The 72,089-nt window shown below is 42.3% G+C and overlaps 1 protein-coding gene and 1 long non-coding RNA gene across 6 annotated transcripts; one reads left to right on the forward strand and one right to left on the reverse strand.

The window, feature by feature from the left end:
* Nucleotides 1-13,702: 13,702 nt before the first annotated feature.
* LOC123629805 lies at nt 13,703-34,391 on the reverse strand. Of its 5 annotated transcripts, none has more exons than XR_006732276.1 (11): nt 34,088-34,391; nt 31,478-31,640; nt 29,932-30,085; nt 28,068-28,147; nt 23,154-23,291; nt 22,088-22,252; nt 18,857-18,941; nt 16,246-16,374; nt 16,100-16,158; nt 14,054-14,228; nt 13,703-13,742 (listed from the first exon to the last, which is right to left on the reverse strand). It is a non-coding gene; the product is annotated as an uncharacterized LOC123629805 (long non-coding RNA). The 5 variants fall into 5 exon arrangements; XR_006732278.1 differs by lacking the exon at nt 13,703-13,742 and adding an exon at nt 25,186-25,735 and having other exon boundaries at nt 14,119-14,228; nt 23,214-23,291; XR_006732277.1 differs by lacking the exon at nt 13,703-13,742 and having other exon boundaries at nt 14,119-14,228; nt 23,214-23,291.
* On the forward strand, nt 34,186-57,827 carry LOC123629804 (TNFAIP3-interacting protein 3-like). Its single transcript, XM_045539185.1, is given in 9 exon segments — nt 34,186-34,471; nt 37,020-37,100; nt 38,619-38,684; nt 41,749-41,877; nt 44,954-45,070; nt 48,132-48,257; nt 52,534-52,584; nt 53,446-53,544; nt 56,422-57,827. Coding segments are annotated over 9 exon segments (834 nt in total). The 5' UTR covers nt 34,186-34,405; the 3' UTR covers nt 56,521-57,827.
* Nucleotides 57,828-72,089: the final 14,262 nt, after the last annotated feature.

Consider the following 72,089-nt stretch of genomic DNA (forward strand, 5'->3'; position numbering starts at 1 on the left):
CAGTCCTGAGAGGAAAATTCATTTCCATAAATGCCTATTTCAAAAAGACAGACAATTTACAACTAGACAACTTAATGAATAGACTCAAAGAGCTGGAGAAAGAAGAACAGACTGACCCCAAACCCAGCAGAAGGCGAGAAATTATTAAGATCAAATCAGAATTAAATGAAAAAGACAACAAAAATACTATAAGGGAAATTAATAAAACAAAAAGTTGGTTCTTTGAAAAGATAAACAAAATAGACACACCACTGGCTAGACTAACCAAGAGCAGAAAAGAAAAATCTTTAATAACTTCCATCAGGAACATGAAAGAAGAAATCACAACCGAAGCCACAGAGATACGTGACATTATCTATGAATATTACAAAAATCTTTATGCACACAAATTGGAGAATGAGGAGGAAATGGACAAATTTTTAGAATCACACAGCCTTCCCAAGCTCAATCAGGAAGAAATAGAATTCCTGAATAGACCAATATCAACAACTGAAATTGAAACAGCAATAAAAAACCTTCCCAAAAAGAAAAGCCCTGGTCCAGATGGGTTCACACCTGAATTTTACCATACATACAAAGATGAACTGGTGCCCATCCTACATAAACTATTCTTCAATATTGAGAAGGATGGAATTCTCCCCAACACATTCTACCAAGCCAATATAACATTAATACCAAAACCAGGAAAGGATGCAACAAAAAAAGAAAACTACAGACCAATTTCTCTCATGAACGTAGACGCAAAAATTCTCAATAAAATCCTAGCAAATCGTATCCAAGTGCTGATTAAAAAAATAATTCATCATGACCAAGTAGGCTTCATCCCAGAGATGCAGGGGTGGTTTAACATACGAAAATCTATAAATGTAATTAACCACGTAAATAGAAGCAAAAATAAAGACCATATGATCCTCTCAATAGATGCAGAAAAAGCATATGACAAAATTCAACACCCTTTTATGATAAAAACACTTAACAACATAGGCATAAATGGGACCTACCTAAAAATAATACAAGCCATATATGACAAACCCACAGCCAACATCATACTGAATGGGGAAAAACTGAAAGCATTCCCACTCAGAACTGGAACCAGACAAGGCTGCCCACTGTCCCCATTACTTTTCAACATAGTATTGGAAGTCCTTGCGAGAGCTATCAGACAAGAGAGCAGAATCAAAGGTGTCCAAATAGGGACAGAAGAGATCAAACTCTCACTCTTTGCTGATGACATGATGTTGTATCTGGAAAACCCCAAGGACTCAACCAAGAGACTCCTGGAATTAATTAACGAATTCAGTAATGTCTCAGGTTACAAAGTCAATACACACAAATCAGAGGCATTCATATATGCCAATACCATTCAATCGGAGAACCAAATTAAGGACTCAATACCTTTCAAAATAGCAACAAAGAAAATAAAATATCTAGGAATATATTTAACTAAAGAGGTAAAGGACCTCTATAAAGAGAACTATGAAACGCTAAGGAAGGAAATTGCAGAACACGTAAATAAGTGGAAATCCATACCATGCTCATGGATTGGAAGAATTAACATCGTTAAAATGTCTATACTACCCAAAGTAATCTATAGATTCAATGCAATTCCTATTAAAATACCAACATCATTTTTCACAGATTTAGAAAAAATAATTATACACTTTGTATGGAATCAGAGAAGACCCCGTATAGCAAAAGCAATCTTAAGCAATAAAAACAAAATGGGAGGTATTGATTTGCCAGACTTCAAACTATACTACAAAGCTGTGGTTCTTAAAACTGCTTGGTATTGGCACAAGGGCAGGGACACAGACCAGTGGAACAGAACAGAAAACCCAAATATAAAATCATCCTCATATAACTATCTAATCTTTGACAAAATAGACAAAAACATACTCTGGGGACAAGAGTCCCTATTCAATAAATGGTGCTGGGAAAACTGGATAGCCACATGTAGAAGACAGAAACAGGACCCACAGATTTCACCTCTCACAAAAATCAAATCACGGTGGATAACAGATTTAAACCTTAAATGGGAAACGATTAGAATTCTAGAAGAAAATGTAGGAAAGACTCTTACAGACATTGGTCTAGGCAAAGAATTTATGAAGAAAACCCCTAAGGCAATCGCAGCAACAACAAAAATAAACGACTGGGACCTGATTAAATTAAAAAGCTTCTGCACAGCCAAAGAAATAGTCATGAAAATAAACAGACAGCCTACAGAATGGGAAAAAATTTTCGCATACTACACATCAGATAAAAGACTGATAACAAGAATCTATTTAGAACTCAGGAAAATCAGCAGGAAAAAATCAAACAATCCTATCAAAAAATGGGCAAAGGACATGAATAGAAATTTTTCAAAAGAAGACATAAGAATGGCCAAAAAACATATCAAAAAATGCTCAACATCCCTAATCATCAGGGAAATGCAAATCAAAACCACAATGAGATACCACTTAACTCCGGTGAGAATGGCCTTTATCAAAAAATCCCAAAACAACACATGTTGGCGTGGATGCGGAGAGACAGGAACACTCATACACTGCTGGTGGGAATGCAAACTAGTGCAACCCCTATGGAAAGCAATATGGAGATACCTTAAACAGATTCAAGTAGACCTACCATTTGATCCAGCAATCCCATTATTGGGCATATACCCAGAAGAACAAAAGTCATTCTTTAACAAAGACACCTGTACCCGAATGTTTATAGCAGCACAATTTACAATCGCAAGGATGTGGAAACAACCCAAGTGCCCATCAATCCACGAATGGATTAGTAAACTGTGGTATATGTATACCATGGAGTACTACTCAGCTATAAGAAATAACAATGATACGACATCTCTTTGGTTCTCCTGGAGAGAGCTGGAACCCATTATACTAAGTGAAGTATCCAAAGAATGGAAAAACAAGCATCACATGTACTCACCAGAAAACTGGTTTCCCTGATCATCACCTAAATGTACATCAGGGAAGGATACCAATTGGATATCAGACTGGGATGGGGGGTGGGGGGGAGGGGATGGGTGTATGCCTACATGATGAGTGCGTTGCACACCCTCTGGGGAATGGTCATGCTTGAAGGTGCAGACCCAGGGAGGTGGGGGGGGGAGGGGATGGAGGTATGACTACATGATGAGTGCCAGGTGCACTGTCTGGAGAATGAGAACGGACGCGCTTGGGACTCTGACTCGGGGGGATGGGTGGGACATGGAAAATGTATATAACCTAAACTTATGTACCCCCATGATGAGCTGAAATAAAAAAATATATATATATAAAAAAATAAAAATAAAAAAAAAAAAAAACAGAATTTGGTCCAAAATGCCTGATTTCTAAGTTAACGTTCTTTGGGTGGTAAGACAGGAATGATGAGAGGCAGATTTAATGTTGAAAACAGGTATGATTCCTGAAGTCGGACGAGAAAGTATGTTCTTGTGTATTGAAAACAGGAAGGCGCACAGTTGTGGGGAGGGTCAAAGGCAAAGGGTGGAGTGTCAAAGAGTCCCCAGGGCTTCTCTACTCTGTCAACACCTGGACTTGCCTTGTAAAGACCAACACATCTTCGGGGCCTGGCTTGCAGTGATAACTGGACTTTGGTCCCAAACAGCTGCATTTCTGATTTAATCTACATCCGCGTTTCATCTCCATCCTTTCATCCTCTTCTCAAAGCAGATTTATGCCCATCTGCTGACCCAATTGTTTGCATGATTTATCCTCCTTTTGGCAGAATTTTCCAGAATAAAAGTTGGTTCCTGTCCTTAGGAAAAAGCAGAACTGTGATATTTTCATGGTTTAAATCATGTGCTGTCTGTACTAGAATTTAAAAAAAATAAATAAAAAGCACACACACAATAAAGGGGGAGAATCCATCAAAAATACATTAACTACCCATTTTTCTAAAATAATAGCCATCAAATACTGAAATCAGCTAGACAGACTTCTAATTGTCATGGGAGTTTGAATCTGAGAGGAAAAAGAACGCCATTCTTTTTTATGACAGTGAAAGGCCCAAGTGAACACTGAGGTTTTCTCCTAACACACTGGGCTAGGAAACAGTAGAGCAAATGCCCAAAGTATCGCCCTTCCAGTTTGAAATCCAGCCCTGGCACAGCCATCTCTGTCCTTGCAGTAATGTTACAGGTGAGGCTCTGAGGCTGTAATGGGAATATGCTCCCCAGTTTGACTCTCAGCAAAACAGTGTGGAGCAAAGTCTGGCAAGAGGCCAGGGCCTCCCTCCTCAGTGACTCTGCAGGGCTGTTGAATGTCACCAAGCCACAGAAAGCTGTCACCTCACAGACGGCATCTAGTTGGAACACCTCCCGAGGAAACTACTTGAACGGGACAAATATTGCCAGGTTGGCTTTATCACACTTTTAAGAAAAACTTTATGAGGGCAAAGGCTTTGAAAGTAAATTCCCCGACTGTGACAAGCACGTTCATTACCTCTGCTCAGCCCCCATTTGTCACTCGTGGTTTGGAGTCTGGGTACGGGGAGCTGAGCGGGAAGGACCCCGAGTCCGTGGCAGAGAGGGGAGTGCCTGGCATCGCTCCAGGAAGCAGGTGTGGACGCTCCTGGCCGTCACCTGGCCTAGCCCTGCGGTCGCCGACTCGCGAGACACCCCAAGGTCCAAGGGGACTCACCGTTGAGCGACGTGTCCAGCTCATGGCTACACACAAGCCGGGCCTGCCCTTTCCCAGGCCCAAGGAAGCTTGGCAACCTCCTTATCTCAGACTCTTTAACACTGGCTGGAATAGAGGAAACATTAAATGTGACTGTTTTCTTTTTCCCAGATGCAACTCAAAACGGCCTTGTCTTACTAAACCACTTTCATTTTCTCCCTCCCCCCCTTCCTTCAGCCGCTCGCACCCCCAGACGTGTGAGATTAATTTCAGATCGATCACTTCAGGCACTTGGTCTTCCAGTTTTACTAACTTTTTTTCTAACTCATTTCCTTATTCTCCCCTGAAGGTAAATCTGTAAACAAAACACTCTTCGGAGAACAGTTTAAATCATTTAGTCGGCACGCGGCCGGTTCCTGCACACAGTTCAGGCTCAGTGGTTGGATGGACGCAAGAAGCAGCCCAGTGTCCCATGAGCCGGTGACGGGGGCACAGGTCACGGTGGCCCAGAGGGTCCTGCTCCCCTTTACACCCCGAATGGTGGGAAGCAGCGATAACAGGGTCGGCCCCGCTGTTTTAGAGACTCTCCCCCTTCACCAGCACCATTTCTACGCGGTGAACAGAAGTGGTGTCTTGGTCCACATCCCACTGACCGGCATGGTTATTTCCATCCCACAGGTTTTTTGTTTGTTTGTTTTCTGAGACAGAGTCTCACTCTGTCGCCCGGGCTAGAGTGAGTGCCATGGTGTCAGCCTCGCTCACAGCAACCTCAGACTCCTGGGCTCAAGCGATCCTCCTGCCTCAGCCTCCCGAGTAGCTGAGACTACAGGCATGCGCCACCATGCTCAGCTAATTTTTTCTATATATATTTTTTAGTTGGCCAGATAATTTCTATTTTTAGTAGAGACGGTATCTCGCTCTTGCTCAGGCTGATCTCGAACTTCTGACCTTGAGTGATCCTCCTACCTCAGCTTCCCAGAGTGCTGGGATTACAGGCGTGAGCCACCGCGCCCAGCCCCATCCCACAGTTTTTAATGGAAACAACCTTACTGCCTGGATAGGCAGACTCTGAAATACGCCTCTGTGATTTCCCTGCACCTTTTCAATGCGATCATCAAATAAAGACGCGTGGCTTGAGGTGAGATGGCCCTCAGCACACTCTGGGAACATGTCAGTTCTAATAACGGTGATCACACTGTGCATTTGCATAGCACTCCGTAATATTAAAAGTACTTTCAGAAAAGGAAGTTATTATTTAGGCCTAAAGATTTCAGCCTGTAAGGATGGCTTAACTTTCAACCTTCTTGCTGTTGGCTGATGAATTTCCCCTTGCTCTTTTGATATGACACAAAATGGCATATTCTTGTGCAACATTAAGCTATTATTTTTCTCACCGGAAAGAAACTAATAGGGTAAATATCATTTTGTGTAAATTCAAAAGACTTTTAAAGAGCCATATTGAAAATACTTGAGAAGATCTTGAAACAATGATTGATATTTTCGTGTCAAATGGATGTTGTATTTTCCTATCAAACTTTAATAGCTCAGGGTAAGTACCAACTGTTTATTTTCTAAGTTCTGTTTTGATTTTTTTTTTTTTCAGTTGATTGCATGTGCAAGCTACATTGTGTTATGGACTATTTTTGCTCTTGAAAATTTTTGAAAATACAGAAAAGCATAAAGAAAAATATCACAAACCCTCATGACTTCAGCACCCAGGACTGATGCTTATAACATTTTGTAATAAAAAAAAACCACAATGTTAAAGTTCCCTTTGAGATTTCTTGACTTCCCAGAGTGTGTTTGTGTGGAAGTGGAATCACAGAAGAGGACGGACCGTCGTTGGCTAACTAGCGGTGTCAGTCTGCTTTTCTGAAGTAGCCACCTCTGCTGTGATCAGAGCTCTGGTAGAGCACACGGTAGCCATCTGTCTGCCCCACGTCACCAATGTGCTGGCCTGCTACTCACCAGGCCTCTCTGGAAAAGGAATGCTCCAAAATAAACAAGTGGCGTGAATAACCAATAACAATCACTATCGGCCACTTTGTCAGCTAACATTTTGTTCCTGAACTGGTACGAATTTATTACTTTGGGGAGATTTTCAGACAGTTTTCTAGTATGACAAGAAAAATACACCTAATCCCTGATTTTATGGTGCTAGTGAAGCAACACGGAGACTATAAATACAGTTCCCCTCTAAGCAAGAAAACACTCAGCAACTGTTTAAAAGGTAACGGGCTGATTTCTAAATTCCTTTCAAGGGGGCCTGTTGAGATGGTGACCTGGCTCTAGCTCTCGCAGGGAAAGAAATAGGAAGGCGAAACACAGGAAGATTCCTAGAAATGAGTGCGTGACCTCTGAGGTCCTTACAGTAAATTAGACTAATTCTAAATCTATGTTGGTGTGTTTTGGCCTATGAAGCTCATATAACTTTTCCACTAAGTGGGCAGGTGGGTTTCCTGTAGTAGCCTGAAGCCGGGGATTGTTTTCTTGTGTTTCCATTGCAGCACAGAGACCCAGGGAATCCTCTGTGGTCTCTCACACAGGCTGTGAGTCTTTTATCTGAGTCGTGTTCGTATCTGAGCGCTGAATATTAACAGCCTCTTGGCAGCAGAGTGATTTTCTTTAAAAAGGGGTTTCCCTGTGTATGGGCGGATTAAGCTTTCAAGATACGTGTTTATGCTCAAACCACTGAGCTACTGTTTGATTCAGAGTCAGAAAGGCAGGTCTGCGTCCGACAGAGACCTCGTAGTGCACTCGCCTAGACCCGAGAGGGACGTGCGGTGCACAGCATGGTGAGTAACACGATGCCTCCGTCCTTTGGTTTCATTTTGCTCACTTGCCAGAGTTCGCCATAGCTTGGATTTCTTTTTCAAATGGCTAAAGTGCCCGTATTAGAAAGACAGGTGTGATTGATTATGAACTCAGTCCTATTGGCAATTAAGATGGGGTTTTATATGTTGCAGGTGGGAAAGGAGCTAGAAGTTGGTGTAAATGTAAAAACCTGTGATGTGTCCTTTAAAAGTATTTATTTTAGAACTGTTGCTGGTTAGCTCTCTGTGCACATCTGAGAAACCAGGCTTTTGACATTTGACTGTATGCATCTTATCCTATGTGCTTTATTATTTCTAAAAATTCTGTAAACAATAAGTACTCACGAGTATTTAGTATGCTTGCCCTCTCAGGATACTGTGGTGCCTAATAATCTTGATGGAGTGATAAGTGGGGTGAGCATTCACCCCGTGTGTCTATTGTGGGATATTTTCATTGTATTCTTCATGGTAACCACGTAATCGTGCGGATGGGGACCATGAAACAGTGTAAAGCATGTATTTCTAAATGTAAAGCTACTGGACTATTTTATTTAAATAGTCAAATTTTCCAAAGGAGATTGGAAAATAAACTTCCCGAGGAAGAATTTAAGTGTAAGCAGTCAAACCGTCCTCCAAGGGAGCTGAGTTGTCAAAGCCAGCAGAAGACAAAGGCAGGCTGGATGATAAGGGGCACAGCGATGATGCCCCATTAGGACAGCGACAGTCAGTTTCGGGCCCTGAAGACTTCATCCCTCTCGGGGATCTCAGGCACCGTCCTGTCCCAGAGATGCCCAGAGTGTCCAGACCTGTCCCCACGGTGGACGCTGCGTGGGGCCTCCCCATAGGGGCAGGAAGCCAGTATTTGTGGAATAGATCACGGTTAATAGACTATTTTCAGAGATGGTCTTCTTAATATTTTGAGGCTTTTTTTAATTTACAATTTTTAATTGTAATAGATTTTTAAAGTCCAGGAGATAAAAGAAAATATACCTCCTGATTTTCTCCTCTTCCTTTCACTCTCGGTCCCTGTCCCTGTCTCTCTCTGTCCCTCCGTGTCTCTGTCTCCCCTCCACTTGCTCTCTCTCCACCAACTGTACATCTAATTAATACGTCATCAGCTGCTGGTACGACTTGCCCACGGATATTTGCAGCCACTGCCCCAGTTCCCAATTTTACTGAAGTTAATGAGGCATGAATGAAGAAAAATAATAATTTTTAAACATGGGAAATTGAACGTTAAACTCAGCTCCTGCTGTTAAAGAAACCTAAAACACAAAGCAGCCAAAGAGCCCTGTGGAACAGTGTGGAAGAGACAGGCAAGAGTCCCCGGTACTTAATCAATCAATCAATCAAAGCTTAATCAATAGAGGTCTCTCATTCCTTAACAGGCCTGTGGGTCTCTTTATCCAGGCGGTGGGGACGGGGCTGAAGGAGGTGGGCAGAGGGGAGGCAAAGACACTTTCGCAGTTTTTTGCCAGCTCAATACTTCTTGCCAAGATAAAACCTTAGGCCTCACTTTAACTGTTTTCAAAAATTACTTTATAATGCTTTACTCTTTAGCTCTTTAACTATTAATTTCTAAACATCGATCTCTCATTAAGATTAGATAATAAAGAATTCTCAGAGGAAAACCTGTTAGTTGTTTTCCTATCTGTTTGGAGTTGTGACAATTTAGCTCTTTCAAAGATTTGTTTCCTGAGCGATGAGGCTGTAGAATAAAAGAAACTCACTTTTCACACACATGTCCTCAAGTCTTGAAAAAAGCAAGGATAAAAAATGTCTTTCTACTGAAATTGTGCAGAGCATGAGTAAAAAATCAATTTTATTTGAAAACATGGCCAAGATTAAATATCCCTAGGGTTTTAAAATAAAAACACCATATGGAGAAAATTGTTCTGGTGGTTGCAACGCACAGTCCAAACAAATGAATCCTTTGATTGATCTAAGAATGTAGAAAACCTTGGATAACAGAGAAACTGCCACACTGGGGCAGTTAGTACACAGTTAATAGATTATTGTGTTAAGTAATCAAAATTAACCATCCTCTGCCTTTGCTAACATGACATGTGTTCTGCAAGAAGAAAGGGCATCATCTGTAATGTAGTATTAAGTAGCATAATTGATAAAATGCATTTGAAAGTAAATGACCCCTTTCACAGTCATAAGTTATATCCTTTTTTTTTTTTTTTGAGACAGAGTCTCACTCTGTTGCCCAGGCTGGAGTGAGTGCCGTGGCGTCAGCCTCGCTCACAGCAACCTCAAACTCCTGGGCTCAAGCGATCCTCCTGCCTCAGCCTCCCGAGTAGCTGGGACTACAGGCATGCGCCACCATGCCTGGCTAATTTTTTCTCTATATATTTTTAGTTGTCCAGATAATTTCTTTCTATTTTTAGTAGAGACGGGGTCTCGCTCTTGCTCAGGCTGGTCTTGAACTCCTGACCTCGAGCGATCCTCCTGCCTCGGCCTCCCAGAGTGTTAGGATTGCAGGCGTGAGCCATTGCGCCCAGCCATAAGTTATATCTTAAATTGCAAATATGTTGAAATGTTTCCTTTTGGTGTCAATAAATGTAGATAAAGACGAGGTTATGGCCAGATGGGACTCAGAGTGTGTGCTTAGCTACTACATTCAGCCCACTCTTCAGTATGTTGCCATATTCACTTGTTTTCTTCAATATTACAGAATACATTGCCATTTTTCACAAACTCTTTACTTACAAAGTTCAAAAATCTTCTGGAAAGATAGCTTACATTTTTTTAATTACAAAAGGCAAAACAACTGTAGATATTAAAATAAGAACATTTGTTCAGCTTAACTGGAAAATGTATATCCCTTTTTAATTTTTTCTTGTAGAGAGAAACAAAATATAGAAACAGTATCAAGACAATCAAATTTTATTTATAATGAAATGAATACGTAACATCATTTAACTGGAAAAAATGAGTAGAAAGATTCTTAACTTTAAAGTATTTAATGTAGACAAATTTAATCCTGCCTAGATAAGGGTCAAAACGATAAGATTAATTTCTAATTTGATTAGAAATTAAAAATTTCTAATTTCTGATGCTTGTTTAAAAACAAGAAAAAAAATAAAATAAAATAACCATAAATGTTAACACTGAAATAGAATTAATTTGAGAGGATCTTGAATTTTGCAGGTAAAAGTCAAAGGGTAGATTCTGTATCTGAAATCCAGTGCTGAGGGACAAGTCTCATCTCAACTTTTCACTATCAGCAGAGAGTATTAATTAGAATTACAGAGCTGAGATCGGTCGTTATTACTCCTCATTGTACCTCAACAGTCATTTATTTTCATCTGAGGAATTGAGACAGCAGAGTCTTTTGTGTTCCTTAATCTTGGGATAATCACCGGGATGTTAATATTACAAGCCGATGTCTGTGTAGCCCTAGGTATTTAGATTTAGCACAACTAATTGACTTTGATAATAATAATAATGATATATTACTTTTTGAAGGAATAGTTTCTGATATGACTTCTGTTGCTAAAAATTTGGTGCAGGTCAGAATACACTATAGTCTTTCCTTGCAGTGGCTCATGATGTGTTTTGGTAACAGGAGTAGAAAAAATTGTGTAACGATTATGCAGATACCTGCTGGGCTAGATGGTACAGGAGCTAAGAAAGGTGTTCTAGGATATAGCTGTGATGTCCACGCTGAATCTGAATCTACAAGGCAATGATGAAATGCAGGTGAGATAACAAGGCATTTACCTTTTCTTTTAGTTTTTTGTGGTGCCCTGTATTCCCAGCCATCTTTTGACTTTCTCATGAAATAATTAGAGCTAATCCAACAGTAAAGTTTGAATTATTTTTGTACAAGACTAGGTCTTAATTTGGCCCTTACTTGCTAAGATGCATTCAAAATTAATATATAATTGTAAATAAAATTTATTACTTGGAAACAAAATCTAGTGTATAAATATTTCTGATAAATTGGCTGAAGTTGGCCTTTACTACCCTTTCAAGTGTGTGAGGATCTTCCGGAAGACGGTCAGCAGAAGCCTAAGGATGGCCAAGGCTGGCTCACCTCTAAAGGATATGAAAAAGATCCTTTTTTTTTTTTTTTTTTTTTTTTTGAGACAGAGTCTCGCTTTGTTGCCCAGGCTAGAGTGAGTGCCGTGGCGTCAGCCTAGCTCACAGCAACCTCAAACTCCTGGGCTTAAGCGATCCTACTGCCTCAGCCTCCCGAGTAGCTGGGACTACAGGCATGCGCCACCATGCCCGGCTAATTTTTTTTTTTTCTATATTTTAGTTGGCCAGATAATTTCTTTCTATTTTTAGTAGAGACGGGGTCTCACTCTTGCTGGTCTTGAACTCCTGACCTAGAGCAATCCACCCGCCTCGGCCTCCCAGAGTGCTAGGATTACAGGCGTGAGCCACCGCGCCCGGCCCTTTTTTTTTAAACAAGTTTCACCTGAAGCATATTCCCATAAAACAAGCACATCCTTAATACCACATTTTGTGATTTTTTTTCAGCAGAACAACCAACATTCATAAATAATAATGTATCTAATAATATTCATGTTCCATAAAAATCACTTTATCTACAGGCTTTCCAGTGAGTTTTGAAGATTAAACAAGATTTCAGTTGCATCACCTGTGTTTAGAGCTTGCTATTTGCCAGGCAACACTAGAAAAATGATCTTGTAGTGCAGTTGAACTGGAAGTTGCTTTTAAATGCAGCTGCTTGTCTAAATCGCTGTATTTTTTTCTTTGAAAAAGGGAAGTATCATCCTCACTTTGCAGATGAGGACACTGAAGCTCAGAGTGTTTAAGCTCAAAGTGACAGAGCTTGGAATAGATTGGAATCCACATCTTTTGACTGTGGATCCGATCATCCTTTTAATAGACATGTTTTAAAAAGTTAGTTTGTAATTTGGGGAACTTTAATAAAATTCTTCAGTAGAAACTCACAATAAGGAACATTTCCCAAAATAGAGCTGAGTACAGACCCAGAGTAAGAACATGTTGGTCTTGCTGCAGAATGAGGGACTATTCTGTGGGCAACAATATCTTCTGCACAGGGTAACAATAGCTCGTTGGTAATATTTATTTCACTGAGCCTCTAAGACCCACGCATCAAGAGCGATATTACAATAATCCTAAAATGAAAAATTTTCACAGCATGTAAGGATGGGAAGGACTCTTAGCCATGATAATGCCCAACCTGTTCCCATTTCAGAGATGGTGATAAACATCTTATTCAGGGACAAGCGAATTTAGTGATAGCCCTGGTGACAGACAGAGTCTTGGTCTCCTGACTCCTAGTTCAAGAACTTTTCCAGTTTCGGTGCCCAAATGTCAGTTGTGCATATAGAAGAAATGCGGGTGCCCTGATGTGATTGAGCTACAGAGAATCTGTGGTGGAGAAAAAGCTTTATTGCTATAAAACAAAAGGAATTCTTAGAAGGAAATAGGTGATAAAAGTCCCTGATTTGACACCTTTCTCAGAAATATGAAATGGAAAAAAAAAAACCTATAGCTCTTTTGGGTATTTCTTTCTTTTGGTTTAGCCAAATGTGTAGCCAAAAATCTCCTCATTCTCAATTGTCCTTGAGCCTTTCCTGTAAATGAGCGTGGTGTCTGATTTTCCTCTTCTCCAATTTTTCCACACTGCCATCAAACTCCTTAAGTACCTTTTTGGCATAAAAGGATATTTTCTAGAGGAAACAAATGAATGAAAACTTACAACATATGCTTTTTTTTTAATGACATCATCATATTCTCAAAAACCTTGAACATTTGGCTAATTTTGCACAGAAATTATCTAAAATATTTTAATGGTATCTTAACCTCACACATGTAAGTTTAAATTAGTCTTATAGTCACCTGATATGCTTCATTGTTCCTGTTTCTAGCCTAAGTGGAGTCCTTTTGATTATTTTCTTTTTTAATATTTTTGGAGATACAATGACTGATCTCGGGATAAAGCTTCTTGAACATACACACTGGTTATTTTAGGTATAAAGAGTGACTTACGATGGCTCACACCTGTAATCCTAGCACTCAGGGAGGCCAAGGTGGGAGGATCGCTCAAGGTCAGGAGTTCAAAACCAGCCTGAGGAAGAGCGAGACCCCGGCTCTACTAAAAATAGAAAGAAATTATCTGGCCAACTAAAAATATATATAGAGAGAAAATTAGCCAGGCATGGTGGCGCATGCCTGTAGTCCCAGCTCCTCAGGAGGCTGAGGCAGGAGGATTGCTTAAGCCCAGGAGTTTAAGGTTGCTGTGAACGAGGCTGACACCACGGCACTCTAGCCCAGGCAACAAAGCGAGACTCTGTCAAAAAAAAAAAAAGAAATTAAGGAACCACAGCCAGAGGTAACTGCCGTGTGCTACTAGAATGAGGCGTCCAGACCACGGTGTGTCCTGGTTTGTCTAAGCAGGGGTCCCGTTCCCAGGTCTCCACACCAGTCAGCAAAAGTTCAGGACGTGCATGACCCACCCCCCCATCCCCACCCCCGCATCTAGGCTGATTCTGGGCTTCTGCTCAGTGGAAAATTAGGAGAGAAAACTGCAGCAGAATTCTTTATATTACGGTTTGATGCCACCCTGACTCGTAATTAGTGGAGATAAAGTTAGAGACGCACCCAAATGTTTTCTCAATCCTGGCCTTCTGTTGTTTATTTCCTCTGAAAGAAATGAGGCAATGATATTGACAAGGCCTGTGTCCTCAGGGTGGGCTTTATTTTATTTATTTGCTTCCACTTGAAAGAGAAGCCCTTTGATTGCAGAGTATCTTTTGTCCAATTGTCTCCTTTGTCACTGTTTGGTTAGAAAAACACTTCTGTCAGTAGAAATGGAAAGAATTCTGGTGGAAATAGATCAATTGGAGATTATCATTATGCCTGAGATGTTGGCTTTTCCGATTATCACCAGTTGATACTGTTACTTCCTGACAAAATAATAACAAATGTAAAATTCCAGCCCAGGAAAAGGCAATTTAGGAAGGAATTACAATGTTCAGTACAATAATTAATGCCTTTGAGGCCGTACCTGTCTTGTCTGTTTCCAGTGCCTTGGAGGTATTATTTGTGAATCTTAAACTATAAAATTTTAAGTCTGGAGATTTCTCTTTCCACATGGCATTTTTGGAGGGTTTACCACCAGAGTTCAAATAATGGTACTGCTTAAGAAATATATTTTCACAAGGTGTATTTGTAATGTAAAAGTTTTGTATATTACTTTAAAATATATTAGTATAAAAACAGATCGCATTTTACCTCAAATTTAAAACTTCGTCTGTATGATGTTTAATTATGGAACAATCATAGAAAGTCATGGACTAGGAGTCAGATGGCTTGGTGTCTAATCCTAGCTCAGCCGTTCATTGGCCCAGTCATTTGTCCTCTCAGGACTTACGTCTCCTTTATGGTAAAATGATGGTGTTGTGATTCCTGGAGTGTTCTCTAAAGTGTTAAATTCTATGATTCCCTGATGCGCTAGGATCCATGTATACTTTCAGATATGCTGGGAAATTTAGCATTTTTAAAAGTAATTTTAGGAATAATAAAACAATTGAGGACATTTAAAAACCCTTCCTACAAGTTTATTTCATTTCATTTATTAATTCAATTTTTAAAACTTCATCTTTCAGAAATAGAAGTCACTCTGTCAGGCAGCATGTCACTTGCCTTCCTGTTCAATGAATTTGTGAAATTGTGTACCACCTCCTGAGTGCCACGTAAGGGGCGGGCGGTCTTGCAATCCTGCATAGTTATTAATAAAAGATAGCTGTTCTAGTTGGTGGTCCACCTCCTACAACAGTCCTGACAGACACTGGCTTTCATCTCGTAACTGGCGACCATGGTGGTAACAGATGACTTTCAAACAGCTGTCACAAGCTGAAAACAAAGCAAAAAAAGCCACCCTCCCACACTATATACAGACAGCTTGCCAATAGCTGAAATGAATCCTTCCTGGAGTATTTTAACAAATGTTGTTTTCTTCTTTCTTTCTTTCTTTCTTTTTTTTTTTTTTTGGATGCTGTTACAATTAAACAGAAACATAAAACTCAGACAAGCCAGCTTCATGTTTCCCATAAACCTAACTCCCTAAATTTTCTAATGGGATCACAGCAATGAGCGGTTTCCAGATGCATTTAAAATGTGTTAATTGCCTGCATGAATTGGCTTTTAAAACCTACACAAATCTTCAAATTCTTCAACCTCAAGATTCTACTGGAAGTCCCATGAGGTGCTGTGCTGTCTTGGTAATGTTTGTCCACAGTTCAGTGCTTAGGTTGCAAATTATATCAAATAGAGAAAATGGGAAATGAAAAAATTCTGTGTCTTAAGCACACTTTTTCCTCCTCCTCTTATAATGATCGCATCACCAGAGCCCTTGTTATTCTGAAAATCATGAAAATAATCATTCATTCCTACTGGAGAAAAAGCTGGTGTGGATGCCCTTCCACGAAGAAGGCTGTTGGTGTCCTGGGTCATTTCTGGAGAACTCATTTCTGTCCTGCGGTTAATTAAACTACAAACACATCCATCTGACAACTTGGACAACTTTTCCACTCTCTGTGTTGGAATGTCTGGCTTTCTCTCATTTGCTCCTGGACAATTTCTACCTGTCATGAGCATCTTCCTTAACTGAAAGCCCCGAGCCTGTGTTTACACCCAGTGTTTTACCTTTGATTAGGACCCGGCAGAAGGTAAGCTTGTGGTCTGTCTTCTCGCATCTGGCTGGGCTGAAAACAAGACATGAGAATAAAAACATGGCTTTTGATGAAAAAAACGCATTAATTTAACAGGTGATTTTTCTTTCAGTGACTGACATAGTAAACTTCATTTGAGACACGTCTGAGCCTCACGTCCTTCATTTTTTTTTTCTTTTTAGATTCCGTGCGGACAGCTCATGAACAAAGATGAGAAACTGGTGGTGTTCACCACTCCGTATGAAGACTCTGAAAGGTAATAACAACACTTTGTTTAGAAGTTATAAGCCTCTCATAGTGATATTCTAATGAGAGCTCCTCTGTTTTCTGACAAAGATGGTGAGTTTATTAAGAGTGCATGAGCACCTATCAGGTGGAGCCTTGCAGAAAAGACAGAAACAGATGAGGTGACAGTGAGGGACAAGAATCATGGTAGATAATGAAGGTTATTTGATTTATAAAGTATTTGGCAAATTTCCATTGACAAACCTTGATACTTAGTTTGATTTCTCTTTAATGGCACAAATTTTCTCCTAGGAAACAACTCTGTTTTAGGAATAAGATGAAGAAGTAGCTGTATCTTTCCTCCTGATTTGTTTAATCCTTAGCTCAGATATATAGCAAGAAGTTGACTAAGTTCCTTATGAAAAAATTCCTTCCTCAGCCGCTTTCCACATTCTTCCAATCTTTCAAGGTTCTGCTCAAGCTTCACTCTACTTGTTGGGGCCCAGAATTATGTCTTTGATTTCTTATTTGGCACCTTTTATGTGCATGATACCCTGCTACGTGCTTGCAGGAGAAGAATCAGATGCGGATCCTACGCTCTAGCTGTTTGCAGTTTAGAAGCGCAAGGCCATGCACACAGCTAAGTACAATATACAGTGGGATGTTTTGCCGCATAAGGGAGACACAGACAAACTGCCCTGGGAAATCTGAGGAAAGTAGATTGCTAGAGGTTAGGACAGGGTGCAAGAAGAAGCTGTTGGACCCAATTTCTGGCAAAGGGAAAATGAGGAGAAAGATGGAATAAGAGAAGGGGAGAGTATTCCAGACTGAAGGCAGAGTGTGCACAGAGGTGTGGTGGCAGGAGAGTCGAGTGCTGGCGTCAAGACCAGTGACCGAGGCCGGGCACGGTGGCTCACGCCTGTCATCCCAGCACTCTGGGAGGCTGAGGCAGGAGGATCGCTCAAGGTCAGGAGTTCGAGACCAGCCTGAGCAAGAGCGAGACCCCGTCTCTACTAAAAATAGAAAGAAATTATATGGACAGCTACAAATATATATAGAAAAATTAGCCGGGCATGGTGGCGCATGCCTGTAGTCCCAGCTACTTGGGAGGCTGAGGGAGGAGGATTGCTTGAGCCCAGGAGTCTGAGGTTGCTGTGAGCGAGGCTGACGCCATGGCACTCTAGCCCAGGTGACAAAGCGAGACTCTGTCTCAAAAAAAAAGACCAGTGACCAGTGACCCGTCCGCCTCGGCCTCTGCCCCGGGCCTGCGGCACAGAAGAAGGACGTCCGGTGGGCGTCCCGAGTGAGGACTGAGCGGCCGGGAGTGCCGTCCACAGGCCAGCGTCTCTGTTTAGAAAGACAGAACTTCTGTCGTGCAACATCTTTTGGGCGAAAGATAATGTAAAGAAGTAATAATTAGGTTTCTATTAACACATCAATGTTTCTTAAACTAGGACTCCCAGACCCTGTGTGTCTGGGGCATCTGCTCGGGTTCTCTGTGAGAATCGTTTCATTAAAAGAGACCCACGCGTATTTCCGATATGAAAATCATGGTTGGACGAGGGAGGCCATTACGATTTGGGGATGGGGTCACTAACAGGCTAGCGTAGCAATGGTGTCTGAAACCGACTGGCAATGTGGAAGAATAGGGCTTGGATAAATACAGACATATTGATTTCTCCCTTTCCCCTCAGCCGGTTCCATTCAGTATTTTAACAAGCATTTTAGCCTTTAATTGTGTACGACTCAGCATTTCTCCGTGTGCCGCTCTTCACGACTCTGCGCGGTGTGTTTGGGGTCTCGCCGGCTCAACGCGGTTCCCTCCACCCCGAGGGAAGAGCCAGCACACGGCGAGGCAGCCCTGGGCATCGTGGGTCTGCAACAGGCCTCGACCCATCTCGTGGACATTTTTTAAAACTTCAGTAAAACTCAAATTTGCCTCACAGGAACAGTCTGAGGACTAACTGATTCTATCAAAAACTTCCAGGATACCATCAGCATCATGGAAACATAGAAAATAGATGATGTTGAACAATTTCTAGGACAGAAGATGCCCCATGCTCCTTTGGTAGCAGAAAAACATGTTTGACTACATGTTATAGTTCAAAAAAGAAAGAATGAAAGGGAGAAGAAAAGAAAGAAAGAGAAAAAGGAAGGGAAGGAGGAAGAAAGGGAGAGGAGGGAGGGAGGGCGGGGAGAGACCCCTGCTTCCCCAGGGGCCGGGGTCACCTCGCCCCAAGCTCGGACTCCCATGGCCATTCCCTCCGTGCCGAGGATCGTAGGGACTTGTACGGGCTCCTGCGTCCCACCTTACAACCCCCTCTTCCCGGCGATGCTTATTAACGTTCCGATTCTCTGTATCTACTAACGATGAAGATTGTACAGAATTTAGTAGGTAACATACTTTTTTCTCTAGTGGTCAAAAACCCGTATTTCTAAGGGAGAGAGAGAGAGTTGGGGCCTTTGATAGTAATCTAAAATGCCCAGAAGATGCCTTTCAAGTTACCTGTAAGGTCTGCGTGATCCGGGGCTCGGAAGGAAGGATGCGGGGCTGAGGGATGAGCTGCCGTCGCGTCTTGGTCTCAGGGGACCTGGGGGAGAAGGCAGAGAGCGGGGAGATGAGAGGAAACGGCAGGAGCAGAGCGGCGAGGACCTGAGTCACCTTTTTACAATAATTGCAATACTGTAGATTCGGCAAGGGTAACACTTGCCATCTCCTGACACATTATATTAATATATTGATATTATGGTTGTCATCCCAAGCAAGGTTTCATAAGAAAAGTCAAGGAGTGGAGGAAACAACTTTGATTCTCAGCGTGGGGGATTATCAGCGTAAACACAGTATTTTGTAGTTTTTATGTTTCACTTTCACATAGCCTGGAAGCATATCATTTTAAAGGCAGCCCCATTCCACCTGTTACGATCCTGGGGTCATCCTTTTTTTTGTTTGTTTGAAGTACTCTTATAATGATGCTAGTTCTTCACTTTAATTTCTCAAAAGCAGATGTTTCTCTGTCCAAACAATTCTTTTAAGAAGTATATTTTTAAAAAAAAAATGATTGTGCATGCAGAAAATTACAATTATAACCTTGCAAAAAAAACTTTTTTTTTTTTTTTTTTTGAGACAGAGTCTCACTCTGTTGCCCAGGCTAGGGTGAGTGCCGTTTCGTCAGCCTAGCTCACAGCAACCTCAAACTCCTGGGCTCAAGTGATCCTCCTGCCTCAGCCTCCCAAGTAGATGGGACTACAGGCATGCACCACCATTTCCAGCTAATTTTTTCTATATATATTTTTAGTTGTCCATGTAATTTCTTTCTGTTTTTAGTAGAGATGGGGTCTCGCTCTTGCTCAGGCTGGTCTCGAACTCCTGACCTTCAGCGATCCTCCCACCTCGGCCTCCCAGAGTGCTGGGATTACAGGCGTGAGAAGGAAAACTATTATGATTCATTTTAGCCTGAAGTAGAGCTCATCTCAGAAGAGTAGGTTGAACCCAGGTTCTCATGAAGTGCCCGTGTCACCTGGCATGAAACTCACTCCTAATGGCAGTCGGTCACCTGCTCTTAAACACAGGGGAATGACATCACTCCCTCCTTGCCTTCTGCTAACAATATACCGGTTCTCACAGGCACATAAGGAGCTCCTGTGTCTTTCCTCCTATTCAAACCATTCAAATGTCTTTATGTAAACCACTGGCGTCCTTTAAGAAAACCAACAATAGTTTTGTCTTTTTTCCCTCCGTGTGAACAGCACGCTGCCTCCCAGATGCAGCGTTGAGCAGCCAGACAGCTGCTGGCTATTAAAAGTCCCATAAAGCTCCATTATTTTGCTCATAAAGGGAAGAGAAGTGCAGGGACGTTTATGGGGTGACAGGCAGATGTTTTCGTTGGACTACGCAAGCGGTGAGCGAAAACTAAAATGATCTCTTTTGTGATATCATCAGCATTTTTACAATTCTTTTGGCCTCTTTATTTTTAACCCCCTTCTTACCTGCCCTAAAGTAAGCTATTCTGGAAATGCAGAATAAAGGACCATGGACACAGTTACTGTCCACCTTGCAGGGAAGTTAACGCTGTCTGCCGCTTTCTCATAAAGACAGGCATCCCTGAGTAAGGCTGGTGGCAGGCATCGTTCCTGGCGGGTCTGGTGGGCTTCTTCTTTTTCCACTGGGGAGGGGAGGGTGCCTGCCACCAGCCTTACAAGAACATCAAAGCCACCCTGGGTTTCTGTCCAACAGCTTAATTAAGTTTCTTCTCTTTCCACACTAAGAAAGTAGCTTCTCAACCATGTGTTTATATGTAATATATTAAACAAAATGAACTCTTATTGGATTGATAAATCCACAGAGATTTAAGACAAGGGACTTTGGGAAAACTTGTGCCTTCAGCCACACTCTCTAAAGCACCTTCTGGAAAAACTTCTTCCATGCAAACAACACTCATGCAGTGGATCTTCCGTTCTCTGAGGCCTGGCTGGGACACAAGGCCCAAGAAGATCCCTAGAGTCCGTCTTCATATCTGTCTTTTTTTAATACTTTATGCTTACATAAGCTCTTGGATTGGAAGCAACAATTGCTTCTAAAGCTGCAACCACGTGCTAAGAAGTATTTGGGAGATACCACTGGAAAAAAGACCAGATTAGAACTTTCCCAAGAACCAATTTATCATTTGTCTGGGAAGGATTGGTATTGTCTCCCAGCATGAGATTTGTATGTCTGGAGACTGGAAATTGGCCAGGTTTTTACCTCAATGGAAATGTCTTTGATAAAAACCTCAGAGAGGCCGGGCGCAGTGGCTCACGCCTACAATCCTAGCACTCTGGGAGGCCGAGGCGGGAGGATTGCTCAAGGTCAGGAGTTTGAGACCAGCCTGAGGAAGAGCCAGACCCCATCTCTACTAAAAATACAAAGAAATTATATGGACAACTAAATATATATAGAAAAGAAAATGAGCCGGGCATGGTGGCGCAGGCATGTAGTCCCAGCTACTCGGGAGGCCGAGGCAGGAGGATCGCTTGAGGTCAGGAGTACGAGACCAGCCTGAGCAAGAGCGAGACCCCATCTCTACTAAAAATAGAAAGAAATTAGCAAAACAACTAAAATATATACAAAAAAATTAGCCGGGCATGGTGGCACATGCCTGTAGTCCCAACTACTCGGGAGGCTGAGGCAGGAGGATCACTTGAGCCCAGTAGTTTGAGGTTGCTGTGAGCAAGGCTGACGCCACGGCCCTCTAGCCCGGTCAATAGAGTGAGACTCTGTCAAAAAAAAAAAAAAGAATAACTATTGTCTTTTATTTTGGGGAGTTTGTTTGACTTTAAGGCACACAACATAATTCTTAGAAACTAATTTTAAACACATGAGACACAAAACGATGCCCCGTAACCAGATGTTCCACCGCGAGCCACAGGAGCCCGGCCGTCCTGCACGGAGCGCCTGTGGTTTCGTGGCCAGCCCTGCTGGGTCCCTCCAGACACTAACTAAAGCCTGGGCACGGCCACCCTGCTGTGCCCTCTCATGGCACGTCTGATCATCAAGCTTCCTGAACTTTCCTCACACCTCAGAACCTGCTTTCTTGCCCCTCCCCATCCAGACTCATCGAAGCATCCGGTGACTCAGCGTGGAGTCCATCCACAAGCCACCCGGAGTCACCATAGCCACCAAATTTCCCCCCTGACCTTCAAGTCCCACCCTCTTCCCCCACACCGGGTTCCGTTTTTACTGAGACTCAGAGCGGCTTACCAAAAAGTGACCTTTACTTTCACTCTCACCCGGCAGATCCAGAAGCCAGTTTCACTTTGTGGCACCTCCCTCGGGCTCAGTTCCACCGTGACAGGTTAGTTTCCAGCACAGCTCGGTGAGCGGACGGAGGACTCGGATGGCCGGCTGGGCTGGAGTTCCAGGAATCTGCAAACAAAAGTTTCTCTGAGGCAGTTTACATAAAAATAAACAAACAAAAATGTCTGTTGAGGAAAGGCCAGCCAAGGTGCCTGACTGCCGGCAGGGACTCTCTGATCAGCGATCAATGGCTTCGGCAGGGAGTGTCGCCGCGGTTCTCTCTGAACCGGATCGTTCTACCGTAGGAACAGACGGCAGCTCGTTGCTGGCCGGGCCGTGTGTGCTCGGGGGTCTCTTTATGACCCCGCAGCCCGGCAGTGACAGCTGCCCACGGCCAAACCTCTGTGTCAACATGAGAAGCGGTGCTAAGAGGCGCGGAAAACCCCGCAGCCTCGCAAGTGCGACCGAGGGACAGATTTGAGAAATCGGGTCTAAATAAAGACGGCCGCGGGCCCCCCGCGGTTTTTGAGAAACCGTGGCCGACCGGTGACCTCTTCTTAATGTAAGACTATGCAAAAGGGAATTTGCAATTTTTGTAGGGTCTTCTTTGTAAAAACAACTCTTCTTCAGTTGTTCTGGTGAACCCGGCGCTCAGCAGTCCCGGGTGCGGCTGGTGTCACCTACCCGGGTGAGAACAAGAGCCAGAGGGACCGCCGGCAGCACACTGAGTCCATTCGGGGCGGTAAAGGACGCCAGCGACAGTGCTCACGACGCCCCGACGGACAAGCGAACGAAGTGCCAGATGCCATCCCGGTGTTGCCGGGTGACGGCCCGGCCTGTGACGGTGGCTTTTGGAGAGGGACACTGTTCCCAGGTCGCCCCCAGCCTATACACAGGTTCGCCCTTGCCCAGCATGTGCCCCCCCCACGAGGGCCCTCTGGGCTTGGCCAGGTCCCAACCCTCCCCCAACACGGCAGCCTGCGCGGGACGCTCGGGTGGGTCCCCTGACAGTGACCAGCTCTCACGTCACCTGGCAAAGCTAAGTGTCCTTGGCCTCCCGTGTTCCCTGAGGAAACCAAAGGACACTCACCGCTGGACGTTGTGACTCTCTCTCCTCGGAGCCATTGTTCCCTGGCTGCTGCAGTTGGTCACACACCGTCAGTTCCAGCTGAGTGGGGGGTTGGGGAGATAAAAATCAGTTCACAACGGGCGCGGTGGCTCACGCCTGTGATCCCGGCACTCTGGGAGGCCGAGGCGGGAGGATCGCTCGAGGTCAGGAGTTCAAGACCAGCCTGAGCAAGAGCGAGACCCCGTCTCTACTAAAAATAGAAGGAAATAATATGGACAGCTAAAAATATATAGAGAAAAAATGAGCCGGGCATGGTGGTGCAAGCCTGTAGTCCCAGCTACTCGGGAGGCTGAGGCAGGAGGATCGCTTGAGCCCAGGAGTTTGAGGTTGCTGTGAGCGAGGCTGACGCCATGACACTGACTCTAGCCTGGGCAACAGAGCGAGACTCTGTCTCAAAAAAAAAAAAAAATCAGTTCAGTGATAAGCCCAATCATGGGTTGAAATCTCTAATCAAAGTCGCCAGTTGCCACCGCCGCCTCTCCCAGTTCATTGACCCCTCCTCTAACCGGGGCCTTTGGAGTCCTTGTTTTCCTGCCAGACGATGGCATTTCCAAGTAGAAGGACAGAAACATTCGTTTCTCACAGGCCCATGCCTGGCTTCTTTTGCTCTTAAATGAAAACACGGTTCAGTCACAACCAGCCCTACAGGCACCTCTGCAAGCTGCACCCCCTGCAGGTGTTACGTGCACATCCCTGGACGTCTTCTCGCTCCACATTCGTCCCTCACTGGTTCCCTGAGCTGGTGCCACCCCCGTTTCCATGGTGTCTCTCAGGTGTCCTTTTCTCTGGATTTTTCTCTCGATCTTCTATTTTTGTGTCTCATTTTGTTCTGTTTTGTATTTTTTTGCTTTGAACTATCTGTCTCCTCTCTTAGCACTCAGCTGGGCCCGCCATGCCCCATCTGGGTTTTCTCACGTTTTTTGTTTGCTTGGTTGGTTGGTTTTAGAATTTCGCTAAACTGCCTCTTAATTTTTTACAACTTTGTATCTCTGGCCATCCAAGAGGATCTGTACTCTTTCCAAAAGATCTCTTTAAAAGATTTACATGTTAAAGACGATCTCTTTCTCATTACCCTCCCTAATTCTTCACTTTTATTAAAAATATTTAAACACCTCAGAGCTGTATGTATATTTTATGACCTAAAACAGTAGATGCTCTCATGGGTCACAACTCAGGCCACAGCAGTCACCTTTGAGAGGAGGGGCTGTGCCCGTAACATGTTCCATGATTTTGTTAACCCTCTCTTTGAACCTATCGATATTTTCCAAATAGATATACTAGTTTTTAACTCTATCTAGAGGCAATTAATCTTCCTGATACTTGAGTTGACTTTCACTAGATCTTCCAAGATGTGTTTATTAAAGAACATGACTGCAAATTCACTATAGATTTGTTCAGAGGCAGAATAATGTTACAGTCTTTGTCATTTTTTTAACGGAAACTTTGACATGTAAGCTCCAAAAGATCAGGGATTTTTTTTTCTGTTTTGTTCATTGATACAAGAATATGCCAACCACCAAGAAAAGTATGTGGCCCAAAACAGGTGTTCAATAATTATTTGCTGAATGAATGATAAAATCTAGTCATTTTAAAGTTTTGCCATGTAGCCCTGTAAGGGTAATTTCATAAGCAAATAATCTACAATGCCTTGTAACTCTCTTTGCAACTGAAAGTTCAGGCCGCAAATACCGAGTCCATTTGTTCTGGTTTTTTTCTCTGAATGCAATTCTTTACGATGAAGCCATGTGTGACCTTTTAGCCTCTTCCCACAAACTTGTGCACTTCTCCTGCAGTTTATTTCTTTTGCTTTAGCATTTTGGTTTGAAAAGCCTTAGTAGTATCATTGTTTATCTTTCTAATAATTTATAAAAGAAACAAGAATGAAAATTCTCCTAGCCCAAATCCCCAAGAAAAATCAAATATTTATACTCACCCAGAAATGTCTGTTATCTGTACCCTTTGATTCTTTTCTAGAATCTATTTTTTAAATGACAAACATTTTCATATTTATTCAATGGTTTAAACTGCCTTTGCCTATAAGCTTAGTGACGGTTTCACATGTGTATTTATTCAGCAAGAAACTGTTCCTTCCACAGATTAGATGACTTTATAGCAGTGAGTCTGTATCGTGGCAGTCCGGTGCTCACTGATGAGGCATTTGCGTTTGTTCCAGGGCTCTCTTTATTAGACAAGAACAGTATCAGCAATCCTCATTTCTCCTTCATGGGGGCTAACATATTTTCAGCAAGGTTTCTAAATTTGCCCTCAAATTCCTTTTGGTGATTACGAGGAGTCCACAGGGAGGTGAAATGCCAGCCCTCGGAGCCAAGGTGAAGGCCTTTCAAGGTTTGGGGTTTTTGTTTGTATATTTTGTTTTTTCTTTAAGTATTATGGCAGGAATATTCACTTCATTTTCTGAAATCCTTGGGCTAGAACAGACCATCAAAGTAATTTGATTCACACAAATGCTCTTCTTCCACATCCTTTTAGAAACACAAAACAAAACAAAACTCTAAATCATCTTAGTTGCTTTGGTTAGCGCTAATTTCACAAATCCCAAGAAAGATTTATTGGCCTGAATCTTATTTCCTGATACATAATGAAATGCTATTAATAATTTCATTTTTATAAAGTGATTTCTACCTTGAGCATAATTCAAGGATCAAATCAGATCTCATTTTTTAAGCTTAGTATTTTAAGTACTTTCTCATGCACTTTTAAAATACTTTCAAACTTACCAAAAATTTCTAAGAAGTGTACAAAAATATGTTTTCCTCAGCCATTTGAAAGCAAGTCATCACTGGGTGACTTGGTATGCATATCCTACAAACAAGGATGCTGTCCAATACAGCCACAAGATTGCCATCAGAATCAGAATGTGAATGTTGATTGATACAGTACTCCCATCTAATACTCAAACCCCATTCAGGTTCTGCCAATTATCCTGTCAATGTCCTCCACAGAAAAAGGAATCCAATCCGGGATTATACATTACATTAGTTTTCATCGTTTTTATTCTCTTGAAATCTGGGGCAGTTCCTCAGTCTTGGCCTGTATGTCCGGAACACTCCAGAAGACCATGGGCCTGATATTCTGTGGAATGTTTCTCAGTTTGTTTTGGGCAAACGCTTCCTCATAGTTAATTTCAGGTTATGCATTTTTGGCAGGGACACCACAGATGGGGAGCTATGTGTCTTGTCATGCATATGGTCCAGTTTTGATTTTTCCCATTACAAGGGATTCTAACCTCGATCCTTTGATCAAGGTGGTATCTGCCAAGATTCTCCAACGTGAAGTTATTCTTAGTATTTCCTTTAGTTGTCTCTAAGTATTTGGGGGGGACTATGGAATTATGTAAATATTCCATCTCTCATCAAATTTTCAGCCACCAGTTTTAACATCCATTGATATTTCTCATTTGAATTATTAATCATGGTTGTCAGATAGTGATTTTCTAATACCATAATGCTCTCTACATTTATTGGTAAGGCATTCCAATGTAAAGAAAAGCTTTGTCTTATACCCATTTATGTTTATTGGAAGTTTTTTCATCAATATAAATTAATGATTCCTATTTGATGAGTTACAATACATTCTCATCATTATATATTTTGATGTTGAAAGTGTCCTATATTTGATCAGTTCTCTGAGTATTTACTAATTTCTGTCACAAAAGAAATTCCAGGCTCATCAATTTCACATCCCTATGAACATCACAAAAGACAAGAGAGAACACGAATTATTGCAATTTTTTGTAAAACCGACTTACACATGACAGTGTCATGTCTGATCTCTGGGGGACTGTTCCCTGTCTTTCCATCTGGCTGACAGGGTGCAAGCCACTTTTTGTCAGATTCCCCACACTAGTTTTGCTAGAGATGGTGCAAAATACCCTGAATCAAATCATGATCGGTTATTATCATGTGTGGGGTAACTCGATGTATTTATTAGAACTGTTTCTGAAAAACTTCTACTTAAGCTGTTTGATGTAAGTCTATTACATAAATGTCCAACATTATTGGCAACTCAAAAAACTTTATTAAAAAAGAAGTAATTGTGCTCACTTCAGCAGCACAGACACTAACACTGGAACAAGACATGGAATACACAGGAGTTGGCATGCTCACTAGGATGAATTGTGAATTTGTGAAGTGTTCCATATTTTAAAAAAAGAAAATAAAAGAAATAATTTTCATTAAGAGTTTTAAAATAAATAAAACAAATGAGCTATAATTATTACTCACATGGACACCACCTATTCTCTAGCCCCCGCCTTCCTAAACTCAAAATTCAAAATGAAAACCTTCAGAAAAAGGGGCCTTCAGGAACTTTCTATGGGAACTGAATGCAGAGCGCCCTCTAGAGGCAGCATTGAATTGATGCAATATTTCTAACAGCAAATGGACTATTTTTTTTTCTTTTTTCTTTTTTTAAAAATTTTTATTTATCTATTTTTTTGAGACAGAGTCTCACTCTGTTCCCCGGGCTACAGTGCCGTGGCATCAGCCTAGCTCACAGCAACCTCCAACTCCTGGGCTCAAGCGATCCTCCTGCCTCAGCCTCCCGAGTAGCTGGGACTACAGGCATGTGACACCATGCCCGGCTAATTTTTTTCTATATATATTTTTAGTTGGCCAGATAATTCCCTTCTATTTTTTTAGTAGAGACGGGGTCTCGCTCTTGCTCAGGCTGGTCTCGAACTCCTGACTTCGAGTGATCCTCCCACCTCGACCTCCCAGAGTGCTAGGATTACAGCTGTGAGCCACTGCGCTCAGCCAAGAATGTGATTTTTACAGAACTTTGTCCACAGCTTACCTCTCACTGGGGCTCACACCAGCACCCGCAGCTGCACTTCATCTCTGCTTCGAGTTGGCTGCTCTGCCGGCACCGTCCACCTGGGCACAGATGCAGGAAGTTGGGCTCAGGTGTGCAGCATCAGTACAGCGACCCGGCACATCAACAAAGCAAAGAGGAAATACACAGGGATCCAGCCAAGAATGCACCTTGAGGGCAATGACAGAGTCCGTGTTTGTAAGAAATATTCCCCCATTCTCTGAGCTTTCATTTCAGACATGCAAAATACAATTTTGAGACATTTATTTAAATTATGAAACCACATACCTTTGGGTAAAACTTTAGAAATATTCATTCTTGCCCAAGGACAATGCTACTTTAAAAATTCTCTGAGCAAACTTTTTCTCTTCTACTACCTTTTTAAGCCACATCTGTCAATATTTGCAATTACTAAAATAATTCAGATACCTGAACTTAATCACCTAAAACCCACGTACACAGAGTAATTTCTTTATCAAGTAATTTGTTTCTCCCCAAATAGCCAGGAGCAAACTTAAAGTACTAATCGAACACTTAAAGTACTTCTAAGTGTCTAAAGTGTTTAACATAACAGTTTGCAAAAAGTTGAAAACATGACCCTCATGCAAACATAAAATGAAGATATGTCTAAGATTTTATTGAACTCATTCATTAATGAGGTATCCAGAAAGATAAGAAGGCTCATTCAAGGAGCATTTGAAGAGCTGGGTGCTTAGGGGCAATTCAGTAAAGGAATGTCAGAATAAGATGGTTAGATTAGATACAAACCTGCCCTACACAGCAGTAAACCATAACCTTTGAGGTTATCTTTTCTCCCAGACAGCATTCTACAAGTTAACAATGCCTAGGCTCTAATCATCTAATAAAATTTAAATAAACAAACCCTGGATGAGCCTGATAAAGGCATTCAAAGACGCTGCATCCTTTAGGTAATTTTTTAGAGACTCCTGTAAGTACAGATGCTTTTGAACAAGTAATAAACGTACGAGGGCTCCAAATATACCTGCAAATCATTCATGTGTCTTCCCCTGTCCTCTCTGCTTGCTCACTGGGGTGACAGGGCAGATTGTCACTTCCCAGTGTTAGTCTAGGGAAAAACAGCTCACAGTCGTGGATCATGTAGGGAAACTTTTTTTTGAAAAAAATTTTCAGTGTCAAATTGGCTTAACCAACTACCCTGTTGGTAAAATATAATTTATATTAATATCGTTCCTATTTACTTTCTGTGTTGATTTATTCTGTGAGTGAAGGGCAGGAAGGAGGGATTGCACCAAAGGAGGTTTGTGTCTATATAAGTTCAAAATAAGCCATGAATAAGCCACTTGCCAAACAGGGATTTACCGAATGTCACTCTCAGCTCGAGCTCTTAGCCCAATGGTATGGCTTCTATAATTCCCTGTTCACTTGCAATTTAGTAAGAAGGGCCCCTCAAATGAAGATTTTAGTAACTGTGTTTGATTAAAAGATCTATTTCTGAATTTTTATAGTTCCTCCATGGAAAAAAGAAAGAGAGAAAAGAAAGGAACAAAGAAAGAAAAAGAAAGAAAAGAAAAGAAAAGGAAGAGAAAGAAAGAAGGAAGAAAGGAAGAAAGAAAGAAAGATTAAAGTATACTCTTACACCAAAAAAAAAAAGCCACAGTGAGATTTGATTTTAAAGGAGTCCTCATGACAGTAACTAAAGTTGGATCCGTGTGTTCCAACTTATAAGCAGGACAAGAACGTGATAAAAACTATAGACCTTGTCCTCAGAAAGAGACAATAAGCACATAACATTTTTTATTTAGCTTCATTAAGGATGATTCACGGACCCCCTGAATCCTAACCATGGAACTGGTCAAGAACTCACCACTTTAAAAACCGGGGAGTTCCAGAAAGGAGGGGCAAGAGTGGATTCCCGACCCTCATCTCTTCTCTCTCAAGCTTCTCCTAACATCGCCTTTACAAGCCGCCTACATTGCAGCTGGAGCCACCAACAGGTTGTTTTCTTTAAACAGAAAGGCCTGTCAAAATGGAAAATCTAAAATGAATTATTTGGAAGTGAAAGAGCCCTCCACGGTCCTGCTGAATTTATGGTTCCCAGCATCACTGCGAGCCCAGGGACAGAGTGAAAAGTCTCCGGCTTCAGTGTGACCGTCACCCTGCCCATCACGAGTGACGGTGGAGCAGGCACTTAGCCCCACTGACCCCCAAGTCTCCTCGCTGAAAAATAAGGATGAGCTCAGGCCAGAGCCCAGAGCACAGGCCACTGCAGTCACAGTTCTCGCTGAATCAGCCGGGCAGATTCAGGGAACACATCCCAGGGCGAGGATAATGTTAGAACTAACGCAAGGATTATATAGGACTGGTTCTGTTTGTGTTTAAAAGTTTGGTAGGGTGTTTCTCTTTCTCTATTCCACTGCAAACCTCAGGTCTTAGTGCTATATTCAGAGTATATAAAAAAATGACACAATTAATGCATTTTTCTCGTGAGTTGTGTTTTTAATGAGAAAATTCCTCCGTCATGCCAACATGATAAAAAGGGAAAGAAAAATCTGATTGGAGGAGAAGATCTGGTTTAAATCTCGGTGTTACCAGTGAGCGGTTAAGTGACAGTGAGCAGTTCACTCTGGTTCTCAGCTACATGAAGCCACTGGGCTAGCTTCTCCTTAAGGTAGCTGCCAGATACTCTTCGGCTATAATATAATATTTCCATTTGGCAGCAAGTAATTGCTTAGGGATTTGGTCCCAGGTTAATTGAAGATACACAACAAAAATGGTTAACACGGGCTATAGAATTCTACAGATCTGAGTTTGATCTTGGCTTGCCAACATTTCACAGTTGACCTCACCTAAGTTAGTAAGTAAAATGCAAGGACAGTGACTACTTCAGTGGGTTGTTGTACTCATTGAATAAGAAAAATGTATTAAAGTACCTGGCTCACTGTGGGTGCTCAGTTCTTGTCATTGTTATACTATGGAAATCTCTAAACTTGTCTGCGTCCTCCTTTCCCACTTTGCGTAAGTGTGCAAGTAAGGGAAAATCGAGCTCTAATACTCTTTCGAAGGGCTTTTATGTCACGAACTAATGAAAACAAAAGAAGGTCAGAGTCTGGGAGCTTCTAGAGAGGTATCCGACACAAATAACACCTCCGTGTCATTCACGAGCTCGCTCCACCCTTGCATGATTTGTGATCACCTTTGTAAAATGTGACTTTCCTGTGTCCCCCTGGGCAGGTGTGAAAGCCTGGAGCTGGACAGCCAGATCCGGGCTCTGATTGAGAGAAATGCTTCTGGTGCAAAGTGGGTCACCACGGAGGCTGGGCCGAGTAGCAGAAGTTCCTGTTCTGCAAAGGTAAGAGAGAGAATGCCTTCCTTCCGCTGCGTCTCAATGTGCCCTTCCATAGTTTACTCACCGAGAAGAATCTGTGGGGACAGTCCCCAAATCATTTACAGTCAGTCTCGTACTTCCTTGTCGCCCGAAGTGGAGCCCTATAAACCTTCTCGCACCCAGTCACTTCCTGTCACTAAAGAGCTCCTTCACCACACGGCACCTTCCAGCTGAAAGTGCTCCGGCAGCTGTGACCACAAGAGAACGAGGAAGAGATCACGCTATTAGAAAGAATGTTGAACACAGTGACAACTCTTTCCTCGGGAGGAAGTAACCCAGTTTGAGTAAACCCATTCAAATCGGGTTACTAAAATCAGCCCAAACGCTGTTTTTGTGTAGTTGCTGTTTCTGTTTCTGTTTTGTTTTGTTTTAAGAAAAGAAAACAGGTTGTACTGATTAAAGGAGTTGTTTGACTTTGGACTTCCTCCTGTTTGAGGAGCTGGATGTCTATGGTGCTTCAAAGAAGCAAATAAAATGCAAGGGTAAGCTCACGCTAGGAACTTTGTGAACCACTTTCTAGAAATGCATCCTAAATTAACAACAGGAACTCAGACTCCATGGTCCTCCTGAGTAGAAACCATCTTTAGTGATTATTACAAAAAAATCTAATGAGTAGATTGACAGCGTGGCTGGCATTAAAAAAATGAAATAATTTATACTTCTGTTTAAAAGTATCTTTAGTTCTTTCTAAAGTAATTCACGCTCATTGTAGGCAATGAATAAACAACAGAATATTGCATGGGACATATGTCTACAAAAAAAAAATTGTTGTCTATAAGAAATTCAAATTTATCTAGATGTCCTGTACTTTTCTGGCAACTTCAGTGTGGAGGCGTCAGGGTTTCAATAACGTACCATGTGACACTGCCATTGGCACAGATGTAATCTACCCTGGTGGTCTTTTCATCGGTCTCTCTCCTCGGTAGCAGCCACTTAAGCTTCCAGCACATCTCCTGACCTTGGGTCCATGTACTTTGTGTTCAATTTGACGTCGAGCCTTCCTCAAATCCACTCAACCTCAGTTAGCCACTTCTGCATCCTTTCCCAGGAACACAGGAAATGTCTGGCTCTACTTCCACACCACTCTGGGGGGTGAGTTGTCTCAGGACCTCTCTACCTGGACATGTCACTAGGCCCCATCACAGCTGTGCATCCCGCCGGTAAGGGGAAATTGGGAAATTCTCTGCAAGACGCACCTTTCCTGGGCTTAACCCAGGGAGGAAGGCTGAAGCTGGCTCTGCTCTTTGAGATTCAATCTGGGCAGTTTGACAGGTGATGGATGAGTCCCTACAAGTAGGGGGGTAGGGCTTAGTCTCCTCATGAGGACTGAGTGACATTCAGGCAGTACTCTTCTCCCTTCACCCCACCCTTTTTTTTGTTTTTTAGACAGACTCTCGCTCAAAAGGAATTAACAAAAGGAATTAACTTTTAAATTTTTAAAAAAATTATTTTGAAAACACTAGTTCTTGCAATTCAAAGGTTTGGGCCGGGTTGTTTTTCCTTCTCTAATGAGCAGTTTTAGTGTTGATAAAGTGTCAATCTCCAGGAAATTTCTGCTTCCATCCCCTAAAGTCAGACCCTGTGTGAGCTGTAACTTTTAGAACTCTGAATGAGCAATTTGATTCCCACCTATAGTTTTGAATACTGCCTTAAGGCCACGTCATTCCTTCTTGGCTCAAGTGTATCCCCAAAACAGACCAAGAAACCAGCAGGAAGTAAACACACAGGCACACTAGCCAAAAGTCTATAAATTGGGTGCCTGGGTATTCAGCTAGTCATCCATGTGTTCATTCAGCAAAACGTGTTGAGCACCTGGCGTGGGCCAGGCAGCCTGTGGCCGAGGTTCTGTGGATGCCACGGTGAAGACAGGAACATAGAAACACAGAATTGTTTTTTTGTTTGTTTGTTTGTTTGTTTTTTGAGACAGAGTCTCGCTCTGTTGCCCGGGCTACAGTGCTGTGGCATCAGCCTAGCTCACGGCAACCTCAAACTCCTGACCTCGAGTGATCCTCCTGCCTCAGCCTCCCAAGCAGCTGGGACTACAGGCATGTGCCACCATGCCCGGCTAATTTTTTTTTTCTATATATATTTTAGTTGGCCAGATAATTTCTTTCTATTTTTTTAGTAGAGATGGGGTGTTGCTCTTGCTCAGGCTGGTCTCGAACTCCTGAGCTCAAAGGATCCGCCTGCCTTGGCCTCCCAGAGTGCTAGGATTACAGGCATGAGCTGCCATGCCCAGCCCAAAGATAGTCTTAAACTTGAAAGCCAAGTTTAACCTTTCTGCCAATAAAGAAGATGAGATTAGCAAACAATGCCCTTTTTTTTTGCAATAAATTATTTTCTCTTTTAGGTGCATAAGAACTGGTAGCACTTACAGAATTATGGATGACTCATTAAGTTCGACAAATCTAAACTCATATTTAGAAGGCATTGCCAGAAAACTTTGCCATTAGGGAAACAAGTAACCGAGCTGTCAAACAGTCAACAGTTACCTAACTGCTCTGGGAAGCACAATGAATTTATAGCAGTTCGACTACTGAGGAAAGACTTGGATTGCCCAGGCTTTCTGCGGTGGTGAACTTCCTCCCTCCAGTGGGAGAAACTGCCAGTAAAGGAAGAATGATGATTTACATACCAGAGCAAGGCTGATCTGCCACAGGTCTTAGTCAGAGCCTGCCCATTTGAGACATCCTGGGAAATCCCCATTTGGAAGAGAAGAAAAGTTAAAATCACAGCTACTGTGCTTATAATCTTATTTTGTGTAACTCATATCCAGAGTTACTTCTGTTTATTTTTAATGAAAAACTATCGCTGTTATCTTCTATCATGAGTTAACTGCGGAGTATGTTTTTTAAATTTTGTATATTTGCTCTCACCCTAAAAGATACCATAAGAGACTTTTTTTCCCCTTTTTTTCCCACTGCTTTCCAAGACTCCAGGAAAAACAGCTTCCATGGCACATCTTGTACAGGAAACTTCTAGAATGAGTGCTGCGGAAAGTTCTATGGAGCATGCAGAGGTAAGAACACATTTCTAGGGGATGAATTGAGCACACCTGGCATTGGTAGCATTCCTAGCAGTTAATTGTGCATTGATTAATAGGAGTAGAAACAGCTAGTTTGCTTTTTTTTTAGCTAAGATGTGCTCTATATTTTTAATCAATGTTATTTAACACAGAAAAAGTATCTGGGTAACTGGTGCATTGCTTTTACCCTCTCTGGGCTACATTTCTTCTTTTACAAAATGAGAGGATTAAATCTGTCAAAATTACTTTTGGCCTCCCAACTCCATGGGTTCCATATTTTGCTCTTGATTTATAGGAATTTAGTTCAATATAAAATGTAAAAAGAATATTGGTCTGGTTAGAGATAGAACATATTATAGCAATAGAGTATCTATAGTAAAATTTTTACATATTTACAACTGATATCAGTATTCTTCTTCAGTTATTGCAATAGATACTTGCTAATAATGAATGAAGTAAAGTGCTTTCTTAAAGTTTTTTTTTTTTTTTTTGAGATAATCAAGGTCTAATGGGAAACCAGGTGGAACTCTTTTGTTCATTTAGGTATTTAATGTAGTAGTGTCAAACCTTAAATATACTAGAAGTTGGTACGGCTGTTATGGTAGAGAAAGGAATGCCCAGCTACTTTGAACACAGATTATACTTCACAGGGAGTAACCATAGGGAATTATTTACAGGGAATAATTGCTCTGTAAGCAGATGCTTACTAGAACCAGTGACTAAAAATCTTTATTAGATACCTTCACTAGCAACTGGAAAGCAAAGTAAATACAAATGAAAAGTGACCACAAACCTTTGTGTTTGATTTATTTCACTTCATTTTAATACACACCTGAGACATATGAACCAGAGTAAAATGTTGCTTAATCGCCAGTGAAACTCCTAGTGACACATTCACGGCTTACGGGCCATTCCGATTCACTGTGCCATCTACCTTCCCTCCCTCTTTCCTCTCCCGCTTATACCTGTGCATACTTCTGAATTTCAGAAATTAGTACTCCTACAGTTACAAATAGATTCTCTTGCAGATTTAGTAACTAGCTTTTCAGTAATCCTTGTTTATAAAATAAAAATCAAGGGTCAAATATTTTACACTTTTCTTCCAGAGAAAATTAGTTATGAAGGTTAAAAAAAAAAAAAAAAAAACACTGGCTGGGTGCGGTGGCTCACGTCTGTAATCCCAGCACTCTGGGAGGCCGAGGAGGGAGGATGGCTCAGGTTCAGGAGTTCGAGACCAGCTTGAGCAAGAGTGAGACCCCTGTCTCTACTAAAAAAATAGAAAGAAATTAGCTGGACAACTAAAAATATATGTAGAAAAAATTAGCCAGGCATGGTGGCGCATGCCTGTAGTCCCAGCTACTCGGGAGGCTGAGGCAGGAGGATCGCTTGGGCCCAGGAGTTTGAGGTTGCTGTGAGCGAGGTTGCTGGTGGCAAGTTAGGCAGATGGTGGTTTCCAGAGCTTTTGAGCTTTCTTTAAATGAATACTCCCCCTTCTGAAAAAAATACGTCTAAAAAGAAAGGTGGTTAAATTTTTCATTATGCCAATAATTTATAATCAATCTAAATTTGTAATCTAGTGGCTTTACTCAAGGAGCTGACTAAAGTTACAAGGTACCAGATAATCTATGCCCACCTCTATAACATACTTGTGTCATGGTCATTAAAGTATTTTTGGTTTGGTTTTGGGTGTTTTTTTTCTTTTGTTTGTTTTTTGTTTTTTTAGAGACAGAGTCTCCCTCTGTCACCCAGGCTAGAGTGCAGTGGCCTAATCATAGTTCACTGTAACCTCGGACTCCCACCTCAAGCAATGCTCCTGCCTTAGCCTTCAGAATAGCTGGGACTACAGGCGTGTGCCACTATGCACTGCTATAGTTTTTATTTTTTATTTTTTTTGACACAGGGTCTCGAAATGTTGCCCAGGCTAGTGCTAGGATTACAAGTGTGAACCACCACATTTGCAATCAAAGTAATTAACTTATTTAGTTCTGGAATCAACTTGCCACATTTTAGCTGTATGTGTTCTTTATTCTTGATGGTTCTATCACTCCTCTGACTTTTACTAGGGCTACTCTTCAGAATCTCACTCACATACATGTTCATGGGCACAACTATAAAAATGACTTCTTAGAAATGTATACTATGTAAATGCCTAAAATGTACCCATGAAACTTACATGATTTCTATAAGCCATCATACTCTGAATTGTCATTTTTTTTTGGAAAAGATTGAAATCCAAATTCATGAAATTTTAAATTCTAATCTCTGGCTTGCCCATTGCAGTATATAGATACACTTATAATTTATTAGAGAATTATTTGGGTAACTAATCCATATAAAGGAGTTTAAAATATAATATGAAGCTGATTCATCAACAAGTTACTATGAAGGACTTAGAGTGTGAGGATTTTTACTGCTAGAATCAGGTATTTTTATAAATCATGACATGAGAGTTGGCCAAATGCATGAGGTTTGTGAAGGACAGTATTTCTCCTGCTTATTTTGTAGACTTTTGTTTCAATCTTCCTTTTTTCTTTGTCCTCAGTGTGCTCAATCATCAAGAAGAACGAACTTGACAAATTCTCTTGAACAAAAGATAAGGTGCTTGGAAAAACAGAGAAATGAGGTAATTTAGAAATATTAGTTGAAACCACATGTGTCGTAGATTAACACTCAGAATAAAATAGTGTAGCACCTCGTGCTTTTTATTTTTATCAGGTCACAGTATTTACCTCTAGGATACTAGTCTGCACATTTTGAAAACAAGTGGTTTTTTCTTATTCACCCACATATCTTGTACTTGGTCTCTCAGTGTTTGTGCAATGATGAATGAGAAATAACAAAGACATAAATCTGGTAATTATAATACTAATTTTCTGAAAACTTAGATCCTTCTTTCACGTGGACCACGTGAGATTATCACCTGTACCCTTTATGCCTTGCAGCTTGACACACCTTGAAACTCAAACTGTCAAAGGCTTCATAAGTACAGTTGACTTGTAATTTTGTAATTTCTTTTCTAACCCATTCTATGTATTATTTAATACATCTTTCATTTCTTCTATAGTGCCTTCTATTCCTCTTTGATACTGCATTGAATATTGTGCCCATCTGGAAAATTACTGAGCTATGGCAGAGTAATGTTGTTATAGCATAGAAATGTGAATCCCTAAAATGCGAGCAGATCAGGTATATTTATATAATAATATTATATAGTCTTATGCTAAATAACCATATCGATTTCCAGTGTAAGATGTATCTAGTAACTGCCACTCTGGATTAGGTATTTTGTCCTTTAATTAGGAGAAGGCCTTGCTATTTTTTAGTCACGCGACTTATCTTCTCAGTGTCTGTTCCATATTGATAAGTGCTGGAATTTCTCTTAATGTAGGAAGCTGTGAGCTTCCCCTACAAAAATACTAAAACACAGATCATAGTGTTCTTTCTACCTTCTAATTAGCAGATAGTTTTAAGATCCTTAAATTGTTTGCTGCCTCACATTTTTCTAAATATTTTCTTAGGATGAAACTGTTATTCCTTGAAATCTATACCTTCAAAAAGGTGATATCCATTTGGGCATATATCACAAATCATGTGTTAATCTTTTAAAGCACATTATTCCAAGCCAATGATTATCAGTTAATGGAGTCTAGGATTTGTTAATATAAATTTTGCTTTAAAAGAACTGGAAAAAATATTTCATTATAATGATCAGTGTAAACACATAGACCAATATGGAAAGGTTTGGAGGAAGACCCTTCGTACATTAATAAATCTTACCAAAAGCTATCATTTCTTATAGACTTTTAACAGATTCTGATTGGATTAAACAAAGAAGATGAAAATTCAAATACTTAAGACAAGTTAATAGTTGCTGATAAACTGTTCAACTGATTTGTCAAGATACATCTAAGACTTAATAGTTGTTCATACATGGATCAATTCCTAAAAGATGATTCTAACGAGAGTGAGAGTGTGTCCAATTAAATTATCCTCGCCCAATCAAAACTTGATGGAAGGAATCTCATCCTCACTCATGGTTTCCAAAAAAATCTCAGTAAGGTCACAAAGTGATTTCATTGTAGCCAAATTTCCAGATGGGCGGGCATTCTTTTTTTGATTCATCAAATTTTAATCATTTCAGCTCCTGGAAGTTAACCAGCAATGGGATCAGCAATTTAGAAGTATGAAAAAGTTGTATGAAAGAAAGGTGAGCGCCTCTGTTTGGTCTTTTCTTGAAACCAATCTCCCTGGTGGAGCCAAGAGCATCAGGACTCACCGGCGGGAGCCGCCTGCTGAAAAGCGAGGGAAGGGTGCTGAGTACGTTGTTGGCCTCTCGGTATTGACGATTAACCATCAGCATCAGCGAATTATCTTGAAGGGGCTACAGAAATGTGCTAAAAATAGCCCCCAGCAGCATCTCGGGATTTTTACGCCCATTTATCACCCATTTATCACGGTCCATCGAGTCTGGCCTCAGCTGTGCTGTCGATACCTGCAGCCATCAGCGCCCAAGTTACAGGTGCAGCGAGAAACATTTAAAGTTCACACGGTTCTAGGCAAGTCTAGCTCTAATTAATCAATTAGAGAGCAAAAGCTGGTCTCCATGGAAACAAACGGTGGCGACAGTGAAAGTGGGAGGACAAACGGGGCACCCCCTCTTCCCTCTAAAGCACATTTGCCCTCAAGGAGCTTTTGCTCTGGTGAGGAAGGAACTTTTTGGACAAAATCTCCTTTCATAGGTCAAAGGCAATTTATAACTTAAAATCATTCTGTCCTCCAAAAGGGAAAGCGAGTTTCCCTATATAAAGGAAACTCGACCACACGTGAGGAACAGCAGCATTCGTCCCTTTATTTCCCAGCACGATGTCCCCGAGTGCTCAATTGAAAGGTGCGGCGTCCGCGGGGCGGGAGTTCGCGCCCGTCCCGGGGGCGGCGCCGTCTGGGAGGCCCCGGCCGCCGTCGGTCCGTCCCGCGGGGCGACGGATTAAAGGCCGCTCCCGTCTCTCTCCGTGCGGGCATGTTCCGCCGACCGCGACGCCCGCTGGCTTTCCCAGACCATGCCAGGCCTCCCGGAGAGCCGAGAGCAGCGTGACCAACCTGGGGATGCGGCCCCAGCGGTCGACCCCGCGGGCTGAGCCGGGGAGGCGGGAAGCGCGAGGCCGTGCGGGGACAGGCGCGTGCGTCGCGGACCATCTCCCTCAGTCGCCGAGTCGCGCCCGGCGGGGGTGGGGCGTGTCCGTCGCTGCGAGCGCGGGCTCGGCGGCGACCGTCTGTGAACGCCTCCCCAGGTCGCGGAGCTGAGGACGAAACTGGATGCCGCGGAAGGACGGCTGGGCGCGCCGGATGGGGAGCGGCGGCAGCAGCGCCCGAGAGACGGCGACGGGCCGCGCGGCCCCGCCCGGAACCCGCCGCGCGAGGAAGTGGGCAGGCGCGGGGGGGGGCGGGCGGGGGAGGGGAGGCGCCGGGCTCGGCCCTCGTCGTGCGCAGGCGCGGATGGCCGCGGGCCCGCCGGGAGGGCGCCAGCCCCCGAGACGCTTCGGGCTCGGCGAGAGTTACTTTTCCTTTTATTCATAGTTATTATTTTTATTACTGGCATTAATAATAATATAGCAATGCCTCGTATTTGTACAAGACAGCTTACAGAGACTTTACAAACAGCTAATGCGTTTGTAATCATAAAAAACAACACTTTTCGAAGCACTTTGGCCTCATCGTCTCCTTTAGCGCTCTCAGCCCGCCTGTGAGGGAAATGTGACTTTTGCTGCAGGAACGACGAGGAGGCCGAGGCTGCAGAGGGTGACCCGCGCGCGGAGGGGGGACTCGAACCCGGTTCCCGGATGCTGAGCCTCCGGCAGTCCCTGCCGCAACCTGGGTAGAGACGATTGAGACGGCAGTTTCTCCTGAAATAGATCCTTCCCTCCTCCCCTCCCCCGGTTTTACTTTCAATTACTGGACTTCCTGAATAGCATAGAAACTGGGGAGGAGAAAGCCTTAAATACTAGCGGCCTCCAAGTAAGAGAAAACGCAAGGGTGGCTGTTCCGTGGTGGCGTCTGGCCCCTGACGCTGCGAGGCGGTGGCGGTGGCCTAAGACCAGCGTGGCACGTGCCGGCCCGGGGGCTCTGGCTCGTGGGACGTGTTTGCCGCAGTGAGGAGGGAAAACGGATTGTGGCGACTCCCTTTCAGCCGGGTAGCCGGCATCTCCTTTTCCAATCACACCCTGACCGGGAATCTTTGTAATTAATTGTTTCCCTGTGCAGTTGGGACCGTTTTCTAGTTAGAATAATTTTCTCTTAAATTAGAAAATGATTGGTTCATTTTCTAAGTCTAGAGGCCATGCTGTTTAACTAAAAGCAAATAAAAAATGTTTGCATTTTTAATGACAATGAATTACCTAAAGTGGATTTTTAAAATTTAATAGTTGCGTTGGGAAAGATCAATTACTAAAATAACGTACTTTAACACATGTATTAGCTATTTTCTTATCTCGAGTTGCCTAAATTCTGCAATATTTATTTTACCTGGTTAAAATCTCAATCTCCTTAAGAATCCAATTTGCTTGACAAAACATTTGCTATCTGGCATCTAAAATTAAGAGATAGGGGACATTGTCTGAATCCAGAGCCTGTTAGTGTCTAAGCAGCTAACCTTCAGTCATTTAGTACACTAGACTTCTTGATAAAGATCTAAAAAATGGAACAGTGGTGGCAATTGAACTAGTTGATTTCTACCTTTTAAAAATAATAATCTCAACAATGCAGTGCTCTGAATAATTACCTATAGTGAAGGGTCTTGTTTGCCCAAAAATTGTCTTCTCCCACTCTCTAGTACAGAGTGTTGCAGGATTGAGCTTTCAGATAGAGTATTATTTTGTTGCAATGACAGTTTTTTTCTTTTTAGGAGTTTCAGCTACTTTTCTGAATCACTTATCCATCACTTAGTATATGGGAACTTGTTTATTCTGCAGACCCATTTATTTGACTATTGAAAGTAAGACTTGGGGATCTTGATTTTTTTCCTAGGGTCACAAAACTTCTAAGCTACTCCACTAAGTCTTGATAAAAGAAAGATTTCTTCAATCCTAACCTTGTCTTTCACCCAAAGGATATTGGTCAAATGGAATGTTCAGTGAAAATCTTGCAGGTTATGTTATTATTATATCTCAGAAGGGTGACCCTCTCAATCGACCATAGCAGCTGATATATCACTTTTTCTACAATATCGCATTTGACATTTACTGAGTTTGATTTTATTTTCTTGCTCTTTACCTCAGAAGGAAAAGGAAAGCCTAAATGAAGAATTGCATGAATTGAAGAAAGAAAATAAGCTTTTGAAGGAAAAAAATGCTCTTGCAAACAAGAAGAAGGAACATTTAGAATGTGAAATAAGACGCCTCAATAAGGTATCAGGCCAGCCCAAGCATGGGAGATCAGAATGAGAGGTCCCTGTGTAAGGACACTTTCCTACTGAGAGTCACAACAAAATCTAGCCTGCAACATGGGTCCCAGCCTTGGGGGCTTGCACAAGACATTATCTGTAATTTTAGAAATAACTCATGTCTACAGCTTTCAGCCATACATGGATAAGGAGGCTTTAGGGAATTTATGTCCCTGCGAAGAATCATCATGAAAAAGAGAAGTGAAGAGAAATTATAGACTATAAGAACTGTTTTTTTTTAGTTTGAAGAAGCACACAAAGCAAGTGGGTGTTTGCGAACAGTAACGTATCTCTTGGTCAACCACAAAAGCTTCCTGAGGAAACAAGCTGCTCTTTAAAATGATCACTAGAGCTGGGTGTGATGCACACTATATGGAAGCATGCTAAATGCCAGACCCAAGGCTGAGATTGTGGCCCTCCCAAGTGCAAGCCTAAAACCCACTTTTATTGGGGGCAGGATGTAGGGGGGGGTCAGGAATAGTCAAGGCTTTTAGGAAAATGCAAGTGTTATAATACCTTAACTCCAACGTAATTCTTCAGAGGGGCAGCCTGTGAATTGCTGCAAAAGGATAATGCGTGTGTGTGTGTGGTTTTATGGACTAATTACTTATCAGCGGGAAGGGGTCGATGACTAGTTCAGGGGAAAAATAAAAATTTGTTTGCTCTTGACTTCCAAGCGCCAAGCCATGTGTGGAACATGGGAATGCTGTAGCACGTGGTTGAGTTGAGATACGCATCTCTCAACTAGCTATCTCATGACCAAAGCCATAGAAATTGTCTTTCTTCTGAAAGGAGAGTAGGTGTTTGGCCTTGAAAATGTGCTCAGACCTTGTGTTTTGGACTGAATGCCCATGGCTGTAGTTAACCAGAGTTCCCAGGTATCATTTAAAGATCCTCAATGCTAAGCATGTGCCTGCATAGTTGATAAGATGCTTTGCAGATGTGACCCTGTATTAGATCTGTTTGTGGAACAAGTTATTCATCAGGAGAAAATGGCAAGGTGGAGATTGACTTCACAGGCAATGTACTTTATCCTCTAAAAAAGAAAAACAATGTTTAGACAGACAAATTTAGGGCAAATATGTATCTTTTTCCTCCTATTCTCTGCTGGAAAATCTTCTGCAAATGAATTAGAGGAACTAATTAAGATTATATTAAAAATCCCTCGCATTTTTGACACCGTATTACAAGTTTTCTTATATTCTGTAGTTCATGTCCCTAAATGTGGGCACAAAGATATAAATCTCGTAGATATCAGAACAGCCAAGAATGCTGTTTTTTTGCTTATGTCCATGTGCACACTTCATCTTTATTTATCTGTATTTATAGTTCATAATTTTTTGAAGTTAGAAAAATAATAATTTTATAATTCTGGTGATTATAATCATAAAATATCAATGAGAAAAATTGATTTATGTAAACGCAGATATTTATACAAATGTCACCTCCCAAAGATAACTTTTCTGGCTATCCTAATTAAAATTACATACTCCTCATACTTCCTGCTTTAATTTTTCCTTGGAATTTGTTACTACCTAATATATGTTTAATGTCTTATATTTATTACCTTATTTGTTTTCTGTCTCTCAATCTTGATTACAAGCTACATAAGGCTAGGATTTTTGTACAGCTGTCTTCATTAAGCACTGTAGACACAGTGTCTAGGGACCACAATACGTTTAGGGGCCCATAAATGTTTACTGTCATTTAAAATCAAAAGAAAAAATAAACTTTTGTTGAATATATGTTTTCATATATATTTGCCTTTATAGCAAGGCAGTTGTAAAATATAATTTTAATATGTATTTTTATGGAGAAAGGGACTCACAAAGGCAACAGCACAATGTGGTCCTGACTTTTTTTCTGTTTTGTGTACTGCCATATCTTGAGTGCCTAAACAGGGCCTTGCTTACAATAAGTTCTTAAATATTTGTTGAATGGGTAGATGAATGAATAGATGAATAAACAAATTTAATTAGCTAGTATGTAATATGTTCAATAGCCAATTCTAGACCCAAGATTTATGCTTTAATGAGCATAATACATTACTTATGGGCAGTGAGAAAAATAAAAGGACACTTAAAGCCAGAAGAGATTTTGTCCCACATGTCTGTTTACACCTTGAACTGTCACTTGAAAACATACATATTAAGTGATAGTTACGAAAAGAGATTTTTTTTCTCATTTAGCACATGTGTTAGAAGATCATGACGTGTAAGATGTTATTGTTCTTCTATGTTACAATGAATATTTTTCTTTTCTTTTTTACCACTGTGATGGAAGTTACTCAAAATGTTGATTTCAGCAGCGGACTGTGCACACCGTGCACCACAGCACGGAATTGGGGCCTGCTCTCCTTGTACAAGCCTGCTGACCCATTCACTCAGCAGAAATCTGTAATACGTCAGCCTAGTAATGAACTTGTGATTGTCAGAAGTTCACACAACTGTGTACTCAATCCAGTTTATTTGCTTTGAAGAAAATACCCAAGGGTTTTATTTTCATCCCTCTCTCCTGTTGGGGGTATGGCATGGTTGTATAGCAGAATATTACTCATCATTTGGGACATTTCTCAGCTTTTGAGAAACTCAGATTCTCAGACTCTACCCCCAGATCTGCTGATGCAGAATCTCAGACTGGCAGTGCCCAGGGATGGGCATGTTTGCTACCTCTCATGCTTCCTGAGGTCTGAGCATCATCTACAGAGTTAAATGTAATTAAACCAGAGAATCTAGAAAAAGGCGATAGATATGGTTTCCTTTCCTATTTGGCTAGGTAGAGGAGGGTCCAACATCAAAGCCCCCCTAGGTAATAATGGGGATTGAATAGCATAAGCATTATCATGGAGAAAAGACAGAGATTCTGGGGGAAAAAATACATAATGCAAAAAATCAAAAAGAAGAAAGTTATTCAGTCCTGTAAGCAACATTAAAGATGAAATTCTACCTTGTGGGTGCATTTGAAATGATTGTAACTGTTATAAATGGATTCATGTGATGTGGTAAATCTTAGATCACCCGTGTGCTTATCTGCTACCACAGGCTCTTCAGGATGCCCTGAGCATCGAGTGTTCTTCATCTTCCGGGGATTGTTTGTGGAAGTCTGGAGAGCGCCACCTTCAAGAGCTGAGGACAGAAATGGAAGTTCTCAAGCAGCAGGTGAGAAGCTGGAAGTGGCATGAACACAAGAAGACAGGGGTTTGTCACACTCCTTTGGACACTTGTTTTGCTGCTCAGAATATGTCAAAAGTTTTTTGCATTTATTTTAATTAGAATTATCTAACTTTACAGCTTGATAGGAAGACTATAGATCAGTTAGTTCGTTCCCACACTGTATAAAAGAGGGAATTGAGTGTCTGCTGGATTAAATGGCACGGCCAAGCTCACACAGTCAAAAGAGGGGTATGCTAATTAACCCTTGGGTGAGATTCTGTTAGCACTGGGTCTAGAGAGTTTCATGTAGAGATTATTTTTAAAATGCTGTTTTCTGTTTTTTTTTTTTGAAACAGAGTCTCGCTCTGTTGCCCGAGCTAGAGTGAGTGCTGTGGCGTCAGCCTAGCTCACAGCAACCTCAAATTCCTAGGCTCAAGCAATCCTCCTGCCTCAGCCTCCCAAGTAGCTGAGACTGCAGGCCTGCACCACCATGCCCGGCTAATTTTATCTATATATATTTTTTAGTTGGCTAGATAATTTTCTTTCTATTTTTAGTAGAGATGGGGTCTTGCTCTTGCTCAGGCCGGTCTTGAACTCCTGACCTTGAGCGATCCACCTGCCTCAGCCTAGACAGAGTGTTAGGATTACAGGTGTGAGCCACCACGCCCGGCCTAAAAATGCTATTAATCCAAATTCTGGGCCTTTTCAGAAAATGGTGGCAGCCAGATTGTGATTTCGTAGCTGCTGGCCTCCAGACTTTTGAACAGGAAGGGCAATTTTAAAGGGCATCCTTTGCACTGGGCATAATCACTGAAGAGCCAGGTCTGCTCAGCTGTTCCCATGTGTGGGTAGCACCACCTGGCAACTTACTGATGCCCATCAGCTCCCTCCTCCCCACTCACCCAGCTTCCCTCACTGTTGCCAGGTGGGCAGCAAGAGTAAGGATGCGCTTGCTACAACAGTTCATGCATGTATCTGCCGGCAGCTTAGGGCTGTAGGGATGTAGCTGCCTACACTGTTTGTGTCTAACTGTAGTTCATTCAGCTGGTGTGCGCTTGGCTGAGGGCCCAACCATGCATAGCACACCTCTTTTCCTGTGAAAGGTTAAATAAACTAATGTAGGTAAAAGGCTGGAACAGTTCATGGCAGTGTCGATAAATACAGGACACATACAGGAATCCCAATGCCTGAAGCACATGTTGCCGGTAATGTATTAGCAGTGGGGAAGAGGGCGTCATAGAACAAAGGGATGGAAAGTGTCTTTTTCTGATGTCCCTGGGTTTGATTTGTTGACTGTTTTGCTCTGAGCAAGTGCCAATGACAACGATTTTTGATGCAGTACATGAAAAGATTGAGCACTTGTGTTATTGTTGTTATTTATTGTTATTATTTCATAGGAAGTAGCCTATCTGTAAGTAGATCTAAAAATGTCATAACACTTGATGGTGAAGTTGGGTTTTCTCTTCTACCAAGTTCATTTGAATAATCGTGGTCATATGCATGGCTTAAAAGTAAACCCATGAAGAGAATAGGGTAATATGCAGAGTGTCAAAGCTCTGTCAAATTCTCAATCCCTAAAACACTGTTGGTGCTAGCTAGGATTCCTTTGAAAAACAAAAAGAACGCATTGCTTATGTTCAAAGACTTGAATCCTCTTTGGTGCTGATGTATAATGTACATAATGTGTCACTCTTACACATGGAGTTTACAGTAATGGATTAGCTCATATTTGACAAAGACAGTGACAGGTATGATTTTTTTCATAATCCCCAGTGGGAGATCCATCTTCTTAGTTTTGGGGTGGCTCTGTTGGTAACTTTCTTCATAAGCATTTTAACTGCACATTTCTAACTGGGCACCCACAATCACCACATCACCAAGTGCCACGTGAAACACTAAAGGGCTTAAATACACAAAGAAATTGAATTAGAGTCTTTGCCTCTACCTGGCTGAACTGATGACATTGCCAGGGTGTTCCACTCTAATCAGATGGCCTGGTCCCATGTAAAAGGCTTCTGGTAATTGTTTACAGAGCGTTAAACTGTCTCTGGAATTGCACCTCAGTTCTCAACCAAGAAAATAAAAATAAAAATAAAAATGCCAGCTTGGCTGTATATAGCTTCTTTGCAATGCTTCTGGTAAATAAAGCCTTAAAAATGGAATATGTACATCTGCATCTAGAGCTATCGAAAGTGTTTAATTTTTTGTCTTGCCTATTTTGTTCTATTATTGTTGACTTAAAATTGAAAAACCCTTAGTTAAAATTTATTGCACTGTTGGTGATGAAGGTACAACGTGCATTAGTGTTTATAGACAAAAATCTAGCTACTGTGTTCCAATGTAAGTAATTTAAGTCATGGTCTAAGAGGAATTTTTTTGCCTCATTAGCTGAGTTTCCTTTGTTTTCATAACTTCACATGCTAGTCTACAAGCCACCAGTCAACACTATGCCCATTAAAAGCAACAACAATAATTAAATCTATTTTTCTTTTTAGATTGATCACCTTCTGGAATATTTGAAGTACCTCTCAAGAGGTGTTCCACTAAAATATTACTTATAAAGGGCAAAATTTGTGAACGCCTTACTTTTCCACACACATCAGGCTTTCATTTCTATTTTGCACTCAACCTATACTTTATACTTGGGCGCTTTAGCATGTCAGTATTCTGTGACTTCCCTTCACAGCTCTTGTCAGTAAACTGTCATTTAGAACTTCAAGCAGTGTCATGCATCGGAGCCCTTGTGTTGGTGCCAGATGACTGGTCCAGAGGGTTCATCACCACAGTGGAGAGTGTGCAGCAGAGAGGAATTGTTTCAAAACATACATATTGTTACTTTCCTTCTGAATTCCTGATGCAGGAATTGTTGAGAGTTGCCACTGTAAACAAAGCGAAAGATAAAATTAAATAGTCCTGTGTATTTCTCCATCATACCATGAAGAAATATTCATGAAGAGAGCATAGGAACATCTCAGATTGCAAAGGCCCAGAAAACACCTTTTCTGAAATCTTTTAAATGGCTTAAGAGTAAAGGAAGCTTTTATAACCACAAGTTAATGTTTCTTAGGTGCAAATATATGAAGAAGACTTCAAAAAAGAATGATCGGATCGAGAAAGACTTAATCAAGAGAAAGAGGAGCTACAGCAGATTAATCAGACTTCCCAGTCCCAGCTGAACAGGCTCAATTCTCAGGTACAAATCAAAACAAAATACTCTTTGCCAGAATATGTGTATTTTATTTTATTTTTTTTCTTTAAAAAAAAAAAAGAAGACTTTTTGACTTCTGTTAGTTGACACTGGATTTTCTGGAGAGATGAGCACCTGCAATGAAATCATTCTTAAACAATCTTGTGAGGAGATGAAAATGACTGGAAATTTTTTTTAACTAAAGTATAGTAAAGTATTACCCAAGAAATTGGATTCCAAAGTCTTTTATAAAATACAGTTCTTTTGATCTTTTTCTCATAATATTTATCTTGGTGGAATGGGAGTTGAACGACCTAGTACTCAAATAGAGTGAAGTGGTTTCTAAATTCTTGTCATTTTCTTTGAAGAGCTATGTGAGAGTGCTCCTGTCTGCCAAAAACATACATATTTCTAAAGGCCATTTACATGTGAAACTGAGGATTTTGTTCCGTGGGTTTCCAGATTTAATGTAACTGGAGCACTATCAAGGAAGCCAGATAATGGTTACCAGTTTATTAAAATAGAATATATTAAATGTAAGCACGCTAAAATTAAGTGTAATAGGATATATTAAAGTAGACTCAGGAAGTTGCCATGATGGGTAAATACTGATGTTAATGAAGAAAAATGTAGCTAACACAATTTGGCTTAAAAAAATAAAATGAAACGCAACATTTTTTTTTTTTTTTTTTTTTGAGACTGAGTCTCACTTTGTTGCCTGGGCTAGAGTGAGTGCCGTGGCGTCAGCCTCACTCACAGCAACCTCAAACTCTGGGCTTAAACATCCTCCTGCCTCAGCCTCCAGAGTAGCTGGGACTACAGGCATGCACCACCATGCCTGGATAATTTTTTCTATATAGATTTTTAGTTGTCTAGATAATTTATTTCTATTTTTAGTAGAGACAGGGTCTCGCTCAGGCTGGTCTCAAACTCCTGACTTCGAGTGATCCACCCGCCTCGGCCTCCCAGAGTGCTAGGATTACAGGCGTGAGCCACCGTGCCCGGCCGAAACGCAACATTTTTGATTTGCAAAATCTTGCAATGCTTTTGAATAAATAAGAGATCGTTGTGGTACCTTCTATGGCAGCTCTTAGCTTTAAGATTCTTAGTCTTACAAGACATTTTAAACTCTTAGTCATCCCCTTCCTCCTCCAAATACAAAGTAGATTGTGAATCAAACTTAATTTCTTTTCTGATTTTTATTGAAGGATTAATTTGAAATTTCTAATTCTACATGGAAAAAATTTTCAAGAGAACAATTTTCTCTCTAAGAAATTAGAGGAATAAAATAGTAAAATATAATAAAATAATTTTCTGAAAATAATTTATGCAACCTAATACATAATTTATAAACAGTGGGTAAGAAAATATTCTGGTTACTCTAGGTTAAGAAATCTCTCTTTTAGCTTTATTTCTTACATGCAGAGCTTCCTTAATTTCTTTTGTCACTGTATAAATAGTTTCACTTCCTACTATATTTGAGTTTTATCCATTCTTCTATAAATAAGTTCAGATTGGTGATGAATTGATGTCTAAGACTGGCAATGTCCTTGCCATTACAGAACTTTTATCCAGCCCAGGAACATCTGTTCATCCATGCCATGTTATATGCTATAATCCACAAGTCATTTCCTGTGCCATCTGTAATTTTTGATAGTTATCAACAAAATAAATGTATTGTCTAGACACAGTATGGTATAATTGTGCTTATAAACTAAGGGACAATCTTAATGATATGTAAATGATATCTTAAAACTATTAAAATTTTCCTTTAAAATAATGATAGCCCAATCATTTATTTTTCAAAAGTGTCCTTCACTTTGGAAAAAGGATGTTAGAACTCACAAAGAAATATAGTAGATGGTTTGATGATCTTTGTTAAGTGTATTTACAGCAGGTTAAATGCTATGATATAATAAAAAGGACTGGGGTTACCTTAGTTGAATAACATATTATTTATTGTCCGAGTGGACTTTTAAAGGAATGTTTAGGTCAAATCATTCTGGAACTAGTTGCTGACACACCAGAACCGATTCATTCTGTCACCGGGGATGTTTTTAAGGCAGCAACAATGGTAAGATAGCAACGTGGTGAAGTGAGACCTGCTTAAGTACTCAGGAGTCGGAGAAATTTGGGGGGAAAGACCTGGTGGTCCTGCCACTCTAGTGCTCAGTTGGTGTGACCTTGAGCAGGTTATTCAACCTGCAGTGACTCCCTTTCTTCATCTGTCGGATGACAGAGTTGGACTAGATGAGCTCTAAAATGTTTCTTATAACTCTAAAACCTCTCTCTTTAAAAAATAAGTTACCTAACCTCTCTGAGTATCCTCACCTGTAAAATAGGGATAACGATGCCTGCTTCATGACTTCACAGAGTTGTTCTCAGGGTTAAGTAGGGGGAAAAAGCCTTTATAAAAACACCGAGCTGAAGTCATGACTCAAAGGTATTTCATAAATTATTTTAGTCTGTTAGAAGGGTGCATGTTTAATAGTTTCATTTAGTTATATGAACATGCTACTTTCAGTTCCTTGTATTCTAATTCCTGTGCTTTTTTTCTGCAAGGCATTCTGCTTTGTACTGTAAAGGAATAAAATACCAGTTCTTGTTATTAAAGAACTCACGATATAATTAGAGAGACATACACAGTCTGTTCTGAGCATCGCAGATTCCGTATATGTGAATTTGCCTGCGCACTGACGTGTGTTCCCCCAGATCGGCCCCTGCAGTGCTCTCCTGGCACATTCGCACACCTGAGCAACCAGATTCCGTATATGTGAATTTGCCTGTGCACTGACGTGTGTGTGTTCCCCAGATCAGCCCCTGCAGTGCTCTCCTGGCACATTCGCACACCTGAGCAACCAGATTCCGTATATGTGAATTTGCCTGTGCACTGACGTGTGTGTGTTCCCCAGATCAGCCCCTGCAGTGCTCTCCTGGTGCATTCGCATGCCTGAGCAGGCAGTGGCAGAGTCACCTGACATGCACATTCCTGGCTGAGGTTGAACACGGTGCTGCTGCCTTCCTGTTTCAGTTCTCACACTGTAGAAAGTTTCTTTCTTGTGATCCATTTAGTGCCATGTGTTTCACAGCTTTGTGCTTTTTGTTGGTAATTTCATTGTTTACAATGGCCACGAAGCGTAGTGCCGAAGTACTGTCAGTGTTCCTAAGCGCATGAAGGCTGTGACATGCCTTTACCGAGAACACGTATGTTAGGTAAACTTCATGCAGGCGTAAGTTGTAGTGCAATTGACCATGAGTTCTGTGTTAATGAATCAGCAATATATAAAACATAAACACATAAAACAGCAACACATAAAACAAAGTTATGTATCAATTAGTTGACAAAAATACTGTGACCAGAGGCCTGCAGGAACTGAAGCCTGCATTTCTTCTAGGAACAATGGTTCAGAATTCACTAACCCGGTATTTGTTATGACTTTATGGAACATAACTACTGCCAGGAGCAAGAATTGACTATACATAGCACATATTGGACAAAGCCTCATAGTAAACACACGACTCCACGTGGGAAGACCAAGGGAGGAGGGAATAATTCTGAAGAGCACAACTTGGAAAGATATCGCCCAGGAGGAGACATTTGGCCATGCCTTTTAGGGATGCGGAAAATGGGGTATAGGGATAAGGGTGGAATTAATAAACACTCAGAGAAAAAGGGGCTTCCTCTAGGTGTGTCAGATGTGGAGGGACCCCAGGGCAGGTGACTGTGCTAGATGTGGCTGGGAGAAGTCGGTGTGACTTTGAATAAGTTACTCAACATCTCATGTGTGGATGTCCTCATCTCCAAAATGGAGATAATATTAAGTATCACCTGGGGGCATTAAGAGGATTCAATAAGTTATTGTACGTGAAGGATTTAGATCAGTGTCTGGCCTGTGTTAAGTGCATGTACAGCATCTAACATTTATTGTGGGGGCTTTTGAATGTCAGAATGACCAATTCCAGCTTCATTCAGTCAGCAGTGGAAGCCGTTTCTGTATCTATATCTAAATAGATCAGCTTAAAACTCAGAATTACAATAGCCTCAAAAAGTTGGAATAGGATTTAAAGCTATCCAGCTTTCCACACTTCATTTGGGAATTTCAAGATAGGATCAGTGTGTGATTGGAAAAACCAGAATGTGACTGTTTTTGTTGGCGTTCCTGCTGCCAGCGCCTCAGCGCTCAGGTCTCTGAGTCTGTCGCTGACAGCTGGGTCAGGAGTGCGTTTGGAACCAATGACTTGAACTCTTCTTGATAAGCAAATGCCTTTGTTTTGTCCATAGACAAAAGCTTGTCAGATGGAGAAAGAAAAACTGGAAAAGCAATTAAAACAGGTATGTTGGTCCTTACCTAAGCCCTCTTGTCACAGTTGAGGTGGCAACTGCAAGTCACTCACACGTTTATTCCCATGTACAGCGTTTCTCGTGGTCCCGGTTAAAGGCGTGCGCTGCTGCAGGTGGCCCAGAGCAGCCTGTGCCTTTCATTACCGACTGAACCGTCAGTGGGTGGACCACGCTTGGGAACTACCAAAGACTTTCAGCCGTCACACTCGGGCAGAACACGCGCTTTCTGGAGCATGTTTCCAGCGGCACAAGCCTTAGTGTGTGTTCACTCAGATGGAGATTCTTTGTACACCCACAAACATCTGGGAAATATATTTCCTTGGTATTTCTTGCAGTTGCTCACACAATTTACAGTGGAAAACCATAGCAAAGATTTTGCCTCTTTCAAGAAAATGTCTTGATCACTGAAGCATTCTATCCTGTGGGTTCTCTAGTGGCCTTAAAGAATGAATATTGTTTCTCTTAATTCCTAATTTCCTTTCTGGACTTGAGTTGTCTCTGACTGCAATCTAAGAAAACTTACTTTATGCCTCAGTGGATGGTTTTTCTTCAGTGAGGACCCTCTATGACGATAACTCAGAAACAAAAAAGTTAACTCTGTATACTTTTCAAGTGTTTCTAATTTCTTCAAAATGAAGAAGTGACTATAGTTTCACCTTAGATAAAATTTGGCCTTGGAGTCTCGTCTGTATTGGTCCTGAATCTATACTGACATATTTACTATTTTGAGTTAGAATTATTCCAGATTGGGCACCTCAAGATTGAAACCCAAGCTTGTTGTGTAGAGCACGTGTCAGTGTAACTCCCCAGTTTCACCCACTGCCCATGAACCGACAGCCTTGTTCTCCCCAGATGTGTTTGCCAACCTGTCACTGCGGCTTGGTTTTCCACCTGCGGGATCCCTGGGGACCAGCAGGCCCTGCGGCTGTGCAGAATCCACAGGAGCACCCAGTAAGTAAGAGCTTTCATTGTGGCAAATAAATGCTTAGTGTTCTCTTTAGGTAAAAATTATGTGCATCTCTGGAGTTTTGGCATGTAATACTACTATCTGTAGAAAGAGCTTCTATTTTCTCTCATCCCCTAATTTGTACTGTTCCGGTGGTCGGTGTACAATATAATTATCTTTGAGACACTGAATCCACAGGACACATAGATATGAATAAATTAACTGAAAGGTCTCAAACTGAGGTATGATTTCCTGAACAAACATGTAACATTTCATATGGGTCATTTTCAATTGGCATGCCCGACTCTACTCAAAGGATGTTTTTATGTGTAAAGAAAAGCAAAGTAAATATGGGCAAACAAAAAATGAGATGCTTCTTTTAGTTATAAACGTAAATTGAACAACTATGGATATGGCTGCCTGTGTGCAAAATAGCTTTTGACATTTTTCAATTGAAAGGATTTTCTTAAAGGATCCAAAAAAAAGTGACCCACTTAAACTGTTCTCCACGGCTGTGTCTGCCCAGGCAGAATGAAGCGAACAGTTGAGCAATTATTTGTGAGTGGAATTGATTTGGACAGTCAACCTGAATAAGTCAAACCCGAAGTGCCCTTCCTTTCCTTCTCAGTGGCAGTATCCGCCCCCTCCTCTCCCCACAGTCTGAATTCTGCGTCTGCTCTCCATTTTGCCTATGTAGACAGAAACTTTATCCAGGAAAAGAGTTACACATTTTTCTAGATTTTGGATTTGCTCGGACAGTTCACCCCACATTCCTTAGTTTTTATTAATGGTGTTTCCAATGATGCAAAAAATTTGAGATTTTAACTGGAATTTTCCTGGCAAGGCACATACAGACCGCCTGATTCTCTTGGTTGCCTGAAACCTCCCATACTTTGGTACTTGAGTGTGACTCAAAGCCCGTGTCTCAAGGGAGGATATGACGACTCTCTGGGTGGCATGAGCATGTCAGGATTTAATGAGCATCTCTGATTTGGCCCTGGTGTGACACAGCACACTGCTGAGAATTGGGTTTTCATGTTACCCGTTGCTAGTGCTGTTCCCTCTTCCTTTCTCATTTCCTCTTTTCTTTACCTGTTTCTTTACCTCTTCCTTTCTCATTTCCTCTTTTCAGTCTTTACTAGAAACATTTCTGGGAATCTTCAAACACAGCTATTATTCCTTAAAATTTTTTTTTTCCAAGAATGTAGGAGTAGACTAAGATTGTGGGAAACATAAAGAGAAATCTATTTAGGAGTTAGCTTCTACAGGTTGGGGAATTGGAGAGAGATTTTTATAAAAGATTAACAATAAAACCAGTAAGTCATTCAAGTTTAGGAGTAGAAATGGCATTTTTGTCAACTCTTCATTTACAGAAGGAAGAAAGGACTTCACCTTCTCATTAGACTTTCCTGTCACCTGGAAGGGGCGAGGCCATCAAGACCACACAAACTTAGCACCAACACAGATCCACGTTTGAAAACAGGACTCCAGGCCATGCGTAATGGCCTACAGTTTCAAGCTGTATTCAGTTTTTTAAAAAATCTTACATAATGGCAGAATTTACAGCAAAATCCTCAGAGTTAATTTCAAAAGAATATTCCATGTTTCTTGCTAATAGCTAAGCCTGAATTCAGTCACAGGCAACGATGCTGGTGACATGATGGCATATTCACCTTTTGGTGACTCTTCTGAGCTATAAAACTGAGGCTCACATCACTTACCCTGTGTGTTACTGGAGACGTCTAAAAATAGATGAGAAGATAAAAAGCAGAGGTGATCTCATTTCCCCTTTTAGCTTTTTCATGAGCCAAAGGAGCCAGGAGCCCAGGTGCCTGAGTGGGGCAGGGTGAGGTCACACTGTCCCGGCTCTGAGACAGGCGGCGTTCCCAGTGTTGTGTCAGGTCATCGAACTTTGTAGGCTACTGTTAGTGGCCGGGCAGCCCTATCAGTGCTCTCTAGTGGCTCACGTTAGAGAAATTTTCCTCAAGTTATTTTTAGGAGATAATTGAATAATGGCACAAAAGATGTATATTGTCTGTGTCTTGTGCGGAAGTAGGAGGCTGGGGTGGGCATTCGGAGCAGAAGGCAGGCCTACTTTGTGGCCAGGTAAAGCTGAGCTTGCTCCGTTCCAAGGAGTTAAATACAAAGATGCTGGCCTTGGAGCTATCTTAATAGTTCAGGTCTATAGCTTATTGTTTATTCAATGCAATTTGTTTGACATGCTCCCTGACATTCAATATCTAGCTGTTCTTAACTAGTATAAACCTAAGAGAAAATCCCACGAGAAAAATCTGGTCTTTCTAGACTAGCCTGGTGCAGCAATTTGGAGAGTAGGTTCTGCTGGAGAACCGTGCAGAGGGAAGGGTGAGCCCTGCGTCGCCATCCTGAACCTCTGCGTGCCCCGTCCCCGTCTAACAGCTTAGGTTTCTTCCTTGAAGAAAATAGAAAACATATATTAAACTTGCATTTTTTTTCCTGGCCTCCTCATTGCCTCCAGTGTGAGGGTTTTTAAAAAAGTATGTGTCGATGGTAAGTTGCTTTGTTTTATGTATGGGCTAAGGTCAGTTTTACACAAGTGTTTATACTTCTGCAGATATCCAAAACACATCTGTTTCAAAAAAAGAAAGAAAGAAAGAAAACGTATCACAGCCGCAGAGTAGGAGAAATTCTGGCCAGAGTGGATTTCAGAGGGGTGGGGAGAGATGGTGGCAGTGATGAGGGAGGTGAGCAGGATGAAGGAGCTTGGCGACAGATTTGGGAAGAAATTACTTCTGTGTTGTCTGCTTAATAAAAGCCACATAACATAATGACGCTTTGTGACTTGCCGCTGCACTTTGTTTGAAGTCCATATTGCTATAATAATGTTTTATTGTTCCACGCAGCCAGACTGCCCGTGGTATGCTCCGGACCGGCTTCCGCCAGACGCACAGCACAAGGCCAACGGTGAGAGCACAGCTGCACTGCTCAGTCTTTCATGTTGACTTTCTGGTGGGATGTTGACTCAACATGTATTCATTTGTGCTCGGGCAAGACTTACTATAAAGTCGTGTTGCCCACACAACTTTAATTTGATGTACCTGGGGTTAAATTAAACTCCTAAAAACAAAGAAAATGTGCAGCTGCAGAAATGCATGAATCTCCATTCTGGCTTCTGGTCCTGTTCCAGTCTCAGAGCCAGAATTCCATCTGGGGCTAGAAATGAAAACTTTCCGCATATCTGTATGTAACAGCAGCAAAGCTCTGCGATTGTACTACAAAGGACAAGTGCTCATCTATTCCAGGTTTAAATGTCACTGGCAGACAGACAGAGGCAGCCGAAGGCTCAGAACTGTGTTCCTTTCTGGCTAAATGTCAGACTCCATGGCAGAGCTGCTCATGTAGGCCGGGGTTGCCCACAACAGCCACCTCGTAGTGTGCTGGGAAAAACCACAAGTCGCCTGTCAAGTACTCATATCTAAGAGTACTTTGTAATCTTACTTTTCTTTAGTTTACCATTCTCCTTCTTTTTTATAGAATCTGCTATACTTTCTACCACTATGCTTTCTATGGTCTCACATGGCCCCCTAGAAGGAAGCTGTATAAACTGAGATATAATCATAATCCCACTTTTATTCTCATCGCATATAATCCAAAGTCCTTAATGTCTGCCACATGTTTGAAGTCTCATGACACACAACTGTGACTCTGACTTGTTAATTTCCAAAAATTTCAATCTATCTAAAGAAGCTGAAGATCTATTCTAATTTCAGGCCATTTAGTTCAGAGCTGAGATCATAGAATTCTAGTTTTTAATACAGGGAGTCCATTGTGGAGTGAAAGTAGGGAACCAGGGATACCACAGTTCGAGTTGTGAACTTCAGAGAGCTGCTGGGTTTGTCATGGTAGTCTATGTGAATGGACGCTCTCAGAGTTGTGCAGTATACAACCTGGACAGCTGTACACAGCACTGGGAGTGTTAAAGGCCATAGCTTATGGTAACATCACAGAGAAGAAATATAAAATGTGAGAACTCTATAATAAAATGTCCAGGTAGGTATTTATCAGAAAACTATAGGACTTACTGTTTTTCTTTGCTTTCTACTACAGATATAACTAGTGGTTTTAATGAAGTTCTTGGGCTCCAGCTGTAATGGAGAGCTTTCGTTAGAAAGGTGTATTTTCCAGAATGGTTGTTGCATAACATCTGTGCTTTTGAAATCCATTGCTGTATAATAGCTGAGTTGCTACCCAATTATAATTTTCATTTTATATTGGTCTGGAATGAATATTAAAGATATTTTCTCCTTGAGTTGGAGTTTAATCACTAGAAAATACTCAATAGAGAATTACTCAGAAATTACTCAGTAGAGAATTCAGTAATATCATAAGTCCATTTATATATCACTATGCTAATAATTATGTAAAATAGAGATGAATTGTGGTGACATTCAGAAACTAAATAGAACATGCAAAAATGAAATTTCGTAGTCAGTGTATGAGACCTGCTGATTTTGTCTACTTAGGAAAAATATAATTCGTTTTGTGACGTATACATATACAGTGTGTCTACAGATGTAAAACTACAGTAAAGAATAAACCTCGGTGCGTACCCACCTAAGTATTTTTAAAAATATTACTATTTTAATCTTCACAAGGATGCTATAAAATAGGTTTTATTTTAAACTGTTTTACACATGAGGAAACTGAGGCTTGGAGAGTTTAAGTAATATATCTAAATCCCATGGTAAACGGTAGCACTGGGATTAGAATCTCTGATATGCAGGATTCTAAGACCTAAGCTTTGAAGCAAACCCTGTAGTGCCTTTGAAAAGCTGCCCCTCCACTATGTTGAAATTTTCTAACATTACAAAGATGAGAATGGGGCTCCAATTTGGATAATAATATGACTAGTGTTTAACCCTCAATAATTTCACCTTGCTGTGAACCACAGCATATATTACCTGTGCTGCTCATCTGACACGTAGAATCTCACAGGTAAAGGACGCAGTCCTGTGTGACAGTAAGAGTGCAGTTAGTATGTTGTGAACTAATGTGTGCATGGGCAGGCCTGGTGGGACCTGACAGGGGCGTGTTGCCGTTGGAAACCTGTCCTTCTTCACTCCAGCACAGCTCGGCAGCTCGCAGAGGCTTGTCTGCACCAGGGAGAGGGCTGACCATGGCTGGGGGGCCACGAAAGGAATTCTTGGCTCAGAAATCTGCCTGTGTGGGTTTGCCATGGCTCCTTCTGGCTCCACAGCCAGTGGTGTATGTCACAGCTGAAGCCAGGTCACCTGACTCGGCAAGAGCTCTGAAATCACCCTTGTCACAAATGATTCACGTGCCAGCATATAATGTCAGTAGTGATTCTTGTTTTTTGGTTCATTTAATTGGAAAGCTCTTTTTGGTTGTCAGTAGAAAAAAAGCCAAACTCTGTAAAATAATTTTAAAGAGATTTATTCTGAGCCAAATTTGAGGCTCAAAGCCAAGAAGCCTTGAGCAAGTGGACTCGCTGTAGCTGGGTTACAGTTTGGTTTTACACATTTCAGGGAGACAGGGGTTACAGGTAAAGTTATAAATCAATACGTGGGAGGCTACATTGGAAGGGGTGGGGCTTACAGGTGGGTTTAAAAATTCTTTGACTTGTAATTGGCTAAAGACATGAAGCTTTGTCTAAAGGCTTGGAGTGTTTTAAGATAAGGAGGTGTTAATCAGAGAGAAGCCACAGGACTTACATTTGTTGTGTAAACTGAGGACCTGCAGGTCTGTCTTGCATCCCCTTAGGCCTGTTAGTGGGTTACAAAGATGTCCCCAAGAAGGAAGGGGGCGTGATAAGGCCTGTCTGACCCCCCTCCTCCTGGCAGACAGTTTAGTTTTAGGATATTCCCTTGGCCAAGAGGGGGTCCATTCAGTCAGCCCATGGGGGGTGAGCCTTAAGATTTTATTTTAGTTCACAGGTCTGTAGGTTTAACTAAATTGCTCAGAATTATACAATAATTTTGTGGTCTTGATCATTAGGGAATTATAGGTTTAAAAATCTTTTGATTGTACAGACATTTTTGTTATGATGGAAGACATTGTTTTACTATATGACTGATATATTCAGGAATATACTAGTCAATATGCCATATTTTGGGCTGAAAATATGAAAGTTCAAGCGATGGAAAGAAAAATGAGTAGAAAAATAAAACTATATCTCTGATAATCTATAAGCAAAAATTATTTCTTAAAATTCCTATTTTATTCCTTTAGTAAATGCTTATATTTTACTCATATTTATAAGAAATGAACCTTTTAGAAATGAGGATATTTAATATTGACCAGTATATTGTGCGTTATAGATCATCCAGTTCTGTTTTGACTAATTTCCTGCAACTCCTGAAAAATTACTTTTCTGACCCACAATAAATGTATCACATTATATTTTGATCCTAGTATCTTCATCTTACGACAGCTCAACCTGAAGTAGTAGCTCTATTAAATGTTTACAGAGAAGTAGCTTCATTCGATTAATAAAAGGCATGGCAGGTGATTACATTTCAATAATACCACTGGATTCTCCTCTGACATTTCTGAGGCCTCGCACAAGAATAAATGGGGAACTGTGTGTTATGTAGTATTTTTATATATATGGAGTTACGCAAATTAATGAATCAATCTCAGAAACTCACATAGTCTATCTTCCTCCTACCCGAGTACAACTTAGAAAGCTCAGATTCAAAACCACCCAGGGCCGGCACATGGTGGCACAGGGAGCCCTGAGTGTTGGCCGCCTGGGACCCACCACTTTCCGACTGTGAGGACCCTTGAGCGTGGACATGGGGACAGCCCAGCTGGCACATCCCAACTCTGTCCACTTGCCCCCCACTACCCTACACATAGCACCCCTTAGTCAGCCTTCAGGCCTGCGAAGAGGACAGCCTGCATCCTGGGAGTGGGCCCAAGGTCACTTGGGCAGTGACTTTGGGGGTCTGCGTTTGGGTGCCAGGAGCTTGTTCTGGAGGGATGGATAGTCTCGCTGTGAGGGGGGATGTGGCTGGGGGGGCCAGAGCGGATCCCCTAAAGCATGGGGACCAGTGAAGGCCCCCCGGCCAGGGGCTGTAGGTGCTGAGTGCCACCCCAGTCTTCCCGTCAGCGGATTTTCACCTTGCTCCATTACTGTCGGAGGCTATTGTACAATGCTCTGGAGACACATTGAAAATCAACTTTTCTTTCAAAAACTGAAGATTTTAAGTGAAGGTTTTCAAGTCATTTGAGACTTGGCTTTCTATCTTCATGGCATTAAATAATGATGTTTTTCATACATGGAAGTCCACAGATGTTAATGAGTTACAGTTTCTGTTTAGAAGCATTTACAAAAGAACATTTTGATCTTGTCTCATCTGTTATCAGAATAAGATGCAAAATGATTTCTATGCCTCCAGAACAATGATGGCATAGTAGAGTTAGTATAACCTTGAAAACATGTTGTTTGTTTCCTCCTTTCTGAAATGTCCGCAGGCTAAGTTTTCTGATTGCATTGCATGCCAGCCACTTCTGTCCATTCCAAATTTTTCATGTGGTGCAGAGTTGAACTTGGTCTAATGAGCTCGAGCTCGATTCTTGCATGGTTGGAAAGGCATGAAATGTAGGCTTGTGAGATTGTGCTGTGAGCAAACATAGTTCTTTCTTTACAATATAGAAGATCAAAGCCTAAATATTATAGCTGGCCTATACTAATGTCTAATAATCACTAATTAACTGAATCCTGACTGAATTCATTTCCTAGGACTGCCGTAGCAAAGTACCACAAACCGGGTGGCTTAAAACAGCAGAAACTTTTTCTTCACAGCTTTGGAGGCCAGAAGTCCGAAGTCAAGGCGTGGGCTGGGTCGGCCTCCCTCTGGACCCCCAAGGGAGGGTCTTTCCTGGCCTCTCACAGCTTCAGGCAGCCCCTCCGAGCTGCGCCTCCTTCCTCCCAGGCCAGCTTCCCTCTGTGTCTGTGTCCCCATTTCCTCTTCCAGTTAGTGTCGTACAACAGTCCACCCTAATCCAACGTGACCACTTTTTAACCCAATTACAGGATCACGTTGCAGTCATATTTCAAAGAAAGGTCATATTCACAAGTTCCAGGGTTGAGGACATAAATATATCTTTTTTTTTTTTTTTTTTTTTTAGAGACAGAGTCTCACTCTGTTGCCCAGGCTAGAGTGAGTGCCGTGGCATCAGCCTAGCTCACAGCAACCTCAAACTCCTGGGCTCAAGCGATCCTCCTGCCTCAGCCTCCCAAATAGCTGGGACTACAGGCATGCGCCACCATGCCCGGCTAATTTTTTCTATATATATTTTTAGTTGGCCAGATAATTTGTTTCTATTTTTAGTAGAGATGGGGTCTCGCTCTTGCTCAGGCTGGTCTCGAACTCCTGAGCTCAAACGATCCACCCACCTCAGCCTCCCAGAGTGCTAGGATTACAGGTGTGAGCTACCTCACCCAGCCCATAAATATGTCTTCTGAGGAGACAGAATTCAAGTCATGACACTAACTATATGCTAAGCCGCCTTTGCTGTGGGTGATCTGGAGTCAGAAAGGAAACTTCCAGATCCAGAAGGGAGAGACAGAAGCATCCTCCCTCCCGATGCTCTTCCTTCCTTCATCCCCTGCCAGGTGTCCCTCTTTCATCCATTCTATTTTAGCAGGTAGCTTCCATGCTAAAATTTCCTTCATTGGTCTTTGGGGATATTAATTTCTGTTGTTTGGTGCAGCACTGTGTAGCAGACACTTGGTTTTCTTCCTGAGAGCCCCTTTCCTCACTCTAGAACCTGTATTTGGTGTAGGTCTCAGGGAAGATGAGTCTTGTCCCAGTGGCTACCCCCAGCCGATCACAAGGCAGCGCAGCTGTTCCTTCCCAGTGTGGGATTGGGCTGGGAAGAAGCACCTGACCCGATTGATTCTAAGTTACAAGACGTGCGTGGACATCAATGCGGATGAGGTGTCCTTGAGGGAAAGATTCTAAGCTCTTAAAAAGAGGCATGAGAGAGAAAGCCCTTTTGCTTATTTATTTTGTCTCTGGACATCCGTGTGTGAGGCTGTGTAAGGTCTGGAGATAGAGTCATTTTGCAAACATGACAGGGCCTCACCAAGGCAAGGCAGGCAGGACACAAGGATGACGCCGGATACTTAATAGCGTCCTTGATGTGCTCAATTGACGAACCCTGCAGCCTCCCTACGTCTGTGTGGTAGTGAAGTTTCCATGTTGACCCAGCTGCTGAGAGGAAAAGTCGGAAGCCTGTCTCTCCAGCAGTCTGGGAGCAGCTAATCCGCCCATTTTCATCAGCTTGGGTTGTTCGCCATAGTAATACACATGTATTCCATGCTTATTCTTGTCAGCCTCAGTCTGTGATTTCATTTTGAGCAATCATTTGGCATTTTTGAAATGGTTTGCCTATTGCTAGGCTGCATCTTAGTCCCTGTGCTTTCTGAAAAGACAAAGTGGAACACAAGAGGCATGTATGAGAAAAAAGTCATGAGATCTACAGCTCAAATAATAAATAGCCTCGTGTAAGGTCTTATTTCAAACTTGAAACTTTGGCCTAAATTTTAGTGTCCTTTATACGGAATGGATGTATTTCAGAGTGTTGGCTGTGTTACAAAGCTAACATCGTACATTTACCTGTTGTAATACATAATGAAATTAAAGGCATATTCCCCATCAAAAACACCGCCAAGTAGAATTGAATTTTAAAACTTCCAGCAAAAGACATGATCAGGTTTGCAAGTTGCTTGCCGTTGTACTACTTGATGTCATTCACAGTTGTTTGAGAATTTGCAAAGATTTCTCAGATGGGAGGTTTTTATTCTAGCATTGCCGTCAATTTTCAGGGTCATGGAACTTCTCACATTCCCAAAATTCTTTTGATCACATGTTTGTGGTTCCCTAAATTTAACATTTTCTTCTTTTTTTTTTACTGGTACATGATAGCTGTACGCATTTTGGGGGTCCATGTGGTATTATGATGCCTGTATACAATGTGTAATTATCAAATCACGGTGATGGGAATATCCATCACCTCCAACACTTGTCTTTCTCTCTGTGTTGGGAAACCTAAAATTCTCCCCTTCTAGCTATTTTGAAATATACTATACAAATGACAATCCAAAAGTTTGAAATTCTAGCTTCCCCACACCTGTCTCTGTGCCCAGACCCACAGCTCAAACATCATTTCCTCATCTCACACAAGGTGGTGAGCTGGACCCAGCATTTCTAAAAGTTGCACACTGGGAACCCTAAATGGCAAGACAATAATAAATGTGCTTGGAACGTAGACTCTCTTGGAAGGTCTCCATCAGAGATGAAAAACTGAGGGCCAATTTTGCAGTCTAAGTCATGACCTATATTTGTTTTCGTATCTGAATATTGAATAAATTGAGACAGCAAAAAATGTGCCATGCAAACTCCAAACACACTGTATTCCTTCAGTAATACACATTCAGTAGTTTTAAAACTTGACAGAACACTCTCTTCCTTTTCTAAATGTCAGGAATGTGTTTCTAATGATGTTAGACCACAATATCATACGTTGCAATAGGTGCCACCACTTAAAATCCTTTGCCAGGATGTGAAAATTCCTTAGTCCAACATTCATAAACTAATTAGTGTGTTTTAGTGTAAAACTAGCTTCATAAATGTAGACAGTGCATAAAGTGATTTTATTTAAAATAGGAATACTTCCACGAGGAATCTAGAAAAAGTTAAGTTCTGTGGCTGAATGCTGTGAAGAGAGGCTATGTGAGATGTAGTGAAATCAGTGGGGAATGGACGCATCTCATGGACAGGCATCGTTATTTTACTGGAGTTTGGAAAACCAAACTTGCTATTATGATAGATCATGCACCTATTTGACCCTTTAAAATAAAAAGCTTATTCACAACTATATTCTATGTTAAAACAATTCTCTCTTCTTAAAGAAAAAGAAATACTGTGAAGAGTTGTAGAAAACACGTGGGAATTGGAATTGAACAGACTCCAGTTTGATTTCAGTTCTTCCTCTTAATATTCGGACAATCTTAAGCAATTTTACTTCACCTTTTCTTTCCTTTTTTTCACAGAGTTTTCATAAGATTAATAATGTATGTAAATCATTGGGCACATAGTAAAGGCATGCAAAAAACAGCAGCTGCAGGTAATAGCCGTGTTTCGGCACAGTGTGGCATCGGCCCAGGTGACGCAGGGCCAGGCATCAGTGGCTGCACTGGTTTCCCAGGGTGGCTGTAACGCTCCTTCCAGAACTCTTTAAGGGTGTCTTCAGAAATGCTTTAAAAATGAATAGTTAAGGCCTAGCGCGGTGGCTCACGCCTGTAATCCTGGCACTCTGGGAGGCCGAGGCAGGAGGATCGCTCGAGGTCAGGAGTTCGAGACCGGCCTGAGCAAGAGCGAGACCCCGTCTCTACTAAAAATAGAAAGAAATCATCTGGCCAACTAAAATATATATAGAAAAAATTAGCCGGGCATGGTGGCACATGCCTGTAGTCCCAGCTACTCGGGAGGCTGAGGCAGGAGGATCGCTTGAGCCCAGGAGTTTGAGGTTGCTGTGAGCGAGGCTCATGCCATGGCACTCTAGCCCGGGTGACAGAGTGAGACTCTGTCTCAAATAAAAAAAAAAATGAATAGTTAAGATCTCCATGCTTTAAGTGAGATTTTGAAGTATGAAAACAGAAGCCATATATGTCCCACTACAGGAATTTCGCTTGCAATAGGTTTTGTAAAGACTTGGTTTTGGGGGTTTTTGTTTTTTAATTATTTGTTTTCATTCTTTCCGAATCTTCTCATTGGAAGACCTTCTTTATTTTTAGTTTGGTACCCGGAAACCTCTCCATTCCCCAGCAGTGTTCTGGTGGTCCTGGCAGTGACGGCGGTGGTCTTCCCTTTCCAGGTGCTTGGGCCTGTCTAGAGCGTTATGAGCAATGACAGCTGAGTCCTTAGAAGCCGTCCACCCGGGCAGTGAATGACGTCATGACGGCTACAACTCCGTTTATTTCTTTCACAAAATAGAATCATGCATAAAATTCCTAAGATTGACCAAGAAAAGGTTGAAGGCTGTTTAACAATTTACATAAGTAATCTTGACAATAAGTTTTTTGTTGAAACACAGTTCAAATGAAAGCAGAGGGGAAACCCTTTGGGTGGTTGGACACAATCCAGCAAGACCAAGACCAAACCACTAGGGCCTCGTAAATGACCTGGCTTCAGATCACTGACGTGCTGGCACCAATGGAGGGTAAGAAGAAAAACTACTTTACAAACGACAAACACACGGCAAGAATTCTTGTTTGGAGAGTCAGAAAGCCAGTGTTAGTGTTGATGATAGAGATTTTTAAAAGTCAGCTGTCTTGCTTTGATGCAGTGAATAAGTCTGTCTGGAAACCTCTTCAGAGCAACAACATCATGACGTGACAACGGTCGGCTTTGCAAATCCTACCACCGCTTGTGTCCCTTCTGCCCGAAGGACCCTTGTCCTGCAGCTTCCTCTCCAGGTCCTGTCCCATTGGTTCCACAGCACTTTCAAGATGTCATTGGTTCTAGAAGGGAGAGTCACATCTATGTGTGATTTTCTTAAGCTTTCCTCATGAGAACAGCCCTGCAATAATGACTGTATGTTCTGAACATGCTGTTTGCCTTGGGCTCGTGTGCGATGAGCACACTTCCCGAAGGCCAACCAGTAGGGGACAAATACAGGGACCAGGTGACCCTCCATGTTTGGAAAGCCCCACGTACAAGCAGCAAGGACAAAAAGGTGCTGAGCTCAAAGTGGGTGCTGACGCGACGTGACCAAAGTGGACAAGAGCGAGTCTCTCCTGATGGGTCCGTCTGGGGTCTGTGCTTACCTGGTTCCACCCATGGGCAGGGTGCAGAATGGCACCACTGGCAGCTGGCAGCCTGGGGAGAGGGCTCACGGCGGTTCCTCTGTGTACACGGCTAATGCTCTGCATTAGTCTCAGCCTTTCGCACTTACATGGGCACAGTCAAGATAATAACAATGCCACAAAAGCACAGCATATGACTAGAAGGGGACAGATGGCTTTCCCTGGCATGACAGAGCCATAACTGAAGGGCGAGGCTACATGACGCTGATGTCAGCTCGTCTTTATTTTACCATCTGGCTCCTTGTCTAGGGCTCCCTCAAAAGGGATGTCCCCGCTACCCTGCGCCGGGGCCTCCTCTCCCACACGGCAGTCCGTGCGGAAACACAAAGGAGGTGGATGGTGCTGGTGTTCTGCGTAAGCCCCATGCCAGGCTTGTTAGCAGAAGCCTCTTCCTTCACCCCAGCTGGCTTCCCCTTCGCAGCCAGGAGTCTCCACTTAAGTCCTTTTTAATGAGAGGAGCTCAGTGCTCACTCAATGGTCCCCACCTTCCTCGTAAAGGAACTGAGCTCCACCCCCCCCAGCAGCCACTTCCGACAGCATCCCTAATAGGAGCCTGACGCCTTCCTGTGACGCCTATTCAGCGCCTGCACTTCTCGTCTTCAGAACCAACAGTGCTGTTTTTCAGAACAACAGCGTGGTGTTAAACTCACCCCATTGGAAATCCGACCCCACCACCCCCTGCTCTCCCGAGTCAGCTTGCAGACTGAGGGTTACGTGTTCACATACCGGCCCATACGGATAATCCAGACTAATGACAGGCCTGGTCGCTCACGGATGAATATCGAAAACTTCACCAGTTTGAGCTTATTCCACTGGAGCTCTGCCTCGACGATCATGTCGTTGGGTGAAGACTATCCACGGAAGAGAGGTGTTCAGTGCTCAGAGAAGAAAGGGCAGAGTACAAGAGCTGCTTCTGTTTCCAGTTACTTGAGTGATTTTTCAGGGGCTAAATAAGCCACTTTATCTAGAAGTGCTTAAACAATTGCTTAAATAATGCATGGGTGAGGGGAGGCTTTCTGAATCCCAGTGGTGCCTTTGATTTGAGAAAGATTCATTACAGGTTCCCAGACCTGCTTGTGGACATCACCAGGACATCCGTTCTACTATTCTCTTTGTCCTTGTTTCCAACTGGTGGCATTCTTCAAATACAGAGCGGCATGGTAAAAAATATTTGCAGCACAAATTTCATTCTGATTCATGATTGGAGCAAATATCTGCCCTGAAATTTACCTTTAGAGAATTTTTTAAATCATTTAATAGAAAATTTAAAACAAACATTCTATTTTTTTTTCCACATCCTTCATTTATTTGGCATGACCCAAACAGCCTTGCCTCACATTGCGATCAACTCTCTCCACAGAGGTAGAATTTCTGAAACGCTGCTGTATTTCACCTGTCATTTGTGTGTGGAATCTTTGGCAAGTGGTCTGGGCAGAGCTGGTGACATCTCTCAGAGCAGAGTGAGACGTGCACACAGCCGCTCAAGTGTTGCTCGTACCTCGGCAGCCTTGGCACAGCGCTCGGTGAACTGTCCAAAATCTGTGACTTTTTCCATTTAGACACTGATTTCCTCATTCTAAGAAAGGACATTATTCATCTTTAGAAACAGTGGTTCTCAAATTGCAGTACCCAGGCCAGGAACATCAACATCAGCCAGGAACTTGCTAGAAATGCACACTCTCAGGCCACACTACGAGATTTGAACCAGAAACTGGAGGAGTGGGGGCCACCAGCCCAGTTTAACGATCCCTCCTGGGGCTTTATTGTGCCCCGAGAGTCACTTAGCAGAAGAGCAGACTTTACCTGCTGTGAATTGGGTGACACAGAGTGGCAGTTCTCTTGTGCTGCTGAAAGTCTGACAGAGCAGGTAGCACTCACTGAACCATCTGCCCCTTGCTGTGCGATGTTGTAATCACAACTTAAAAATCTGATCAATAAGATACAGAAGACCTTAAATAACCTTTTAAGCCCCTGGCCTTTATGACAGACATGCTGAAATTTCAATATTTCCTTGTTCTCACCCAAATCCATTTTAACACATTAATCATAGTCTTTTAAACAGGAAGCCAGTTGGAAAGGGGTGGGGGAGCAGTCACAGGGCAGGACGGCAGCAGAAACACCGCAGATGTGTGCAGAAAGTATCGTGCCCAGGAAATAACCCTCAGGCTATGCCTGTTCTAAAAATTTTCAAAATAAGTCTCTTCATCTGTAGGATCTTCCCTTTCTTCATTAGTGAAGCTAAATCTCGGGTTCAGAACGTTGTCATCTTGCCTGAAAACTCTGTGACCTTCTCCTAATCAGCTTTCTTCTTGAGCAAATTTCTTTTTTGTCTTCTCAGATCAGCTCTAAATACAGTCACGCAAATACTGTTTTCTGTTGCTGCGTATTGACTTGGCACACTGGTAATTTCCTTTAGTCTTTTTCCATGACTCTCCCAGCGCGCATCTCGAGCACGCATGGCTTTTGTCATCTTCACCAGGCTTCTTGTCCCTGTGTGGTCTTCTCTGTGTATTTACTCATGAACTTCTACCCATACCGTTATTTCCTTTAACCTGGACTTTGAGTCTTTTATCTTTGCCTTTTTCCACTGTCTACTTAGTATGGGACAGCATCCCCTGGCTTATGAACAGGTGAGCTGAGGAGCTGGCCATGGTGGCAGGGTGAGCTAAGGACAGTCCCCTCCCTTGTGAGTGAAATAGCTTAACACACAATCTCTCTGCAGAGAAGAATGAAGGTTCCTGAGAGCAAGAGACGACAGACAGTCATCCCGGTTGGCCACGCGGAGTCCTCGTGTCTTTACCATCACCTGCTCATTCTGGACATCTTGCGCCATCTCCGATTCCATGGCAACCCTGTTTCCATGTCTCTTGCAGCCTCCAGCATACCCCATGCCTTTGTGCAGATTACAAAACAGTGGTCTCTCTAGGCACATCAATGATAAAAAGACACACCCAGAGGCAGACAATTTTACAGGACCCCTTGGTTGGACAAAACACAGACAGGTGGCCCTTCCGTTAGGTGGGTGTTGCCCTCAGGGCTTGGCAGGTCCAGCCTGGGCTGGATTCCATTCCCACCCCACTGCCTGTCCCGGTGCCTTTGCTTTGTGCAGAACTGCACAGTCTGATCTGCGGTGCTGCTGTCTCTGCCCCCTTTCCCACTGCTGTGTCTAGAGCAGCCGTTCTCCAAGCACAATTCTTGGACCGGTGGCACCGTCACCTAGAGACATGCTGGAAACACAAGCTCTCAGTCCCCACTGCAGAGTTCCTGGCTCAGCAAGCAGCAATCTGTGTTTAATCAAACCCTCCAGATGATTCTGATGTACACCAGAAAAGCACCTGGCACACAGTAGGTCTGCAGTAAATGCTTGTTTGTTGAATGACTAAATGAATTTCTCCTTCACAATGAAGCTCAAGCACCCTCTCCTTGAGACAGCCCCTTCCCCAGCCTCCCGCTTGCTCGGCTCTGTCCTCTCCGTGCTTGCACGGTGCTCCCTGCCGCCGTGCGCTGGGCCGCGGTGCTCTGTGAGAAGCTCTCTCCGTGCCCTGCCCTGGCTCTCCACGAGCACAGAGATGGTGGTGCCCAAGCTGCACCCCTGTCATCCCCAGCACAATGCTTGGGCCATGCTGGAGACCCAGTTCACGTGGGCAGAAGACACAGCAAACAGCAAACGATAAAGTCATCACTGGGCCTGGCGTCTGTACCTGCCCAAAGACCATGGGATTCCAATCAATTCAAGAACCCATGCTAAGAAGAAACTATTTTGTCATTATGTCTCAAATGTGCCATTTCCTCTTGTTTAGTTGTTGTGCATACTCACAGTTTAGTAATAAAATTTGTTTATTAAAATATTTAAGCCACTTGTGATTTGTCCAGGGCAGTGTTTGTGTCCGTTTCTAGGCCTACGTGTAAATGAGGTCGGGGGCTGGACCTAACCGGACCCTCGAGATGCTGATCCAGTCACCGGCAGGAGGACAGGAGGCTGAGAAGGTGACTTCTGTGGGTGAAGCTCCTGGAAAGGGAATTTATCGTGATGGGAAATGTTGGTCCACGTCTTCCTTTCTAGGCACCTGCTGCTCACGTTACCTCAAAGGACATTTTTATCAGGGTTTTCCCCTTCCACTTCCCCACTGGTGTCCTCCTTCAGCACAGCATATGAAGGGTTAGATGTTAAATCTATAAAACTGCTTTACCGTAGAACAGGAGTATCTGAAGAAACTAGTTTCACATGGCGTTTCAGTGTTCTAAGACGGCCGTAACAGAATAACCTGAGACTGAGTGGCTTAGAGAACAGAAATCAGTTTTCTCACAGTTCTGGGCACCACAAGTCTGGTATTAAGGTATCAACAGATTTGGTTTCTTCTAGCAACTTTCTCCTGGACTTGCTGGTGGCTGCATTCTCACTGTGTCTCCACCTGGTCTCTCCTCTGTGCTCATCCCTGGTATCTGTCCGAATTTCCTCCTCTCACCGGTCAGCTGGACAAGGCCACCCTGACAGTCTCATTTAGTCACCTCCTGAAAGGCCTTCTCACCAAATGCAGTCACATTCTGAGGTGCTGGGGGTTAGGGCCTCCACATCTGACTTGGAGGTACTGGAAACTCAGTTCAACCCTTACATACGGGGAAGCAAAGTAACGGGTCTCCTGTTCTTGAGTAGAGTCGGGAACAGGTTCAGCCACTAATCAGGATTAACTTGCAGACGTTCTTTCCCAGGTAGGCAGATGCACTGTTTGCCGCCCCCTTCTACCTTGGTTATCTGCACCCAGACTTGTCTGAATCGCTGGATCCCAGCCCCATGACAGAGCTGTCCAGCATCTGTCCTCTTACTTTTCTGGACATGCAAGCCCACAGTTCGCTTCACTTCACTGTTCCTGATTTTATCCAAAAATCTTTGAATTGTTCCTTCAATCTCTCTCATCTTCAGCAAAGCATTTTTTTTTATTATTGTTGTAGTAAAATATGCATAACATAAAATTTATGATTTTAACCATTTTAGGTGTACAATTCAGTGTCATTAATTACATCCACAATGGTGTGTAACCGTCATCATTATTCCCAGAATTTTTCATTATCCAAAATAGAAACATTGTACTCACTAAACAATAACTCCCCAATTTCCGCCCCCCACCCTCACCCCCGCAACTTCTAGCCTTCTAGTTCCAGTATCTACGCATTTGCCCAATATCCTTGTGTGTCTGGCTTATTTCACTTAACGTAATGTTGTTAATGTTCACCCTTGTTGTAGCACATGTCAGAACTTCACTCTTGGTCAGCAAGATGGGGGAACAGGAGGTTTCTGTTTTGTGTCCCCGACACAAACAATGATCTGCAGCCGTACACAGACACAAGTGCTTTTGTGGGAGCTTTGGGATCCAGGAGGGAGGCCGTGGAACTCCCATGAAGCCCAAGACCAAGGAGCGCCATTTTGAGGAGGTCATCCCACACCACAGTGACAGGCGTTCCAGACACGGTCCTGGCCAAGGACAGAAAGTGGCTTCATCCCAGTGAACTTGGCTCCTTCTCCTCTGGCCGTGGTCCTGCACCCAACCCCCACTGGCAAGGGACCGGGAGGAGCCCCGTCTGCCCACGTCCCTTGTAACAGGCCCACCAGCCTTGGGTCCCTGACCACGGACCCTGCAGCAGCTCCATGTCCTGGTTCCAGCCCTACGTACCGTT

This window comes from Lemur catta, unplaced genomic scaffold, assembly GCF_020740605.2.
Source record: "Lemur catta isolate mLemCat1 unplaced genomic scaffold, mLemCat1.pri scaffold_43_ctg1, whole genome shotgun sequence".
NCBI classification, from domain to species: Eukaryota; Metazoa; Chordata; class Mammalia; order Primates; family Lemuridae; genus Lemur; species Lemur catta.